Source organism: Hypomesus transpacificus, unplaced genomic scaffold, assembly GCF_021917145.1.
Source record: "Hypomesus transpacificus isolate Combined female unplaced genomic scaffold, fHypTra1 scaffold_88, whole genome shotgun sequence".
In the NCBI taxonomy this organism is placed as follows: Eukaryota; Metazoa; Chordata; class Actinopteri; order Osmeriformes; family Osmeridae; genus Hypomesus; species Hypomesus transpacificus.
This window is the reverse complement of record NW_025814039.1, coordinates 264,541-335,404: the sequence shown is the minus strand read 5'-3', so window position 1 is coordinate 335,404 and position 70,864 is coordinate 264,541. Positions and strand designations below refer to the sequence as shown.

The window sequence follows — 70,864 nt, the reverse complement described above, 5'->3', positions numbered from 1 at the left end:
AAAAAACAACGCTGTCGGAAGAACCTAGATCTAGCTACCTACTGTATCTAGTTAGCTGGTATTCGGCTTGCAATTATTGTAATGTTTTTTGTGTGTTTGTATTGTAAAATATTAAGATATGTCACACCAAGTGTGTAATGAGATTTTCGAAAGTGAGTTTTTTTTTTTTGGTCGAATACGGTAGAGGTAGGTTAGGCTAACGCTAATCTGACCTTTTGCTAGCTATCCTTTTTCTGTCATACATTATTCATTTTTAAACCGGTAGGTGATCCTCCTATATGGATCAGACATATTATGAATATTAGTGTGGTAGATGTAACTTATAATTAACAGGTTATGTGCAATTTTTTCGGCACTCGATAACACATGGTCATGCTCAGTGATTAAGGCCTTGCGGTAGAGAATATTCTAGAAGTTTATCTCTGACCCCACGTGGTGTGACTCATTTCACCGAGCAGACTTCCGGTATTACATTGCAATGCCAAAACTAAAAGGTTTTATGATGTGGATTCCTTCTGAGGCTTGATCTGTGTTTACTTAATATTTTATTTTTCTACATAGACAAAATGTCTAAGGGACCAGCAGTGGGCATCGACCTGGGTACAACCTACTCTTGTGTTGGAGTGTTTCAGCATGGCAAAGTTGAAATCATTGCCAATGACCAGGGTAACAGGACCACTCCAAGCTACGTTGCTTTCACTGATTCCGAGAGGCTCATTGGTGACGCTGCAAAGAATCAGGTGGCAATGAACCCAACCAACACTGTATTTGGTAAGTGCTTTGGATGATGTGCCTGTTTAATTCAACCTAAATCACTATGATGAAGTTTATTCCTGCCATTCGTAGTTTCCACCAGAGGTGTAAAAACCAAAGATGGCCCAACTCCTTCCTTGGATGTCTGAGTGATGTAAAAAATTAAAGTCGGAACGGTTCTAGAGTTCTCTTACTGAAAAGTTTTTATTGTGTGTGTGTGTGTGTATATAGATGCAAAAAGACTCATTGGCCGCAGGTTTGATGATGGAGTTGTGCAGTCTGACATGAAGCACTGGCCTTTTGAAGTCGTCAATGACAACACCCGCCCCAAAGTACAGGTTGAGTACAAGGGCGAAACCAAAAGCTTCTACCCAGAGGAGATCTCTTCCATGGTTCTGGTCAAGATGAAGGAGATTGCAGAAGCCTACCTCGGAAAGGTAAGATTTTATGAATTGACTAAAGTCATATTTTGAATGGCATGTCTAGACATTAAAATTGACCTCAGGTCTATTTCTTCCTCAGACTGTTAACAATGCTGTAGTTACTGTGCCAGCCTACTTCAACGACTCTCAGCGCCAAGCAACCAAAGATGCTGGAACCATCTCTGGCCTGAATGTTCTGCGCATCATCAACGAGCCGACAGCTGCTGCTATTGCCTACGGCTTAGACAAGAAGGTGAGCTACGCCAGAGACCAATTTTTGTTATTTTTTTCGCTGTGATGAAGTTTATTCCTGCCATTCGTAGTTTCCACCAGAGGTTGAAAGACCAAAGATGGCCCAACACCTTCCTTGGATGTCTGAGCGAAGTTTCTAGACCCTGCTGTCTTCCTTGTTAATGATATTTTAATCAATCGAGTCCCCTCTTATGCAACAGGTTGGAGCTGAAAGGAACGTCCTCATCTTCGACCTTGGTGGTGGTACTTTTGATGTGTCTATCCTGACCATTGAGGATGGCATCTTTGAAGTCAAGTCCACTGCTGGAGACACCCATCTGGGTGGAGAAGATTTCGATAACCGCATGGTCAACCACTTCATCGCAGAGTTCAAGCGCAAGTACAAAAAGGACATCAGCGACAACAAGAGGGCTGTACGCCGTCTGCGCACCGCCTGTGAGAGGGCAAAGCGCACCCTGTCTTCCAGCACTCAGGCCAGCATCGAGATCGACTCCCTGTATGAGGGCGTTGACTTCTACACATCCATCACTAGGGCCCGCTTTGAGGAACTCAATGCTGACCTCTTTCGTGGAACTCTGGACCCAGTCGAGAAGTCACTCCGTGATGCCAAGATGGACAAAGGGCAAGTCCATGACATTGTACTCGTCGGTGGCTCTACTCGTATCCCCAAGATTCAGAAGCTACTCCAAGACTTCTTCAACGGCAAAGAGCTCAACAAGAGCATCAACCCTGATGAGGCTGTGGCTTATGGAGCAGGTGAGGCAGTGACTGAACTTAAGCTCCTCTAAGTTTGCTGTGATGACATTTATTCCTGCCATTCGTAGTTTCCACCAGAGGTTGCAAGACCAAAGATGGCCCAACACCTTCCTTGGATGTCTGAGCGACAATAACCAAGTTATAATGTTGATCCTGTAGCTGGTGATGATTTTGACTTAATTGTTTTTGTTTTCAGCTGTCCAGGCTGCCATCCTGTCTGGTGACAAGTCTGAGAATGTCCAGGACTTGCTTCTGCTGGACGTCACCCCCCTGTCCCTGGGTATTGAGACCGCTGGCGGGGTCATGACCGTCCTGATCAAGCGTAACACAACCATTCCAACCAAACAGACTCAGACCTTCACCACCTACTCTGACAACCAGCCTGGTGTGCTTATTCAGGTAAAAAGACTGGATAGAATGTATCTGAAATCCTTCCTTCGCTGTGATGAAGTTTATTCCTGCCATTCGTAGTTTCCACCAGAGGTGTAAAAACCAAAGATGGCCCAACTCCTTCCTTGGATGTCTGAGTGAGATGTAGGTGATTGTTGCTTTTCAAAGAGCCATGCGCATTTTGCTCATACTGATTTTGATCAACAGGTTTACGAGGGTGAGAGAGCCATGACCAAGGACAACAACCTGCTGGGCAAGTTTGAGCTGACTGGCATCCCCCCAGCTCCTCGTGGTGTTCCTCAGATTGAGGTCACCTTCGATATTGATGCCAACGGCATCATGAACGTGTCTGCTGTTGACAAAAGCACTGGCAAAGAGAACAAGATCACCATCACCAACGACAAGGGTAGGTGTCCTGAACTCCTTCAGTGATCTCTAGGAAGGGAAAATCACCCACTAAACTCTCCTACCAAGGTTTCTTCAAAATTATTTTTTCCAGGAAGTTTTTCCTCACCTTCCTTGAGGGTTTGGGTGTAGTCTATGGGCATATGTGAAGCCCTCCGACAAGCTTGTAAAAGGGCTACACGTGTGATTGTTTTGCTGTGCGTTAATGGATTCCTATATATTTTCCAGGTCGTCTCTCCAAGGAGGACATTGAGCGTATGGTCCAGGAGGCTGAGAAGTATAAGTCAGAAGATGATGTCCAGCGTGACAAGGTTTCATCCAAGAACTCTCTGGAGTCCTATGCATTCAACATGAAGTCCACCGTGGAGGATGAGAAACTGACCGGCAAGATCAGTGAGGAGGACAAGACCAAGATTCTGGAGAAGTGCAACGAGGTCATCAGCTGGCTGGACAAGAACCAGGTAAAGTGTGACCAGTTAATTGCTGCCTTAACTTTCTCATGGCCTTTCCTCTTCTTGGAAGAAGCAGTGGCATTCATCCTTGGTGACCCGATGTCTTATTTTTACTATTAGACCGCTGAGAAGGAGGAGTATGAGCACCAGCAGAAAGAGCTGGAGAAGGTGTGCAACCCAATCATCACCAAGCTGTACCAGAGTGCTGGAGGCATGCCTGGTGGTATGCCTGAGGGCATGCCCGGCGGCTTCCCTGGAGCTGGAGGTGCCGCTCCTGGTGCCGGTGGATCATCTGGACCAACCATTGAGGAGGTCGACTAAAGCCATTCCATCGTTTCTGCAACTACCTCTACCCCTTTAACGTCTTAAGTGTTTACCCTCTTGCTGCCTGTGCAGCAGAGTGCAATTTAATACAGGGGTGTAAGGGATCACATTTGTATTGCAACATTGTTTGCAAAAAGACAGAACCATTGCACTAAAGCTGTCAATTTCACATCTATGGAATATTTTTTAATTGGTTTTCAACTGCCTTTATCACAATGCCTTGATAAAATAAAATATTCCGACCTTCCACCCCCAAGTTGGCTTGCTTGACCTTCATTGATAACATTAGCTTAATTGTACACTAAATGCTGAGACTTGTGAACTGTAATTGTTCCTATTGGCATAAGTCAATTTGATCCTTGTAGCAGTGTAAATGTGTGCTTGAATCCCAAGTGTTCTGGTAATTCCAACTAATTTCCAGGCTTGGTTTGGGTTCTGTAGAATTAAAGAAACACTTTGTTTTCTGATTAAGAAACCACAATGAAATTTGACGATAGGCGCACAAGTATAATTCAAAATGTGAAACCCATTTTAAGAAATGATTGGCCCCTCCCACCCTGGACACTCCGTTTCAGTCACTCCCCTCCGGCAGAAGGCTGCGGTCCACAGGACCAAAACCTCACGCCACAAGAACGGTTTCTTCCCATCCGCTGTTGGCCTCTTTTACAAGGCCAAGGATTCACATTGACTTTAAATCACAATCTGCACAATGACACCCTGCACATTGCAATTTGCACTATTGTATCGTTTGCACCATCTGTATTTTCAGGTTAGATTGTTGATTAGGGCTACTTATATTTTTTATTCCCCTTAGTATTAGCTAGATTTAGCTCCTTTTGTATAGTTGGTCCACATATTTAAGATCCAATATTCATATGTTTTATGTATGCACCTCCCTGCCAAAGTAAATTGTTTGTGCAAACATTCATGGCGAATAAAATCCCTTCTGATTCTGACAAACATTAAGACAATTGAAGATGACTTGTTGAACGAATATCTGACAATTTGGATGTGCAAAAAAATCTGGATTACATGAGTTAAAAAATTACATTAATATAAGATAAGGTGTTCCATCTTAACTGTAGATGCAAACATGCTTCTCATGACTGCATTTAACTGTAGAATCATTAGAGATGGATACATGAATGTCTTGACTTCCAACTCCGGCTGCCAAGCTAAATATTGTATTGCTCAAATCAGGTGGTGGGTCGAAGATTTTGAACAATCCCTGACAATGGAGCTGTTTCAAGGAACATTTTACCGACAGGCATATTTTCCAGACAACTACGGTCTGCATCCAATCAGCTCATATACTTGACATCTTCAAAAAATCCAATCGTGTACCCCGATATTCAAGGCAAGTCATTACAGCTGACGCCCATATCCAAAGCGACTTACAGTAAGCACAGACATCCACCCTAGGCAAGTAGGGTGAAGTTCCTTGCCCACACATCATTTAGCATGGCCAGGAATTGAACCGGCGATCTTATGATTAATAGCCCAATTCACTAACCGCTCAGCCATCTGATCCCCTTATCAAGTAGGAAATAAACATGCACAGGCATTTTGGTAAGCTGGTATATTGTCAGAGAGTGACATGGCTTCAAGTGAGTGGAACATGTAAAACAAATGGGTAATTCAGGTATTCTCTAAGGAAACATTGCAACATTCCACACCATGCATGGACCATAATTGTTGTGCTGCTGTTAGTTATCCAAGCAAGTTAACAGTAAGTGATAATGTGCAGAACATTGTTCAAATAAATGTACAGGAAATGTACAGTATTGTTTTAAGTGTGCGTCGTACTTTGTTTTACATTTAGTCATTTAGCAGACGCTCTTATCTAGAGCGACTTACAGTTTTAAAGGCCATATGGCAGGTTAACCACCACTGTCGATTAATGGGTACATAAAGCACTCAAGATATGTATATTATACAAGAAATCTCCAAATGGTGTTTAAGACCAGTTTTTGTAATTTTTTTGTTTGCATTAGCATAGTAGCGTAATTCGACGATGACGTCACGTTGGGGAGTCGTGTAGCAGAGTAGCCTCAGTCTAGTACTAGAACTATGGCGACCGACCGGGATGATGAAGAGGTGGCAAGAACCACTAATGTATATGATGGCCCGCAGCCGGCCGTCAAAGCCAAATAAATGATTAACATATCATTTATTAAAAGATTCATTCATTAAACGGTTCATTGTACCAAGGAGAATGAGTGGAAAGTTGATGAAGTGTCCTCCTGGTGTGTTGCTATCATTTAGCAACGCAGCAACGACCTCTGGAGCTCTTCAACGAACAGCAGTGCACATATGCAATTTATTTTTACTGTCAGTGAATAGCACCGAGTGGAAGTCAACGTTTTCTTTATATCTAGTGATCATTCAGTGCCTGACATTACTTTTTGAGGCACTACACTAGCCTACATTTACCTTTCACTTTTCCATGCACAAAAGTCACGTCTGGGTAAACATTGTGCCTTTGACTAACGAAGATGAGCAGTAATATTATACAAATGATAACAATTGAGGTGTTATAAAAAACGGTATTTGTTACATTAAACATTTACACAATTTCTGCAGAATGAAACACTTTCTGTTACTGTATGTACTGTATTGCAGCTTCGTCCCAATATATCTATTTACTGAGTCTTCTCAGTTAGCTACATTATCAGGGCTTGGAAATACTGTGACTTGCTATAGTAGGCAAATGGCTAGTAGTAGAACATAACCTTTGATAATAATTGCAGTCAATCAAACAGCTGCAAGACCCAGTGTCAGTGAAATGTTTTATACAGCTAGCAAACTAACGTTAGCTAGCATCGCTAACGACATTGGCTAACTCAACTTCGGTAGGCTATCCTCAGTATTTGCAAGCTGGCCAGTAGTGATGGGAAGTTCGGTTCTTTTTACTGATTCGGTTCTTTGAATCTCGTTCAGTAAAATGAACGAATCTTTTTTCGAGTCATTTGTTCATTTCAGGGAGGGGGGGGGGGGGGGGGGGGGGGGTTGGGGGCTATACGTCCACTGCAAAGGACGTATAGCCCCTATACGTCCACTGTAGGTTAGTGCATGACATGTGCACCAGCAAATACTATTTCAAAATAAATTCCTGCATTAAAATAATGTATCATGAGTTTGTATGATTTGGTCATGTATTATCACACTAGCATTTAATTATCACGTCAAACAATTACACTGCACTAAACTGTAAGTGTAAATGTAAAGTGAAAATAACAAAACCAGTCAGTATGATGACTTGAGCGAATATCATTCATTCACGTCTTACTAAAACAGCGGCCACGCGAAAGGGAATAAGGAAACAGTTTCCTCTACTAAAAAATACAATGCGGGTCACGTGAAAAAGGATCCAAAGACTCGTAGAAAGACCGAGTCGGGGAAGGAACTAATCATTCGTTTCCTCTAGCTACAGAGCCTATGCAGGTCACGTGAAAAATGATCCAAAGACTCGTAGAAAGACCGAGTCGGGAAAGGAACGAATCGTTCGTTTCCTCTTGCTACAGCCTGTACAGGTCACGTGAAAAATGATCCAAAGACTCGTAGAAAGACCGAGTCGGGAAAGGAACGAATCGTTCGTTTCCTCTAGCTACAGAGCCTATGCAGGTCACGTGAAAAATGATCCAAAGACTCGTAGAAAGACCGAGTCGGGAAATGAACGAATCACTCGTTGAGAGGACTCGTTACTCCCGAGTCCTTATAAGGATTCGTTCAAAATGAACGAATCGTTCACGAACGACACATCACTACTGGCCAGTGCAAGTAACATGCCATGTAGTGGCTAAAGTTCCTTTCTTGTTATCAGTAAATATTTCTTAACATAATTATTCATTTAACCAATCTTGGACGGAAAGAACGAGTCTACGCGTGTAATGTGTTTCAACAACGGTAGAAAAACTGTGTCAGCTCCGTCCTTTACTGAATTCTGAAACAATTAAACAAATCTGACCGTTGATACATAAATGCGCGAGCTCACTACGTCACAACTGACCTCTGATTATTCTAAGCAATGCAATGCATGTGCACTAAACATAACTGAAATATGCAATCACTATAATGAACAATCACTGAATATGAATTTAAATAGTATAATATCTAAATCTGGATTACAATATGGAAAATGGCACTAACATTCCGGCCCCTAATTGTTCATCATGGGGATGACAATTACCTAACTAAACTAAAATCAATTTATACATTGTGAACCCTTTCTCTACTCTTTCACTAAGTCCTAAGCCAACATAAACATCCTAGACCAGTCTAGGTGAGGCCTACAAGACAGACAACTGTAAAAAATAATAAAGTCCTAAATAATAATATCCTTTATTGTCCATGAGATTCTTCCATCTCGAGCAGGAGACACAACTTATTTATGGGTCTCTCTAAGGTGTTGGTCTTCGTTTTGACAAGGACCCGACGGACGAACCCTTTGGCGTCGGGGATTGTCTTCTCCACTTTTCCCATTAACCAGGACCCTCTTGGAGCCCTCTCATCCACGATGAGTACGATGTCTCCCTCTTTCACATTCCTCTTCTTCTCCAGCCACTTCTGCCTTTCTTGTAGGAGGGGCAAGTATTCTCTGGACCAGCGCTTCCAGAAGATGTCAGAGATATACTGCACTTGCCTCCATCTTCGTTTGGTGTATAGATCCTCCTTCTGAAACATGCCTGGAGGGAGTGCTGGTTTTCCCTTGAGAAGGAGAAGATGATTCGGCGTCAGTGGCTCGAGGTCGTCCACGTCATCAGATGACTTGGTAAGGGGTCTGCTGTTGATCACTGCTCCTACTTCACACATCACAGTTTGCAGACATTCGTCGTCAAGTGCTTTAGAAGATTGGTAAGTATCTTCCGGACTGTTCTTATCTGTCGCTCCCAGACACCACCGTGGTGCGAACCAGCAGGCGGGTTGAAGATCCAAGTGACTCCTCTTTGCAGCAGAGCCTCAGAGATTTGGGACTGGTTCCATTCTTTCATCGCCCGGCGGATCTTGTGTTCTGTAGCTACCAGGTTTGTTCCATTATCGGATCTCATAACCTTAACTTGTCCTCTTCTGGCTATGAAACGTCTCACTGCATTTATACATGAGTCGGTGTCGAGAGAGTGTGCGATTTCTATGTGGACTGCTCTGACTGTAAGGCAAGTAAACAAGACTCCATAACGCTTTACTTGCACTCGTCCACGCTTTGCTTCAAAGGGGCCGAAATAGTCTACACCAACGTTAGTGAATGGTGGATGGTCAGGCAGTATACGATCAGGTGGTAGGTTTGCCATCTTCTGTTCACTCACGGCAGCTTGACTCTTCCGGCATTTCACACACTTTGAAAGCACACTTCTCACCGCTGCATTTCCTTTACATATCCAGACCCTTTGTCTCAGCCGAGCAAGGGTGTGGTTTCTCCCTCCATGCCAGATTTCCTTATGAGTGTTCCTGATGATCAGGGTTGTGATGTGGTGATCCTTGGCCAGGATAGTTGGATGCCTTGTGTGTTCTGGCAAGGCTGCCTGGTGCAATCTTCCACCAACCCGGAGAACCCCGTCTTGAAGGAAGGGATCCAGTTTCACGATAGCACTGCTTCTCTTGATCTTTTCACCTTTCTGCAGAGCGCGAAGCTCCTCATGGAAGGTTTGACTTTGGCTGAACTGAAAGATCACAGTTTCTGCTCTTCTAAGGTCCTTGACAGTCAAATGGGTTCCTTTCAGGGTAGATTTCCATTTCTGCATGTGGTTTTTAACTGTCTTGATTTTCGCATCTCGACTTTCTGAAGACTAGGCTTGAGACTCTAACTTCTTCCTTGTTTCGCACAGACTTTGAAGAAGCTCCTTCAGCCTCAACATCCAGGCAACCGCCTTCTTCAGGCTGTGCCAGTCGGAGTAGTGATGAATCAGCTTGAAGAGAGGGTCTGTGCTTGAGTCTACGGTCTTGATGATGTTCACGCTGATCGTACGCTTCACTTCAGCGTCGTCTTCACTTATCTCTCTTGAGAACTCTGATAGGACAGGCCAGTGAGACTCACTCTTGTCTAGGAAGTCAGGACCTTTAATCCAGCTCTGACAATTCATGAAGTGCTCTGCCTTCATTCCTCTTGATGCGTAGTAAGCTGGATTAGAAGCCGTGTTGACATACTTCCACTGTGCTGGCCTTGTGTTCTCTCTGATTGTCGATACTGTTTGCTACAAATGTTTTAAAACGAGCGCCGTCGTTGTCGATGTACCGGAGGACGGTGGTGCTATCTGTCCATAGCACAGACTCTTTGAGGTCCATCCGAAGTTCTCGCTTCATGAGTTTATCCATTTTCACCGCAATAGTAGCCGCGGTAAGCTCGAGGCGTGGGATTGTGACTGGTTTAAGCGGCGTCACTCTGGATTTTCCTAGAAGAAAGGAACAGTGGACTCGACCATGGCTGTTCTCGATGCGAAGGTAAGTGACTACGCCGTAGCCCTTCTCGCTAGCGTCAGAGAAATGGTGCAGCTGTGCTGACATCACTGGACCAAATCCCTCTGGCTTGATGCACCTCCTGACGGAAAAGCTGGCGAACTGGCTCAGATCAGACAGCCAGGCGAACCATCTGGTTGCCACGTCTTCTGGAATTTCTTCATCCCAGGTAAGTTTCATTTGACAGAGACTCTGGACGATGGTCTTCGCAAGAAGAATGAACGGCGACAGGAATCCAAGGGGGTCGTATATTGAGCTTACGACCGAGAGGATATCCCGTCTGGTGATGGGCATGCTCTTCACATGGATCCGGAACTTGAAGGAGTCTGATTCTATGCACCAGTCCACTCCAAGGGCCCTTTCCATGGGTAGTTCATCCTTGTCCAGGTCTAGATTCTTGATCTCCTTTGCTCTTTCTTGTTCGGGAAGTGATGACAGCACTTCGCGGCTGTTGCTTGACCACTTAGTCAAGCGGAATCCACCTCTCTCACACAGTGCAATGAGGTCCTTGGTCAAGGCAGTGGCCTTCTTCTCGTCAGACGTCGAGACCAGGCAGTCATCGACGTAGAAGTGCTCTAGGACTGTAGTTACTGCTTCAGGTGATGACCTGTCTTTTCCATCCTCTGCAGTCTGTCTTAAAGCATAGGTGGCGCAGCTCGGGCTCGACTTGGCCCCGAACAAGTGGACCACCATCTTGTACTCACGCGGAGGCTGGCTCAGATCCCCCTGCGGCCACCAGAGGAATCATAGAAGATCAGAGTCCTCATCAGGAACTCTAACTTGATGATACATCGCTTCAACGTCGGAGATGAGTGCGATGTGTTCGTGTCGAAACCTCGTCAAGACTCCAACCAGACCATTAGTGAGGTCCGGACCCTGTAACAGCTCCTCGTTCAGTGACTTCCCTTGAAACGAAGCGGCACAATCAAAAACTACCCGCAGCTTTCCCTTTTGTGGATGGGTCACGCCATGATGGGGGACGTACCATACTCTGCCGTCATTGCGATTGCGCTCGTCTTCAGGAACTTCCACTGCGTAGCCTTTGTTCAGCAGGTCTGACATGAAGGTCTTGTAGTCATCATGGAAGCTGGAGTTCTTAGCGAGTTTCCTTTTCAGGTTTGATGCCCGTTGCTCGGCAACACATTTGTTGTTTGGCATCACCACATTTTTGTTTCTGAGAGGCATCCCAATGCTGTAGTGCCCATTGACTTTCTTGACTGTCTCAGTCACAGACTTCATGAACTGGACGTCTTCTCGTGACATTTCTGACTTCTCTTCACAGGCTTGCTCCGGAAAGTCATGGTTGTATTGCTGCAGCAGCAAGCTGTCCACGCCAGTGACTGAGATTCTGTTGACTGAAGCCCTTTGACTGCAGTGACTTGACTTGTGGTGATCGTCACGTTTCTTGAGAGGGCCATTAACGACCCACCCGAGAGTCGTCTTTACTGCTTAAGGCCCGTCATCTTGGCTGTGGATTATCTTCCACGGCTCCATCGCAGAGTGAGCGTTCATTCCAATTAGTATCTCGACATCTGCGTTGATCTGTGGTAACCGTACATCTTTACGCAGATACGGCCATCTTTCCAAGTCCTTCTCAACAGGAACATTGTCCTTCGTTACAGGTATGTCTGTGTGGGTGTAGACGTCTGGCAGGCTTATGTACTTGTTCTCTGTCAGACCGCACACTTCCAGATCTGAGAGCACGTAGCATGACGCAGGTTTCTCCTGGCCCATAGTACGGAGTAGCACTTGAGTCTTCTTACCATGGACGCCAAGCTGTCTCATCAACCTTTCGGAGCAAAACGTAGCGGAACTTCCTGAGTCCAAGAACGCATACGTCTCTATTGTCGTGTTGCTCCTCTTGGATTTGATGCGCACAGGCACGATAGACAGGATACAGTCATTGCCTCCGGCCCCGGTGACTGCCGTGACATCACTCTTGGCTGACGCATCCTTTTGTGGAGCTGAGTGTCCGCTGGTAGAGCTTTGACCTTTCTCAGGCTTGACGTTCTCTTGGTCTGTGTTCTCGTCCCTTTTGCTGTGAAGCAGGCTTGGGTGTTTCTTGGTGCAGATTTCACAAGTGGCTCTCTTTTTACAGTCTTTTGCCATGTGCCCTTGGGTCAGACACCCGAAACAAAGTCCTTTACCTTTAATGAACTCAATTCTCTCTTTGTTTGGCAGACTTCTTATTTTGTAACATGCGCTCAAGGTGTGTCTGTTGTTGCAGTACAGGCATGGCTCTTGAAATGTGTTGCTTGTCTGCTTGTTCCTTCTTGGTTCTGAGGCATCCCCTTCGTCTGGCTTAACACTCGTAGCGCAGCCAGTGGTTCTTTTTGGTCCGCCTCCCTGGGCAGATTTAAAGCTTGACCGGCCTTTTTCTTTCGCTTCGGAGTACTCGTTGACATCACCGAACAATGGGTCTGAAGCTATCCTAGCTTGTCTGTTGATGTACATCGTGAGATCAGAGAACTTTGCTCTTCTTCCTTCCCTTTCTTGTATGTCGAAAGCTATAACTCTCCATCTTTCACGAAGTCTGAAGGGCAACTTTGAGAGGACGATCCGAAGATTGCTCGGGCTGTTCATCTCCTCGAGGTATTCCATATTCTTCATGACATTGTTACATCCAGTGAGAAAGATGGAGAAGCTGTGAAGTGACTTGGCATCTTCTGCTTTGACTTGAGGCCATTTGAGAGCCTTGTCAACGTAGGCTGCAGCTATTTTATACTCATTGCCATAGTGATAGGTCAAGAGCCTCCTTGCTTCATTGTAGCCTTGTTTTGCGCTCATGTGTTGGCAACTTCTCACAAGTTCTCTTGGTTCACTGCTGGTGAATTGCTCTAGATAGTACAAGTGGTCTTCATCGTTGTCTGTACGACTGTGGATGATGTGCTCAAAGGCTTTCAGGAATGGCAGGAACTCGAAAGGATCGCCACTGAATACAGTGACTTCTCGTTGAGGTAAGTTGGCTAGTCTCTGTTGTGTGACTAACATCTCTTTGATATCCTTCTGTTTCAATATCACTTCGCCAAATTCAACCTGCCTTCCATTGGAATTTGTACTTGTGTTGTTGTTGTTTTCTTCCTTAACTTGCACATAAGACTGGTGTGTAGTTGGAAAGTGAGAAGCACTGTTGTATTGGCTAACTCGAAGACTGCTGGTCAATTTTCGTCTGACATCTGAAGCAGGATGTTCGATGGTTGCTGCTGTATGCATGTTCTTGACGAGGTAGGAATTCATCCCGTCGTCATCCATGTTATCATATTCTTCCATAACTTGTAGCTTAGCTGTGGACTCTGCAATAGCAGTCTCAACATCTAGCTCCTCCATTTGAGCCTTCAACTGAATCTTCTTGGCTTTCAGCTGTGCTTCCATTTGAGCCTCTTCCAATTGCAGTGCTTGTTTCTTCTTAAGCGCGGCTGCGCGTGCGAGTAGTGCTGCACGGTTAGCTTCCTCTCTTCTACGCAGAGACGAAGCATGAGATTACACTTTGGATGACCTTGAATGTTTACTGCTTACACTTCGTACAGTGACTGAACTGTATTTTTCATGTACAGCGGATGCACTGTCGTCTGGATCCACATCTTCAGCGGCAGACTCACCTTGCTGTGTCGTCGCGCCAGTCTTTGTAGTCACATTGTCAGTAGCAGCCTGTTCGTAAGCGGGATTGGCGTGTCGTCTTGCTTCTATAATCCAATGCTCCAAATTGGTCAAAAAGTTCTCATACTTCATAAGGTTTGGCTCACTCCAATACTGCTGGTCAGCTTTCCTTTCGTCATCTGACAACAGTTCACTAACTGCATTGTTCACTTCAGTAAACCTTTTCAGAAATTTTGAGTAATCACTGAGATGATGCTTTTCAATTAGGAGTGCATTTGAATAATTTATCATGAGGTTTTCTATTTCCTCTGCTTTGGAGACAAGGCGTGCTAATACACGTTTCCTGAGATTCATTTGTTCATCAAGTTTCTTTTCTAGGGCCTTTGTGGTCAACTTGATCTTTCTTTTTATGTCTAGTCCGACATTGCCTTCCATCCTGGTTTCATCCAAATCAGACATTTCAATTGGCTACTATTGTTAGACAAGTCTCTTATTATAGCAAGCTCTTGCAAACTTCTGAAATCCAGATCAACAGTCCTTTAACCTCAAAACATGTAAATTCTTTCCAGAAAAAGATTCCAGGGCTGTTTATATTTTCAGAATAAAACTCGAGCTTCTTCTTGGCTTATACGACTAGCTAGCAATAGCACTTTTCTCAAATGTCCTGTGTGGCCAATGGCTAGTAGCACATCTTGAAATTTCGAATATCTTTTACTTGGCTACGTTGATTCAAATGACAGAATTATACTTATTTGTTCACTCAATTTTGTTTCTTTGTGTACTCATCCGTCATCATAGAAGTCGTCTGGAAATCCGGTAGCTGCACCACATTGTAACCGCCGCTAGCTAATTTTTCAACTGGTATCCAGGGCAATGCATCTTTCCTCGGCTTCCGATGATCTTCTCTCGCCCTCGGCAAACAGTTGTTCTACTTAATGTAGTGGCTAAAGTTCCTTTCTTGTTATCAGTAAATATTTCTTAACATAATTATTCATTTAACCAATCTTGGACGGAAAGAACGAGTCTACGCGTGTAATGTGTTTCAACAACGGTAGAAAAACTGTGTCAGCTCCGTCCTTTACTGAATTCTGAAACAATTAAACAAATCTGACCGTTGATACATAAATGCGCGAGCTCACTACGTCACAACTGACCTCTGATTATTCTAAGCAATGCATGTGCACTAAACATATTCTAAACTGAAATATGCAATCACTATAATGAACAATCACTGAATATGAATTTAAATAGTATAATATCTAAATCTGGATTACAATATGGAAAATGGCACTAACATGCCATTTTATTTTGTTTGAGTTTAAACTTCCAGTCGGGCAAGTACATTCTCTTCCAATTGCCCTACAAATCCACTTGTCTCGGACAATCATGTCGTTGTAGTTCAGATACAGTAGACTATCGGGTAAACGTAGCTCTATCTAGATCTAGAAGACCTCATGCTAGCTATACCCATGAGGGAGGACAGACCAAAAATTTCCTATCAGTTTTTTTTTTCTTTCAATTCCGTATGTAACCTAACGTAACTTAAACTTATCCGAAGTCAGATTTCAGTTACCTCTATTCGTTTTCTCACAAATCCCGTTTTTAGGCGTGATTTTAGGTAATTTTTTTAAACGTTCCACCGCTTTAAGCCTTGAGTTTTGTGGCACCGAGAAGCTGTCAAGCTCCCTTTAAGAACGCCATTGATCTACGTCACAGAGCTCTGCTTCTAGCCAGGGCGGGAAATATGACTCACATTTGTCATTTAGCAGATGCTCTTATCAGATTCTCTGCTCTTATCCAGACTTATATTCTTTGTACATTGCGAGCTAATGCGGTGTCCAGTACTTCGCTATAAATAATTATGTTAAATCGAGACCACAAATATGCAAATGTTTGTCCCGTTTAGCATTACTGCTGTAATGTAAATTTTTGGCCACTTGGGGGAGTATTTAACGTTGAACAGGGTGTTTGTGTGTCCTTGATGTGACATTGCCCATTATTTTCAAATGCCTTGATTTGAACACGTCTGTTTGTTTATGATGGATAAAAAGTATACACTAATCGTATTATAAATAATATACTTTATTTATAGGGATATGAAACTTATGGTCCAAAATTTAGTCATTGCCTGTGAAAAAAACTACAGGTTGATAGCTCTCAGAGGACAATTGGGCACCTCTGCATCCATGGTGAAGGTTCAGGGGAGCAACTTTTATCTATTACTTCTATACTAGCTATGACAGTTTGGCTTAACAGGGAGTCACCCCATTACAGGGCCCCCTGTCTCATATCACCAAACTGTACTACTTACATTTATTCATTTAGCAGACGCTTTTATCCAAAGCGACTTCCAAGAAAGGTAAGGGGGTTTTCGGCACTCCGCTTCGCGTCGTGCCTAACAACTCCCCTTACCTGTTCTAAAATCAGCGTAAACCACAGCCTCTTGGGGCTTATTGCTTAATTAACTAAAATAGAATACAACAGTTTAAATCAGCTACTACTTCTAATCCTACCTGTATCTACTTTTATAGACATAGTCCGTTTTAATATTGCAAAGCTAAGTCTGTCTGTGTCCGCACAGGCCCACTTGATCAGACAACCCAATGCTAAAACCAAACAAATACTACTACTACTTACCCAATGCAGCTATCAGATATTATGGCAGACCATTTGGCTTAACAGGGAGTCACCCCCTACTGGGGCCCCCTCTCTCATATCACAAAATGGTCCATCATGAATATCCTCAAGCTACCACAAAGCCTGAATATTACAAACCAATAGCTAAATGACACACTGCAAAGCTAAGTCTGTCAGTGCCGCACAGGCCCACTTGATCAGACAACCCAATGCTAAAACCAACATTTATAGGGTTAGACATTAAACATGTATTTACCCAATACAGTCTGAATATTACATACCAATTGCAAGACTACAAACCTATTTATAAATCCTTTCACAGATGTCTGAGCTGAGGCGAGAACTTCAGCTTTTCTATCTGGATCTAACCCTGACAACCATTCCCAGGACCTATTCTGCTTAAACATGACCATACCCTCTAATGCTATTTTACTTGCCCTGAACTTTGATCTAATCAAATATCCCAAAATCCCTCTCGCATGAAACATTTGTTTTGGGCACTGATCTGAGGACATGATACTGATCTTCAGACACATCATCATACCGTCCGTGTTCCAAGTGGTCCGCTACCAACCTACAGCAAACTTTCACTAAACTAGCAGATACAAGTTCTAGAACTTGTTGAGTCATAGCATCAAACTCTTCTGATGTTGACTCCAACAACCTATCTAAGATGGGTCCTCTGTGGATGTCTACATCCTCAAACAGAGTGACCTCACCCTTCATAAACTGCCTGCTGTCTGCCTGCCACTCTCTAAGCTTTATAACAAGCGTTCTATACCTATCATTCATTGCTAATACATGTTCAGTAGGCGCCCATATATGGGAAAACTTTCTGGGGCCGTGGTGGGGCCCAGCCGCGATGCCAGCAATAATCATGTTTCTTCCTAAATATTTTAAGAAATGATAACTAATTTTATTTTGAACTGAAATACTCACGATTAGGGCCTACTTAAAAAAAGCAAACATAAACATTGTATTGTTGGCTTAACCGGTGAAGACCTCACCCTTTGTAACGAGTGGTGCGAACGCAGGGTTGGACCAAGTGTTGATTATTAAACAGAGTCAGGGTACAGGACAGACTACACAACATAACGCTAGACCAAGTTAGCCGGTGACAATGCTAGATAATGGTTGTTGTTGCTTGCTTTCCAGTCAACTTCGAAAGATGCTCCCAGCCAGGCTGCAGAGACCATCGATACATCTATGGCAGAGACGAGCAGCAGTAGCCACGATGCTAGCCAAGAGGAAGCAAGTTTGAGCAAAGCTGACACTGAGAAAGCGCATGTTCTGCATTGCTCTTTGCTCTGAGGATATTCTGCACTTTACCTTAACCACTTAACTGTGGCAGGGGGAGAAAGGTCCTTAAGTAAACTCAAAATCATAAAAATGACTTGCGCTCCACAATGAGCCAGGAGAGGCTCATCACAATACTTGCCATTGCGTGTGAAATGGCTAAACAAATTGACTTCAAATACATTATAAAAGACTTTGCATCCAGAAAGACAAGGAAGATAGCTGTATAACAGACAAAGATGAAGGTAGGTAAATTGCATTTTATACTAGAAAATGTGGTGTGAGTGTAGCAGATCTCAGTGTGTCAAATTGTTATTTTTGTGTGTGTGTGTGTCTGGCGCGGTGCCACACAAGTTGTTAAGGCCTCAGTTATATTTATTAAACTTTATGTTTAAGTTTTATGTATAAAGATGTTTATATTTGTTTTTGAATTTGTTTTTCTATAATGTAGCTCCCATTACTGAGTAAGTCTCAGTAATGGGAGTTTACATATGTCTTATGTAGAGAGAGAGAGCACACGTACATGCGTTAATATAAGTAGCCTAAAGACCTATTAGGGGGGGGCCCATTCACTGGACTTTTTCAGGGGCCCAGCCATTTCTATGGGCGGCCCTGCCAGTAGGCCTACAGTATTTGGTCATTTAAATTGGTCATTTTGTCCGGTAAAGTTACATCTTTCCTCTTGTGGGTTTTGCTTTTATCTTTTACCCTAAAACAAACATTTGGAATTGCAAGCTGTCAATATTCTGCTCTAATCTCTCTCTGTTTTGAGCTCTGCATTTACCTGCTCGAACAATTGCAAATTCCCTTTACATCGAACTTCAAGGTGATCTATGTGATTGTCTTTCCTCTTAATTTTTCTATGTATGTTACGTAGGCTACGTTGACCAGACTTTTCTTTCTTTCTCAGCCTGGTATATTTAAAGCCACATATATTTACGTTCCTTAGTTGATTTATCTACTTCTACTATTTGGTACTCTATATTAGTGGCGTTAACAATGCTAACATGTTCCTGTAAACCAATTACTAAATCATTAGCTTCTCTAACATCAAAAATGTCATTTTGACTTGTCTCATTGGCATCATGAGACGCTTGGGCGGAGTTTCTACAACTTCACGCCCATATTATGGAGGCAGTAGCTCAAACACCACACCGAGACACGATTCTTTATCACTAACTCTGACTAAATTATCAAATCGTTTCATCAGTTTACTTACAACAGTATGTACTCTGTTCCATATTTTATCATCAAAGTCATGTTCGTGGAGTTTAAAGTTATTTTTAATTATATTAAACGTTACAAGGTGCGCTGGCATTTGAAATACTAATTTGTGACTACGCGTGATAATGTCGATCATGATCCCATTTGTTAAGGTTTCTAATGGTAATTTACCACAAACCCTAAGACTATTTGGATCTAAAATGATACCTAAACTTTTGCAAGTGGCTATGTGTTGCTCCCCCTCACCTATGAATGCAATTTCAGTAGTTCTTGTTTTTTTATCTGCCATAGAATTTCTTTTCTTGCAAAATTGATTGCCAGAAAGAAAGAATATTCGCGCTTTTTTTTAAAGTTTTGCATTTCCTGACAGACAAAAAAGGTTATGATTGGTTCCGATTTGTGCTACGTGACAAGAACATTTGCATATCACTACCATGAATCATTTCGGTAGAAACATTTATTTAAAAGTCACCAAGAGAGTGGGTTTTATATTACCAACCTTTGTTTTTTGTTCTGCACACTGTAAAGATACATGTAAAGTGTCAAAAATATTTATCTTTTAAACCAGTAACCATGACCGATACTTGCATCCATATACGGGTATATATAATAAGGCTAGTAACACACATAAGATGTCAATCAGTTAATGTGAGCATTGGAAGCAGCCTAGCATGAGTCAAGCGCGGGAGTTACAGAGGCTCAAAACATTTGACGTCACAGGTTTCTGAAAGACTCATTCAGGGAGCCAAAACACAAAATGTATGTCTTTCGATTTTCTTTAAAATTTGACTGATGACGTCTTTATACGTAGCCTTGCTTTCCAGGAAGTATCAGGGTGGTGCCGACATGCGGGAAAAAGTTACAAGGGAAAAACCAACCTTTTTCTCAATAGAACGTTCAGATTTCAATGCATTCCTATGGGATTTTCAGCAACATGTCTTCAACTAGATTTTTCTCAAAATGTATATGTTTTAAAATTGACTAAATATAACAACCTACAAAACAACCTACTCTTTCATTTAAGATATGTCTCCCGGTGGTGCCGACCTTCTATGAAAGGTAGCCAAAGCAGCAAAAACTATAAACATTATTTTCACACACTTCCTCAATATGTATTGCAACCAACATTTGATAGCATTAAGGGGTAAGTGTCTACATGTTAACTGGCATGTTTGTTTTTAATATCTCGATAGTAGTCGCTAGTTATAGAGCTAAGAAAAGGACGTGGACCTTAAAATTCCGGTGCCAGATTTCTCAGTGGCGTTCTTAGCTACATTCAGGCTAACTTAGCATTCGATTTAATGCGTTTGCTACCGGCGTTCCACAGTATTTGACAGTTGGTTAGCCTAGGCCAAAAATGACGCGTTCTATTGTCCTCCCTACTATGGGCTAACTTGCCAGTCCCACTTGTGATATCCCCCCAAGATCATCCCAAATTAAATATTTTCCCCGACGATTTAAAAACCTTTCCAATTAGATGTCCCACGTTTTGATGGTACTAGCAGAGCTCACATTAGACATTCTCTGGTACTCGCCTAGTGTTTTTTCTAATCGATTTCAATGGTCTCAAAGCAGACTTTTGTCTGTTGTCTCCCCAACGTGACGTCATGCAATGCATTGTGGGGGAAAGAAAAATCATTGCAAAAAGTAGCAACTTTTTCGTATTATATTGCGTTTTGTGACACCCAACAACATCAAATACAATGGATAACAGTTTAAATGTTTATTACCAACAAGCAAATGGCGCAAATTCGTTGGAAAAATGTACCTGCCATATGGACTGTAAGTGTGTGTCGCCTAAACATATAACATAAATCAATGATATACCAATCTGCTTTTCCAACCATCTTACTAGCTAACGTTCAGTCCACCGACAACAAAATGGATGAACTTAACGCTCGTGTCAAATTCCAACGGGACATCAGGAACTGCTGTGTACTGGCGTTCGTCGAGACCTGGCTGTCTCCGGAGATCTCCGATGCAGCGGTTACACCGTTGGGATTCACCATATACTGCAAGGACAGAACAGCTGATTCAGGGAAGTGCAGGGGCGGAGGGGTCTGTGTTATAGTTAACCCTCTCTGGGCTAGGGATGTAGCGGTACTAGCATCTCACTGCTCTCCGGTCCTTGAGCTGCTAACTGTAAAAATCAGACCCTTCTACCTACCTCGGGAATTCACTGCGGTCGTCATGAGTGCAGTCTACATCCCCCCCTAGGTAGACAAGGCCGCTGCTTTGGATGAACTGTATGGGATTATCAATGGTCTGGAAAATGTGCACCCAGAGGCAGCTTTCATTGTTGTTGGTGATTTCAACAGAGATAACATGACGAAAGTCCTGCCCAAGTACTATCAGCACATTGACTTCTTCACACGTGGAGACCAGATCCTTGACCATTGTTATACAACATTCAAGTCGATTCGATTGTAATGTAAACATCCGGGATGCGCGCGCAATGTGGCTGCTAGAAAACCGGGAAAGGATAGCATTTTTTATGGCAAAAGGACCACACGGATAATACAAATAGTTTGATTTAAAAAGACCAAAAAGGTCGAGGAGGACAGCCTTTAAAATAAAAAAGTGATTACCCATTGATCTGTCGCAGCAGAATTTTGATTTGGGTCACGAAAGTCTTGAAATCTGAGTGAGAATGTCGCCCGGTACAGACCGCATAGTCGAGCGGCAACCATGTCTTCGTCATGTCACTAAGTTCATAATTTTACAGTTTAACAGTCAATTTTACATTTTAAAAGTCGAGAAGGACAGCTTTCAAGAGATATGGGAATTCTGCTTTTAGCCAGCTGGTCCGATTGTTTTTCTGATTTGTTCAAACTGGCAATCTGAGTGAGACTGCGTCCCTGTTACAGTTTTGAAGTTAGCCTCAGTCAGACTCGCTCACTGGCAGTGTGCACAATGTTGTGATTCACTCAATTTTACACCAGAAACGTCAGGGAGGACTGCCTAATGTAGATACGAGCCTGATGAAGATAGCCAGCATCTCGGATTTCTTTAACCAAGCCTGTTTAATTTGTCATTTGCCTGAGAAAGCGACCTCCGTTAGCCAGGCTAGTTTTGGCCGATCACTTGGTCAGGCTATTTAAGGGTATCGGGGTCAAGTGTATTTTGTGTATAGACAAGTGAAACGTAAATGTATTTGTCCAAACGCCAAGAGCCTCAAAAAGTTAATATTAAGCCTTGCAATCCAGTGGCCAGAGATATATGATGACCTGATCGACACTCCAAGTGTAATAGACGGGGGAGAAGTTCGTCTTTTACAACCGACATGCGCAGTTGAGACTGCTTGACCAAGAAGGTTGTCCGGTCTTTCCCAAATCAGAAGCCCTGGGTTGATGCCGCGGTCCAGGCCAAGCTGAGAGCCCGCACTGTCGCCTTTAACTCTGGGGACCCTGATGAGTACAGGAAGGCCAGATGCGAACTTCTGAAGGCCATCAAAGCAGCGAAAAGGGCTTACAGGACCAAGGTGGAGTCCAGCTACCATGGCTCTGACCCCAGGCGCATGTGGAGTGGACTTAAAGCCATTACTGACTACAAAGGGAGAGGCTACAATGAGACCCAGTCCTCTGTCCTACTGCCAGACGAGCTGAACTCCTTCTACGCTCGGTTTGAGAGGGACAGTGACCCCCCTGCAGTGGAGCTACCTGAAGGCCAAGCCAGTGGTGTGCCTACACTAACTGTAGCCGGGGTGAGGCTGTGCTTTAAGAAGATCAACCCTCGCAAGGCACCTGGCCCAGACGGCATATCAGGTAGGGCCCTCAGGGGCTGCGCTGACCAGCTGGCAGGGGTCTTCAGTGACATCTTCAACCTCTCCCTTAACCTGTCTGTACTCCCCACCTGCTTCAAGAGGACCACCATTATCCCTGTGCCCAAGAACACCAAGGTCACATGTCTGAACGACTATCGCCCGATAGCACTGACCTCTGTCATCATGAAGCGCTTCGAGCGGCTAGTCAAATCATTCATCTGCTCCTCGCTGCCCCCCACACTGGACCCTATGCAGTTTGCATACCGGTCCAACAGGTCTACAGACGATGCCATCGCTCTGACTATGCACACCGCTCTCTCCCACCTGGACAAGGGTAATACATATGTGAGGATGCTGTTCATTGACTACAGCTCTGCATTTAACACCATCATCCCCTCCAGACTGGTGTCCAAGCTTGTGGACCGGGGACTAAGCACCTCCCTCTGCAAGTGGATCTTCCACTTCCTGACGGGGAGGCCACAGGTGGTGAGAATCGGTGACCGCACCTCATCCGTACTGATCACCAACACAGGCACGCCCCAGGGCTGTGTGCTCAGCCCTCTCCTGTTCTCCTTGTAAACTCACGACTGTGTGGCAACGCACAGCTCCAACCTCCTTGTTAAGTTTGCTGACGACACAACCATCGTGGGCCTCATCTCTGACAGTGACGAGTCAGCCTACAGAGAGGAGGTTGACACCCTGACATCCTGGTGTCAGGACAATAACCTCTCTCTTAACATCAGCAAGACCAAGGAGATGATTGTGGACTATCGGAGGCGGCAGGAGGAGGAGCATGCACCCCTACTCATCAATGGATCGGAAGTGGAGAAGGTCAGCTGCTTCCAAGTTCCTCGGGGTGAACAACAGCAATGACGGTCAGACCTCACCTGTTCACACGGACAAGGTGGTCAAAGCGGCCAGTAAGCGCCTCTTCTTCCTGAGGAGACTGAAGAAGTTTGGTATGGACTCAGTCATCCTCACTAACTTTTACAGATGCACTATCGAGAGCATTCTGACTGGTTGTATCACAGTGTGGTATGGGAGCTGCACAGACAGGGACCGCAAGGCCCTACGAAGTGTGGTCCGTTCTGCTGAGTTCATCATCGGCAGGAAGCTCCCAGCCCTATAGGACACCTACCACACACGTTGCCTAAGGAAAGCCGGCAGGATTCTAAGAGACTGTTCCCACCCATCCTTCAGTCTCTTGACCCCGTTGCTTTCTGGCAGGCGTTACCGCAGCATCCGGTCGCCCACACGCAGACTGGACAACAGTTTCTACCCAAGGGCCATCAGGCTTCTGAATGGACACTGATATGGACATTGATTTACTGCACACTAGTCACTTATACTCTGTCACTTTCAGCTACTGGTTGCACTATCAGTAACATTGCACTACTGTACCTCACTGTACCTCGCCACCAGGCTCCTGTATAGTCATTGACTTAGTCACTGATCTGCAAATTTGCACTATTGTACTGTACTTCACTTAGGTTAAAATAGTTTATAGGGTTGAAACTGGTTTTATGTGCATTTAGGGTCAGTATAGTGTACTATTTATTGTTATCTGTAATTTAGGAAGTTTTAGTATTAGGGTTAGTATAGTCGATTATTTATTGCTATCTGTATATTTAGTTTCACTTATTTAAACTCAGCATAGATGTGAATGATGTTCCGTTTACTTATATGTTATGTTATGCCAGGTGCTTACGTTGTCTTGTCTTAAGAATTTCAGTGCCCAGTCTAACCTTGTGTTGTTCTGTGTACCTGACAAATAAAAGACTTGAACTTGATATACGTAATTATAATTAGCCAAGAGTAGGTATACCACATCAGTAACACTTATCAATACATAGGCTATTGTCAGAAATATTAATCTATCAAGCATTACACAGTCAGTCAGTGAACAAGTTAAGACAGCTTATTGCTTGCGGCCGGACGCAAGTAGACAAAAACATCACTAGACGCCATTGTGCTACTAAGTTTGTGTGCTAGCATGTTGTGCTAGCTACCTATTTAAGCAGCCCCGCTCTTTACAGTCATTGGTTAAGACAAAGGCATGCAAATGTCCCATGGGTTAGTGAACGTCTTCTTTATTGGCTCCCTTAGACCTGGCGCGCGTGTGTGCGTGTTTACGTGTGTGCGTGTTTAGGACATCAACCCTGATTGAAACACAACAACAGGATCTCCTGTGAAAGGTCCTTTACATAAGTGTCAACAAATGGTCACCTTGTTTACGTATGCCTTGTGTCACCCAAAATTAAGATTTGGGGGTAGGCCTCTCTCTACTCACATTTACATTTAGTCATTTAGCAGACGCTCTTATCCAGAGCGACTTACAGTAAGTACAGGGACATTCCTCCGAGGCAAGTAGGGTGAAGTGCCTTGCCCAAGGACACAACGTCATTTTGCACAGCCAGGAATCGAACCAACAACCTTCTGATTAATAGCCCGACTCCCTAACCGCTCAGCCATCTGACCCTCAGATTTAAGGTGTGCCAGCACCAGGCGGTCGAAAAACTTCACTACCACAGAGTCACACAAGGAATGCTGAACACAGAATCATTCTTATACAGGATAAATGTGTTACATATTCAAGCCCAGGCCAACTGGACATAATGACTACAAACCCGTCGCCCTGACCTCTGTGGTAATGAAGTCTTTCGAGCGCCTGGTGCTGGCACACCTTAAATCCATCACAGACTCTCTACTGGACCCCCTGCAGTTTGCCCACAGAGCCAACAGGTCTGTGGACGATGCAGTTAACATGGCCCTCCACTTCACTCTACAGCACCTGGACTCCCCAGCATCCTACGCCAGGATCCTGTTTGTGGACTTCAGCTCTGCCTTCAATACCATCATCCTAGCCCTGCTTCAGGACAAGCTGAACGTGCCTGATTCCACCTGCAGGTGGATCACAGACTTTCTGTCTGACAGGAAGCAGTGCGTTAAGCTGGGAACAGAAGTCTCTGACTCCCGGTCCATCAGCACCGGATCACCTCAGGGCTGCGTTCTTTCTCCTCTGCTCTTCTCCCTGTACACCAACAGCTGCACCTCCATTCATCCGTCTGTCAAACTCCTGAAGTTTGCGGACAACACCACCCTTATTGGGCTCATCTCTGGTGGAGACGAGTCTGATTATAGGTGGGAAGCGGCCAACCTGGTGACCTGGTGCAGCCAGAACAACCTAGAGCTCAATGCTTTTAAGACAGTGGAGATGGTTGTGGACTTCAGGAAGAACACAGCCCCACTCACCCCCATCACTCCTGAGTGAGTCAACACTGTAGAGTCCTTCCGCTTCCTGGGCGCCATCCTCTCCCAGGACCTCAAGTGGGAACTGAACATCAGCTCCCTCACCAAAAAAGCACAACAGAGGATGTACTTCCTACGGCAGCTGAAGAAATTCAACCTGCCAAAGACAATGATGGTGCACTTCTACACAGCCATCATTGAGTCCATCCTCACTTCTTCTATCACCATCTGGTACGCTGCTGCCACTGCCAAGGACAAGAGCAGACTGCAGCGTATAGTCCGCGCTGCTGAGAAGGTGATCGGCTGCGATCTGCCTTCCCTTGAGGATCTGCACACCTCGAGGTCCCTGAGGCGAGCGAGGAAGATTGTGGCCGACCCCTCCCACCCTGGACACTCCCTGTTCCAGCTACTCCCCTCCGGCAGAAGGCTGCGGTCCATCAAGACCAAAACTTCACGCCACAAGAACAGTTTTTTCCCATCCGCTGTTGGCCTCTTTAACAAGGCCAAGGACTCACACTGACTTTAAATCACAATTTGCACAATGACACCCTGCACATTTCAATTTGCACTATTGTATCGTTTGCACTATCTGTATTTTTAGATTAGATTGTAAATTAGGGCTACTTATATTTTATTTTTTTTATTCCCCTTAGTATTAGCTAGACTTTGCTCCTTTTGTATAGTTAGTCCACATATTTAAGTTTCAATATTCCCATGTTTAATGTATGCACCTCCCTGCCAAAGTACATTCCTTGTTTGTGCAAACATTCATGGCGAATAAAATCCTTCTGATTCTGGTGGTTCAACTTCAATCGACTGCTTTTGAATAATCCAAGATGGCAGCACCTTGTGTGGATTCAATGAATGAAATATTGCATGCTACAGTGGTCGAAATGTTGGCGGTAGCTGAGAGATGGAGACAACTGCCAATTCACTTTTTTTTTACATCATATTGAGAGCTTCGCTGAAATTATAGCAATGATATTGGCCCTAACTGACACAGACATCAATGAAAATGTGTTCACGATCCTCGGCGAGATGATAAAGCATAGGGGTGGGCACTCCAATAGTATGAACCTGCAGAGCCGGAGACCCCGGAGGCCCGGGAGCTGCAGTTTCAGGACCGCAGTTTCAGGACCGCAGTTTCAGGACCGCAGTTCTAGGACCCTGACAGCGCTACCTAGCGAATTGAAAGGCAGTGTCACTAGATCGCAACAAGATATTTGAATGGTTTGCTAGGCACAAGGAAAACTCATGTGATGATGTTGGATGACACAATTATATAGAAAGGTATAATATTTGAAAATATGTTCTAATAATATAGAAAGGTATAATATTTGAAAACATGTTCGAATAATAAATATTGGATAATTAAAGAAATTAAAATCACATACAATTTGAAAAGATTTGCATATTAGTTAGATGTCAAGATCCAGTGTAATTTGATAAAATTAAGTAAGCAAATGAAGGAAGATAAAATAGTCTGAAGAAAAGGTGGAAAATATATCAATGTGATCAAATGAAGTAGGCCTAAGCAAATTAAGGAAGCTAAAATAGCCTAAAGAAAAGGTGGAAAATGTATCAATGTGGGCAGATGTGTGATGCCTGGAGTGGCCTTAAAGGTTTTCTGGGACTACAGACAACCAATATACACCCTGCAACATGGGCCTTAAGGATTGTGGCACTTTTGCAGATACTCTGAACTCGTTCTAGAGGGCTTAACTTCACCAAATAGCCAAAGTCAACAAAGCATTATGTCCTGATAACATCAGTAATAACAAGCTCCTGGAGACCTGCTACAAACAACTGGCCCTGTCTTCTGTGAACTGTTCAACTGGTCCTTGGAGGAGCTGGAACACACAGTTCCAGCTCTTTGGAAGACATCTGCCATCTGCCTTGTTCCAAAGAAGAGCAGACCCAGGCTTCCCAATTACTTCCAACATGTAGCTCTTACATCAATGGTGATGAAGAGTTTTGAATGTCTGATACTTTTCTAACTACAAGCGACAATCCAGAACCTGGCAGATCAACTCCAGTTTGCCTACATGAAGTGTAGAAATCTCGATGATGCTGCCTTTACTTTCCTGCATCATGCACTCCCATCATGAAAAACTAAAAGCACATGCTAGGCTTGTGTTTGTGGAATATCTCTATTGCCCACCGCTCAAGACCACCCAGTCCCAACACAAGCTCTTCTCCTGCCTGGCCCCACAGTGGTGGAATCACCTCCCCACCTCCATCAGAGACACAGACTGTCTCTCCACCTTCAAGAGAAGGCTCAAGACGCACTTGTTCCGGGAGTACAACGGTACTTAGGAATAGTACACTTGCGCTTAGAGATTCATGTTGTGTAATTGTAATTTGCTTAACTACATGCTCTTATGGTTTCTTCCCTTTAGCACTTATTTTTGGTTGTTCACAATGTGTACTTCTGTTTTTGGCTACCTGCAATGCTTTGGGGCTATCTTGTTGTTATTATCAGTGACCTATGCACTTTGTAAAGCTCTCTCTTGGAAGTCGCTTTGGATAAAAGCGTCTGTAAAATGAATAAATGTAAATGTATTGCCTTTAACAGAATGTAACCACATCTGTTGGGAAAACAACTACTAAACATGAGTAAATCCTTGATTCATACTGCAGATAATTTAATTCCACACACACACAGGGTTCTGTCAAAATACTTATGCAATGTATGTATTCTGTGATTCGTTTCATTATTGTATTTTATGCTCTATTATACATAAATATTAAAGTTATCTGAGGAAATACAAGTTTAACTCTAATCTGTTATACTTTAATTTATTTAATGTCATCATCACAAAAAAAACATTTTCTTTGAGTAATGTGGGATGGTGGTGCTGTGGAAGATCCACTGCTTCTTTCTTTGCTGCTGGTGGTGAACTTCTATGGTGGATGGGCTGCATGAGGATGCTTTCTTTGGTGTTGATGGGCATGTTAGATGATGTTTTGAATTGGACATGACTCAAAACATTGATCAGTGGATCAGGGGCCTATTCCATAAAGGCCGCTCAAAAAAGCTAGACTTAAAGTCCTAAACCAGACTTGAATAAGTTTAATTAGTCAAGCGGGGCTTAAGCGGTTCCATAAAGGCCAATTTCAGCTCACGCAGTCCTACTAATTCAAGTCAGATTTACGTAGTCAAGCTAATTGAGCGTGCATCCTATTTTTTAACAGCCCGAGAGGTAAAACATGGATCATACAATCCACCACGGCAAAAGCAATGCACACGGCCACATGACTTCTTCCAGAAAGAGCGTCCCCTTTAAATCGTGTACACTGACAGTTTCTTCATCCACCGCTTCAATCAAAGTAAAATGACACGCCATAATTGACGTCATGAACGATAAGACCTTCGTTGATTAATTACCCTCTAAACTAATCTAAATTGACTTTTTTGAATTTGTTTAAAATAAATGGCCTACTATTAATTAAAACATTATCCAGTAGCCTAGTGCTAACTTTTTAACATGGGTTTTGTGTCGGGGAAATGGAGGGCGGATTTAGGTTCGTTTTGCAATTTTAGGCTACTGTTAACAATTATATTTCTATGATAATTATACTCGGATAATTTAGATTGAGATGTAGGCCTATGTCTGATGCCTAAACATTTGAAATCACAAACTAACATCCATACATTTAACGGCTATGGTGCGTAGCCTATCAAAGCATTGTTCATCATTGTTTAATGCATTAGGCTAAATGTTGTAGCCTATGTAGGCTATTTACGTTGATTTTCTATCAATGTTGAACTGATGAGAATACGAAAATGAGAATATAAGTGGTAAATCATCGTCTTCCCGTTGGGTCAGTGTTACAGGGACGTCTGGTTAAGCACCAAGTCACGCTAAGCCTGACAGTTAGTCTGACCCTGACCAGACTAGTTTCGTAGCCTAAGTAGCCATGGTAACTGAGTTCGAACTACGTTGAGCTAGCTTTATGGAACCGAATGAACAAGAAATGAGTCCGACTAACTGACATAAGTCTGGCTTATTCAGTAAACTCGCTTTATGGAACAGGCCTCAGATCATCTTTCATATTCCTGTAAATACTGCACATGCCTGTGTGCATGCTACATTTTGGATGTGTCTGACACCACAAAGTTCTGGAAAAGTGAAGTTCTATTCTATTCTATTTGCTATGGCTTTTGCAGTCACTCAATCTCAACCACAAATGTGTAATGTTAGAGAGGCAAGACACAAGGTTGACTCTCAGGGCAGATTCAAGATATACATTTTTTATTTTGAGTAATTGTCAAACAATGACAATCACCCCTCCATATCATTCCATCCCCTCCATATCACTCCATCTAGACCTCCATCTAGACCTCCATACAACTTCATCCTTCAATGAGAGATAGAAGCAAGAAAAAAGTAGAGTACATTAATTAGCATTATTCAAGTGGTTGATAATAAAGGTATTAATAGTAGATTATAAAGTTGTATGGCATTGTGCAGAAAATGTACATTCTCTACTTACCTCCGATGATAAACTGGTCCAGAGATGAAGACCTTTTCTGCATCCTGCAGGAACAGATTCCTCAGCATACTCAGGCCGTAGCCTATATGATGGCCTACAAAAATTATATGATTAATTTTTGAGACAGTAGGCTGCAGATTTCGTTTAGCTGACAGATTGAATCCACTTGCGCTTAAAATATTATTTTGTTGAAGTTTTATTAATGTGCTGGTTTATCGTGAGCAGGCCCAAAAGGAATACGCGGGCAACGAATTCTGACAAAAACCCGCGGATTTTCAAGTAGGCTAGAACGCATTGGTCTGAGGCAAAAGGTAAATACACTTTCAACTCATATTACGGCTCTATTTTTCAAACGTTCGCCAAAAATGCTAAGAATTGAAAAGGAAACATTTATCGACCCAAATTACAGCAAGAGCAGGGCCAGGGAGTTTTCAGGCGATCTTTATGAGGATGGATCAATACTTTTGAGCAAAGTCTGTCAACATTCAATCGACCATATTTGCCGTCAAACTGTTGTGGAACATCTTTGGTTGCTCCAACATAAGAACAGGAAGGCTAGCGGAATTCCGCAGATTTTCAGTCTGAATAACCGCAGAAAATGTGAAGTGAACAGATAATTGTACCAGAATTGTTTTGAACGTTTAGCTAACTTAAATATGTTGAAAAATACTTGATTGATGATAAGCTACGTTGCGCTACTGTTTCATTAAACAAATAAACAGAGTAACAATTTACAGTTTGTTTTTAAAAGCTATGTGTGTAGAGCTAGCTAGCTATAGTAGTGCTATAACTACTGAATGTTAGCTCTAGCTAATCAAGTAGTTTGTTTGACGTTGAAAACCACTTCAGTCGTGATTCAGTGTCTTGAAATGATTTCGACAGCAAAGTTGAAGTTAACTAGCTAACGTTGTCCAATTCAAGACACCAGAATTGTTCTATACTTATGCGATTCACATTAGATACTTACACTCTGATTCTGTCCATCTTGTTCTGAGCCGTAATCCTACAATATTCACTACTGCAGGAAAATATTATCTTGTTTCGGTGTTGTGCCAATCCAGAGTCATGCATCGGGTGATACTACAGGCTACGTGCAGTAACATGACTCAGCGGCACACATTAACAGTATTTTTGACAAAACCCGTCCTGTGTTTTATTATGATCATAATCATGAACAATTAACTAAAGGAAAAATCATTGAATGATCAAGAAATGTTAAATTTTCATTCAAATATTCATATTGATGATGCATTCACTTAATCAATTGAGAGGCATTGCTTTCCCCCACAAAAGTAGATAAACTGCTTTTCTAAGCCAAAAGTATCGGTATTGGCAATACTGGCCCTGTATTTACTCCTTGGTATCGGATCTATACCACATTGTGCAGTGTCACACACCCCTAGCAGCTGCAAGTGAGGCGATAGAGGATCCGTCTTTGAACAGAGCTTGATCGACTGGTGTATGGGGGGTGACAAGTGCCCTCGCACACCAGAACAACACACAACCGTCGCTACGCCTGACAATCATTATCGAACACCGATTGTGCCAAAACGTCTGAACTGTCGTTCGTGTACACACGTCAATTTTTGACGTGTACAGACGTCAAAAATTACCGAACGCCGATTGTGCCAAAACGTCTGAACTGTCGTTCGTGTTCACACGTCAATTTTTGACGTGTACAGACGTCAAAAATGTACGTCTGTACACGTCCGTTTTTGATGTCTGTACACGTAATGACGTCTGTACACGTCAGTTTTTGACATCTGTACACGTTTAAAATTGGGTGCTACCACTTCATTTTTTTCTGAGGGGAAACCAGATAACGATTATTGCAAGAGTGAAAACCTGTCCACACTCAACCAATCTTGATTGAATTAAGGTTAAGAAATAGGCTAATATAAATTGGCAGTGACATTATCAACAACTGTACGCTATTTTGTAAGTTACTGAAAAAATTATTACATTTGTATACTATATCATATTCACATTTCGAAAAAGGTATACATTTCAGTTCATTAAAATGCCCACTAGATGGCAGTGTGTGTGCACAAATAGTAAGGACAGAGCCTCTGGTCAATGTGATGGGTATAGCCAAGGATAAATGGTGGCGCAACAGCAAGCAAAATAATATTAAAATAAAACAGGTTAGGAATACACAGGGTTGAAGACAGCTGGACAGTACACAGAGAAGCCTTAGTCAAGAAATAAAACACGTAATACCCATGGCAATATACAAGTAATATCCAACACAAGGAATGTAAAATATACTTTTAATGTAATTGAGAGTAAATGAAATGTACAGGGTCTGTTTTTTTTCCCCAGGATAGGGATGGTAACTTATCAGTAGTAGTGGTTCCCAACCCTGGTCCTCAGGATAACGACCCATTAATTTGAATCAGGTGTGTTGGAGCAGGGAAACATCTCAAACATGCAGGACAGGTCTATAGAGGATAGAGACTTGTGTTATGCTGGGTACACACACATTTTTTTTTTTTTTCATGTTTTAAAATGTGAGACCACAAACATGAGGACAAGAAAATCCTAAATGTAACCTTTCTGATCCTATAGTGTGTGGTGTTTGTCGTTGGGGTTCCCCTCACACATCATGATTTTGGAGCGGCTCCGACGTTCTTCCGAGCAAGTTCGGCCGCTCTTAACACACTTCACATCAAGGGAAAATCTGATAAAATAATCTGCAGATAATCGGGACATAACCTAGGATTGTCGGGACATTACCTAGGATTGTCGGAAGGGGGAAATCGGCCCCAAATCAGCCCAATTATCTTGTGGTGTATACCCAGCATTAATCAGAGCATGTTTGAAAGGAGTTGTAAATTAGTGGAGCAAGGAACAGAGTGCCATTAATTAAACCTGAGCAAGGAGGGCATTATTAATGGCCCAGATAATGTGATCAGATTTCATCTCCATGCTACTATGTTGCATTGCCTGGGCAGCACCTTTGGCCAGAAATCTGGTGCATTCCTTTGCCTATTTGGTAGGCTATTGAATGTTTGAATCCCCTCTGACCATACATGGGGCATAGCGCACACATTTCTTTTTTCACTCATACTTTGGTGGTTATAAAATTTCAGCATAATACTTTTTCATGCCAAAACTAATCTTTAATAAATGTGTATATGACCTGTCATCAATTATTTACAATCTCTTTGCATGCTCTGCGCTTGAGTCATTATAGGCTATGGTTGCATTCATCGCTGTTCCCAAGTCGAGGTGCATCATTTTTGTAAAATGAATGACACTGAACAGTTTGCCATGAAATGCTTGTTTTGTTGACTACAAAAAGAAATTGTAGGCTTATGTGTTGCATCAGCAATAATTGGGAGCTCAATCAGTTGTCAATTATTCAATTAACAGTTGTAGGCTTCAGAGTAGCATATTTATGCATAAAGTTGAACACATTGTTTATGAAATGTCTAAAGTTGGCCAATTTAGATTATGTAGGCCTACCTTAATATTCTAACCCAAGGGGGTTAGTATAGCCTATTATGCAGTGTACATAATGCACTGTATATTTAAACATCAGTTCTCTGCTTTTTTTTTTTTTTTTAACTGTCGGAGGCCGAACACACCACAAAACAAGGCTACAGCAAAATATAGGTTATTGGCTTGACTAGGAATTAATTAGCCTACGCACTATAGACGCTTAGTTATTATTGTTATAACATGTATATATTGCATATTTCCGGTACAGCTAGAGCTCGCCTTTCTTTACCCAGAAAATGGACTGGCCAGGTTCCTAAATGCAAACACGTGCGCGCTGGTGCTATACTTTAGAATCAGAAGGGATTTTATTCGCCATGAATGTTTGCACAAACAAGGAATTTACTTTGGCAGGGAGGTGCATACATTAAATATATAGGAATATTGAAACCTAAATACGTGGACTAACTATACAAAAGGAGCAAAGTCTAGCTAATACCAAAGGGGGTCTAGCTAATACTAAGGGGAATAAAAAATAATATATAAGTAGCCCTAATTTACAATAACCTAAAAATACAGATAGTGCAAACAATACAATAGTGAAAATTGCAATGTGCAGGGTGTCATTGTGCAGATTGTGATTTAAAGTCAGTATGAGTCCTTGGCCTTGTTAAAGAGGCCAACAGCGGAGGGGAAGAAACTGTTCTTGTGGCGTGAGGTTTTGGTCTTGATGGACCGCAGCCTTCTGCCGGAGGGGAGTAGCTGGAACAGGGAGTGTCCAGGGTGGGAGGGGTCGGCCACAATCTTCCTCACTCGCCTCAGGGACCTTGAGGTGTGCAGATCCTCGAGGAAAGGCAGATTGCAGCCGATCACCTTCTCAGCAGTGCGGATGATACGCTCCAGTCTACTTACCTGTGGGTGAGACTTATGACACCTTTAAAAGGTGTATCTTGGAATAGGTTAGAATAGGCTATGCAGATCAGTTTGGGGAGGACTTAATGTAGTCGTAAATTAATTTTATCTTACATGAACACGTGTTTTGTTCTGTTTAAATGGATGGATTTCAAAGGCGTAGTTACATAATGCAATAACATTAAACACAAGCAAAATTGTATATGGTCTGCTCATCTTTATTACATTGACGTGATTGAGACTGCTTACTCATTCCAAGGCCTATTGAAAATGTGATTACAACAGTTAAATTATGTGTGTGTAGACTGTATTTAAGAAAGGACATTGAGGACCTGATCAGTTCCCAAACTGTCTATCTCTACCAAACAATTTGTGTGTTCCAACTGTTCGTCACTTGGTTGAAATTGGTTTAGGGGAACCACAACTCTTTGTCAAAGGCAAGTGCAGCCGCCCCTTGGTCAGCCACCCCCTAGAACTGGCTGCTCCAAATATACCTTGGATACCAGTGTGATGTTGCAACTGTTGTGTAAGACAACCTTGTACAAAAAATTGATATTGTGACGTGTATCTGGCAGTCCTCAGGTCACGTTTTATACGAGGCAGGTAAACAAAGTGAAGAGCCCAAAGATGCCTTTCGTTGTTGGCAATAATGATTCCTTCTTTTTCTATATAGATATGTAAACAAGGAGTGCTGGACATCCATTTCAAGTCTTAGGCCGAATCCCAATACTCCCCCTTACCCCTTCCCCTTAATTTACCCCTTCCCCATGGCCCTCGAAAGTAAGGGGTAAGGGCTACATAGCCCTAGGAAATGGGACGCCACTTGGTTACAGGTACGTCATCTAGCACGTATCGATATCTCCAAAGCAAGTAGCGTTATGCACTGATATTAAACGAAATTCGCTGCTAATGGAGTTTACTTAGAACTGTAGACATGCTAGTCAAAAAAATGCGGGACTGTTGTGCAATTCAGAACTGTAACATTAACGTACTAAACTAACGATTTTTAGAAACGTTTCAATTAGGAAAATGGTTGCAAATATATACGTTCATGACTGTATATAAAACAAAACAAGACTGTCCATTTTTTTATCAATTAATTAAGCCGATAATATAACATTTATCAGACTCTCTGGATGATTTGGTCGCCATTGTTGCCGGTCGCGCAGTTTTCACATAGCCCTAGGTTTCAAGTAAGCTCCCGATCTTACTTGGTTTTAAGGGGTGTATACCCCTTAGTCTTAGCCCTTCCCCTAGCTCCAAAAGAGTATTGGGACACCACTAGCTCTCACGGGAACGCGCAAAACTAAGGGGAAGGGGTAAGGGGAAGGGGTAAGGGGGAGTATTGGGATTCGGCCTTATTGTCAGGTACACAAAACACCACAAAGTCAGACTGGGCACTGTCATTTTTGGGACAAGACAATGCAAAGCAACCTGGCATAACATAATAAGTACTTAGATTACATTTATGATAAGCTAAAAAAATATGATCATTTATAAACCTCCTAAATATACAAAATAGTATACAAAATATTAGACCTCTAATACAGATAATGACCTACACTAACCTTACACCTATACTAACCTAAGACAAGTGGGGTACAGTTGGTGCAATATTGCTGATAGTGCAACCAGTGGCTGAAGGTGACAGTGTGTAAAGTGACTAGTGAGAAATGCATCAATGTTAAGTGGCTAGTGAGAACTGTCCATGTAAATGGTCATTCAGAAGCCGCCCGGCCCTTGGATAGAAACTGTTGTCCAGAAGGCAGCGGGGTAGAGACTGAAAGATGGGTGGTAGCAGTCTTTTAGAATCCTGCCAGCTGTCCAGAAGGCAGCGGGGTAGATACTGAAAGATGGGTGGTAGCAGTCTTTTAGAATCCTGCCAGCTGTCCAGAAGGCAGCGGGGTAGAGACTGAAAGATGGGTGGTAGCAGTCTTTTAGATTCTTGCCAGCTTTCCTGAGGCATCGTGTGTGGTAGGTGTCCTGTAGGGCTGGGAGCTTCCTGTCGATGATAAACTCAGCAGACCTGACCACACTACGTAGGACTATTACAATGTCACTTCTGTTGTTGTTAGAAGCCTTCAGGAAAACCACCAGTCGGCTGAACCCATCGATTCCTCCATGGATTACAATCCTCCGCCTAAGAGAGGAAGGAAGGGAAAACGAAAGATTTCAATTGCACATCTTATTTTATAAATAACAAAAAAAAATATGAATGGCTTGAATGCAGCTAAAATGATTTGTGTACATTTCTGTGCAACATGTTGGGCGTTTAACAGAAAGAAAAGTCCAACCTCTATTCCATTCATGTGAAGCTGAAAATCTTATTTTAAATTCAAAACTAATAAAATAATCAGCTTGTCATTGGCTAGGGACACAGTTAGGGCAAATTAACGAATCACAGTAAAACAAGCCACTTACTTTAAGAGCTTGTGGTTGCGATCAAGATGCCACAGCGAATTTGACCCTGCCACTCGATGTGTTCTCCTCCGAAGCCTGTGGGACATACTCCGAATAGCAGCACCTTCAGATCAAGTGCATCATCTGGTCTGTAAAAGATGAAATTGTGCTGTCTATGGAAGACAATGTATACATATTAGGACTTAGATCCATTTTTTACATTCATCCCTGGTAACTCTAAATAAAACAATGTGTTTAAGGAACGGTGACAAGGTAGCTATGTGGTACAAGCGCGTGACAGTTTTCTCTCCAAAGATATGGGATATGAAAGAGTTCTATCAAAGTATATCAATTTCTTCATGAAATGTATAGAAAGCGTAATTCTGCAGTGTTTCATGTGCTTTGTAAATAAACAAAATAATTGTGTAGGGCTCAGTGAGAAAGGGGTCACATTATTCAGATCTCTCCTGAACTAGTCCTTCAATTGACACATACCTTAACCGTCGGTTCACTGTTCTTCTTGAGACACCCACGATCTCCGCAATTTGTTTAGCAGAGAAGTTAAAGGACAACAACATCTGCAACTGCTCTTGGGCGATTTGGTAAACCGGCCTTCCTCCAGTCTGTCCTCCCATTCGAGGTACGGTGAAACCAGAAGCAACTGCAGTTAAAGAGAAAAATGTTAGAGGCATCGTGTTTTGAATCTTGCTTCTTCAGATAATGTTTAATCTGACGAGTACATTACCAGGTTGTTGTTGTTGTTGGCTTCCTGAACTAACTCGCTCATGAGCAAAAGCATCTCATCCACCACTCCAGATTGATGCAGTCTGCACTCTGCTCCAGCGAACGCTCGTCGCCATTATCTCTAACCTGTTAGCATGACAAAATATATTAGTGGTAGGCTAACTAAGCTTGTTTAACAACTCTGAGGTTGCTGGCTTCAGCAACATAACCGCATTCAGTAACGCAATATTCAAAGCCTTATAAGGTCTAGTTTAGCGGCGTTAATTTGAGCTTGCTCATTATTAAAGAATTAAGCTAGCACTACAAGTGTGTTGACGAGTGGTATGCTAAATACAACAAAGCTTGCTAAACAACTCTTTGAGATTGCTGGCTTCAGTAACATAACCGCATTCAGTAACGCAATATTCGAAGCCTTATAAGGTCTAGTTTAGCGGCGTTACTTTGAGCTTGCTCATTATTAAAGAGTTAGCACTAAGTGTGTTGACAAGTGGTAGGCTAACTTCAACAAAGCTTCTTAAGCAACTCTTTGAGATTGCTGGCTTCAGTAACATAATAATCGCATTCAATAACACAATATTCAAAGCCTTATGGTCTAGTTTAGCGGCGTTAATTTGATCTTGCTCATTATTAAAGAGTTCGCACTACAAGTGTGTTGACGAAAAGTCAGGATCCCAGGAGGACAGGACTAGCCAACAGCTATTCAAAACAAGTAACTTGGCTTAACGTTGCTAATTGATAGCTTACCTGGCAAGAACAGTCTGTATGGAATCCTGGTCATCTGAAGATAAAAGTAGTCGAGTACAATCTGAAAAAGTCTGGGCACAATTGTTGAGAAAGTTTGTGGTCGTAATTTTCTGAGATTTGCCTCCACCAGAATTCGAAATCACACACAACGTGTTCGTCTTCTTCGTTGGTTCTTTGAATGGCGGTTAGCAAACAATGTATAGGCGCATCATCGCCACCTACTGGACGGGAGTATGATGCCGGATAAACCGCACAAGTGGCTCTCCCCCACACAAATGGACTGTCCCAAATACTAAATGATAGCTACGTAAGAGCCCACATGGTCACAGTAGGACTACGTACAGCCTCGCGTAGACACTACGTAAAAAGGGGGGTGGCTATGTTGAAGCCAACCAATAGCATGGAAGCATAAATGGTCCAAACGTGTACAGACGTCAAAAACTGACGTGTACAGACGTCAAAACGTGTACAGACGTCAAAAACTATCCAACGCCGATTGTGCCAAAACGTCTGAACTGTCGTTCGTGTACACACGTAAATTGTTGACGTGTACAACGTAAAAAATGACGTCTGTACACGTTTTGACGTCTGTACACGTCCGTATTTGACGTCTGTACGCGTTTGGACCATTTATGCTTCCATGCTATTGGTTGGCTTCAACATAGCCACCCCCCTTTTTACATAGTGTCTGCGCGAGGCTGTACGTAGTCCTACTGTGACCATGTGGGCTCTTACGTAGCTATCACAGAGCCTGTTTAAGGAGAGCCTGCCCACTCCCTATTAAGCCCCATTGTACCGAATTTTGTTGCAGTTCCACCAAAGTTCCACCGGGAGTGATCGTGGTCGAGTGCAAAATGAATGGGAGTCTATGGAGATAAACGGCTAAATTTGTCTCTTTCGCCTGATTGTCGTTGATAAATCTCAGATTTTATTATAGTTTTTAGATGTTCAACATGGATTACACGTCAAAAGTTGAATGAACGAGTACTTACGTCCTTTCGATTTCTTAAGGGGTAAGTCGTTGTTGCCCATAACACACTAGCATTCTGCTAACGAATGTTGATTGGTTAGTGAAGGACTGACTACGACCAGAGATCCCGCTTGATGGCATCCGAAGCAGAACCAAAATGTCAGAGCACTAGCAACATTAGCAACAACATTAGCAAGCCAAAACTCTTTCTAGCATTTGTATTGACAGGGCAAGCCTAACCTGTCAGCTGTGTTGTCGATGCCTCGAGAGTAAAGTGGAAGTAACCAGAGCTTGCCGTCAAGCAGTAGCTCTGGTCGTACGATGTGTATGACGTCAATGCCATTTTCAAAGGCTTTTTAGAACAGAAAGGCGACTTTAAAAAAAATCTAACACCCAGTGGTGTGTGTTTTTTTTGCCTCCCCTTTCGATTTCAGAATTCAAATTACTAGACAAAAAATTATATCCTGAGAAAAGTGGATTTTGAGGGGTATAGCTCCATAGACCTCCATTCATTCTGCACTCGACCGTTAGCGCCCTCACATGGAACTTGAGTGGAACTGCAACCAGTTCAGAACCCGGAAGTTTCCCGAGAGTGGGAGTTCTCTCTTTATTAGACATTCTCTGGCTATCATTTAGTATTTGGGACAGTCCATTTGTGTGGGGGAGAGCCACTTTTGCGGTTTATCCGGCATCATACTCCCGTCCAGTAGGTGGCGATGATGCGCCTATACATTGTTTGCTAACCGCCATTCAAAGAACCAACGAAGAAGACGAACACGTTGTGTGTGATTTCGAATTCTGGTGGAGGCAAATCTCAGAAAATTACGACCACAAACTTTCTCAACAATTGTGCCCAGACTTTTTCAGATTGTACTCGACTACTTTTATCTTCAGATGACCAGGATTCCATACAGACTGTTCTTGCCAGGTAAGCTATCAATTAGCAACGTTAAGCCAAGTTACTTGTTTTGAATAGCTGTTGGCTAGTCCTGTCCTCCTGGGATCCTGACTTTTCGTCAACACACTTGTAGTGCGAACTCTTTAATAATGAGCAAGATCAAATTAACGCCGTTAAACTAGACCATAAGGCTTTGAATATTGTGTTATTGAATGCGATTATTATGTTACTGAAGCCAGCAATCTCAAAGAGTTGCTTAAGAAGCTTTGTTGAAGTTAGCCTACCACTTGTCAACACACTTAGTGCTAACTCTTTAATAATGAGCAAGCTCAAAGTAACGCCGCTAAACTAGACCTTATAAGGCTTCGAATATTGCGTTACTGAATGCGGTTATGTTACTGAAGCCAGCAATCTCAAAGAGTTGTTTAGCAAGCTTTGTTGTATTTAGCATACCACTCGTCAACACACTTGTAGTGCTAGCTTAATTCTTTAATAATGAGCAAGCTCAAATTAACGCCGCTAAACTAGACCTTATAAGGCTTTGAATATTGCGTTACTGAATGCGGTTATGTTGCTGAAGCCAGCAACCTCAGAGTTGTTAAACAAGCTTAGTTAGCCTACCACTAATATATTTTGTCATGCTAACAGGTTAGAGATAATGGCGACGAGCGTTCGCTGGAGCAGAGTGCAGACTGCATCAATCTGGAGTGGTGGATGAGATGCTTTTGCTCATGAGCGAGTTAGTTCAGGAAGCCAACAACAACAACAACCTGGTAATGTACTCGTCAGATTAAACATTATCTGAAGAAGCAAGATTCAAAACACGATGCCTCTAACATTTTTCTCTTTAACTGCAGTTGCTTCTGGTTTCACCGTACCTCGAATGGGAGGACAGACTGGAGGAAGGCCGGTTTACCAAATCGCCCAAGAGCAGTTGCAGATGTTGTTGTCCTTTAACTTCTCTGCTAAACAAATTGCGGAGATCGTGGGTGTCTCAAGAAGAACAGTGAACCGACGGTTAAGGTATGTGTCAATTGAAGGACTAGTTCAGGAGAGATCTGAATAATGTGACCCCTTTCTCACTGAGCCCTACACAATTATTTTGTTTATTTACAAAGCACATGAAACACTGCAGAATTACGCTTTCTATACATTTCATGAAGAAATTGATATACTTTGATAGAACTCTTTCATATCCCATATCTTTGGAGAGAAAACTGTCACGCGCTTGTACCACATAGCTACCTTGTCACCGTTCCTTAAACACATTGTTTTATTTAGAGTTACCAGGGATGAATGTAAAAAATGGATCTAAGTCCTAATATGTATACATTGTCTTCCATAGACAGCACAATTTCATCTTTTACAGACCAGATGATGCACTTGATCTGAAGGTGCTGCTATTCGGAGTATGTCCCACAGGCTTCGGAGGAGAACACATCGAGTGGCAGGGTCAAATTCGCTGTGGCATCTTGATCGCAACCACAAGCTCTTAAAGTAAGTGGCTTGTTTTACTGTGATTCGTTAATTTGCCCTAACTGTGTCCCTAGCCAATGACAAGCTGATTATTTTATTAGTTTTGAATTTAAAATAAGATTTTCAGCTTCACATGAATGGAATAGAGGTTGGACTTTTCTTTCTGTTAAACGCCCAACATGTTGCACAGAAATGTACACAAATCATTTTAGCTGCATTCAAGCCATTCATATTTTTTTTTGTTATTTATAAAATAAGATGTGCAATTGAAATCTTTCGTTTTCCCTTCCTTCCTCTCTTAGGCGGAGGATTGTAATCCATGGAGGAATCGATGGGTTCAGCCGACTGGTGGTTTTCCTGAAGGCTTCTAACAACAACAGAAGTGACATTGTAATAGTCCTACGTAGTGTGGTCAGGTCTGCTGAGTTTATCATCGACAGGAAGCTCCCAGCCCTACAGGACACCTACCACACACGATGCCTCAGGAAAGCTGGCAAGAATCTAAAAGACTGCTACCACCCATCTTTCAGTCTCTACCCCGCTGCCTTCTGGACAGCTGGCAGGATTCTAAAAGACTGCTACCACCCATCTTTCAGTATCTACCCCGCTGCCTTCTGGACAGCTGGCAGGATTCTAAAAGACTGCTACCACCCATCTTTCAGTCTCTACCCCGCTGCCTTCTGGACAACAGTTTCTATCCAAGGGCCGGGCGGCTTCTGAATGACCATTTACATGGACAGTTCTCACTAGCCACTTAACATTGATGCATTTCTCACTAGTCACTTTACACACTGTCACCTTCAGCCACTGGTTGCACTATCAGCAATATTGCACCAACTGTACCCCACTTGTCTTAGGTTAGTATAGGTGTAAGGTTAGTGTAGGTCATTATCTGTATTAGAGGTCTAATATTTTGTATACTATTTTGTATATTTAGGAGGTTTATAAATGATCATATTTTTTTAGCTTATCATAAATGTAATCTAAGTACTTATTATGTTATGCCAGGTTGCTTTGCATTGTCTTGTCCCAAAAATGACAGTGCCCAGTCTGACTTTGTGGTGTTTTGTGTACCTGACAATAAGGCCGAATCCCAATACTCCCCCTTACCCCTTCCCCTTACCCCTTCCCCTTAGTTTTGCGCGTTCCCGTGAGAGCTAGTGGTGTCCCAATACTCTTTTGGAGCTAGGGGAAGGGCTAAGACTAAGGGGTATACACCCCTTAAAACCAAGTAAGATCGGGAGCTTACTTGAAACCTAGGGCTATGTGAAAACTGCGCGACCGGCAACAATGGCGACCAAATCATCCAGAGAGTCTGATAAATGTTATATTATCGGCTTAATTAATTGATAAAAAAATGGACAGTCTTGTTTTGTTTTATATACAGTCATGAACGTATATATTTGCAACCATTTTCCTAATTGAAACGTTTCTAAAAATCGTTAGTTTAGTACGTTAATGTTACAGTTCTGAATTGCACAACAGTCCCGCATTTTTTTGACTAGCATGTCTACAGTTCTAAGTAAACTCCATTAGCAGCGAATTTCGTTTAATATCAGTGCATAACGCTACTTGCTTTGGAGATATCGATACGTGCTAGATGACGTACCTGTAACCAAGTGGCGTCCCATTTCCTAGGGCTATGTAGCCCTTACCCCTTACTTTCGAGGGCCATGGGGAAGGGGTAAATTAAGGGGAAGGGGTAAGGGGGAGTATTGGGATTCGGCCTAAGACTTGAAATGGATGTCCAGCACTCCTTGTTTACATATCTATATAGAAAAAGAAGGAATCATTATTGCCAACAACGAAAGGCATCTTTGGGCTCTTCACTTTGTTTACCTGCCTCGTATAAAACGTGACCTGAGGACTGCCAGATACACGTCACAATATCAATTTTTTGTACAAGGTTGTCTTACACAACAGTTGCAACATCACACTGGTATCCAAGGTATATTTGGAGCAGCCAGTTCTAGGGGGTGGCTGACCAAGGGGCGGCTGCACTTGCCTTTGACAAAGAGTTGTGGTTCCCCTAAACCAATTTCAACCAAGTGACGAACAGTTGGAACACACAAATTGTTTGGTAGAGATAGACAGTTTGGGAACTGATCAGGTCCTCAATGTCCTTTCTTAAATACAGTCTACACACACATAATTTAACTGTTGTAATCACATTTTCAATAGGCCTTGGAATGAGTAAGCAGTCTCAATCACGTCAATGTAATAAAGATGAGCAGACCATATACAATTTTGCTTGTGTTTAATGTTATTGCATTATGTAACTACGCCTTTGAAATCCATCCATTTAAACAGAACAAAACACGTGTTCATGTAAGATAAAATTAATTTACGACTACATTAAGTCCTCCCCAAACTGATCTGCATAGCCTATTCTAACCTATTCCAAGATACACCTTTTAAAGGTGTCATAAGTCTCACCCACAGGTAAGTAGACTGGAGCGTATCATCCGCACTGCTGAGAAGGTGATCGGCTGCAATCTGCCTTTCCTCGAGGATCTGCACACCTCAAGGTCCCTGAGGCGAGTGAGGAAGATTGTGGCCGACCCCTCCCACCCTGGACACTCCCTGTTCCAGCTACTCCCCTCCGGCAGAAGGCTGCGGTCCATCAAGACCAAAACCTCACGCCACAAGAACAGTTTCTTCCCCTCTGCTGTTGGCCTCTTTAACAAGGCCAAGGACTCATACTGACTTTAAATCACAATCTGCACAATGACACCCTGCACATTGCAATTTTCACTATTGTATTGTTTGCACTATCTGTATTTTTAGGTTATTGTAAATTAGGGCTACTTATATATTATTTTTTATTCCCCTTAGTATTAGCTAGACCCCCTTTGGTATTAGCTAGACTTTGCTCCTTTTGTATAGTTAGTCCACGTATTTAGGTTTCAATATTCCTATATATTTAATGTATGCACCTCCCTGCCAAAGTAAATTCCTTGTTTGTGCAAACATTCATGGCGAATAAAATCCCTTCTGATTCTAAAGTATAGCACCAGCGCGCACGTGTTTGCATTTAGGAACCTGGCCAGTCCATTTTCTGGGTAAAGAAAGGCGAGCTCTAGCTGTACCGGAAATATGAAATATATACATGTTATAACAATAATAACTAAGCGTCTATAGTGCGTAGGCTAATTAATTCCTAGTCAAGCCAATAACCTATATTTTGCTGTAGCCTTGTTTTGTGGTGTGTTCGGCCTCCGACAGTTAAAAAAAAAAAAAAAAGCAGAGAACTGATGTTTAAATATACAGTGCATTATGTACACTGCATAATAGGCTATACTAACCCCCTTGGGTTAGAATATTAAGGTAGGCCTACATAATCTAAATTGGCCAACTTTAGACATTTCATAAACAATGTGTTCAACTTTATGCATAAATATGCTACTCTGAAGCCTACAACTGTTAATTGAATAATTGACAACTGATTGAGCTCCCAATTATTGCTGATGCAACACATAAGCCTACAATTTCTTTTTGTAGTCAACAAAACAAGCATTTCATGGCAAACTGTTCAGTGTCATTCATTTTACAAAAATGATGCACCTCGACTTGGGAACAGCGATGAATGCAACCATAGCCTATAATGACTCAAGCGCAGAGCATGCAAAGAGATTGTAAATAATTGATGACAGGTCATATACACATTTATTAAAGATTAGTTTTGGCATGAAAAAGTATTATGCTGAAATTTTATAACCACCAAAGTATGAGTGAAAAAATAAATGTGTGCGCTATGCCCCATGTATGGTCAGAGGGGATTCAAACATTCAATAGCCTACCAAATAGGCAAAGGAATGCACCAGATTTCTGGCCAAAGGTGCTGCCCAGGCAATGCAACATAGCAGCATGGAGATGAAATCTGATCACATTATCTGGGCCATTAATAATGCCCTCCTTGCTCAGGTTTAATTAATGGCACTCTGTTCCTTGCTCCACTAATTTACAACTCCTTTCAAACATGCTCTGATTAATGCTGGGTATACACCACAAGATAATTGGGCTGATTTGGGGCCGATTTCCCCCTTCCGACAATCCTAGGTAATGTCCCGACAATCCTAGGTTATGTCCCGATTATCTGCAGATTATTTTATCAGATTTTCCCTTGATGTGAGGTGTGTTAAGAGCGGCCGAACTTGCTCGGAAGAACGTCGGAGCCGCTCCAAAATCATGATGTGTGAGGGGAACCCCAACGACAAACACCACACACTATAGGATCAGAAAGGTTACATTTAGGATTTTCTTGTCCTCATGTTTGTGGTCTCACATGTTAAAACATGAACAAAAAAAAAATGTGTGTGTACATTTACATTTATTCATTTAGCAGACGCTTTTATCCAAAGCGACTTCCAAGAGAGAGCTTACAAAAGAGCATAGGTCACTGATCATAACAACGTGATAGTCCCAAACATTGCAAGTAGCCAAAACATGAAGCATACATTGTGAAAAGCTAAACAAGTGCCAAAGGGAAGACCCATAAGAGCATGCAGTTATACAAGTTACAAATTAAACAACATGAACCACAAAAGTGCAGGACTGTACCTGTAGAAGAACAATCAACAGTAAAATATTTCACAGCGAGTACAAGACTTAACTTTGTTATATCTGACCTAAGAGAGCAACAAGTCACTCAATAAGAGTCATTGTGATCCTGGAGGAAACTAACAAGTCCAGCCAAGCATTCTTAAGTGCCGTTGTACTCCCGGAACAAGTGCGTCTTGAGCCTTTTCTTGAAGGTGGGGAGACAGTCAGTGTCCCTGATGGAGGTGGGGAGCTGGTTCCACCATTGGGGGGCCAGGCAGGAGGAGCTTGTGTTGGGACCGGGCAGTCTTGAGCGGTGGGACCACCAGGCGGTTCTGAAGAAGACCGTAGGTGACGGGTGGGGGTGTAAGGCTGCAGGAGAGACTTGATGTAGACGGGTGCAGTCCCGTTCACTGCTCGGAAGGTCAGTACCAGGGTCTTGAATCTGATACGGGCGTTGATGGGTAGCCAGTGGAGAGAGATGAGGAGCGGGGTAACATGGGAGCGTCTGGGTAGATTGTAGACCAGGCGGGCCGCTGCGTTCTGAATCCTCTGAAGAGGGCGGGTTGCACATGCTGGGAGACCAGCGAGCAGCGAGTTGCAGTAGTCCAACTTGGAGAGGACCAGTGCTTGGACTAGCAGCTGGGTGGAGTGCTCAGACAGGCAGTAGTCCAACTTGGAGAGGACCAGTGCTTGGACTAGCAGCTGGGTGGAGTGCTCAGACAGGTATCTCCTGATCTTCCGGATGTTGTAGAGGGTGAATCTACAAGACCGGGAGACTGCGGCGATGTGGGCCGTGAGGGAGAGCTCGTCATCCATGGTAACCCCAAGGTTCCTGTAGGTTCCCCAAGGTGTGTACCCAGCATAACACAAGTCTCTATCCTCTATAGACCTGTCCTGAATGTTTGAGATGTTTCCCTGCTCCAACACACCTGATTCAAATGAATGGGTCGTTATCCTGAGGACCAGGGTTGGGAACCACTACTACTGATAAGTTCCCATCCCTATCCTGGGGAAAAAAAACAGACCCTGTACATTATATTTACTCTCAATTACATTAAAAGTATATTTTACATTCCTTGTGTTGGATATTACTTGTATATTGCCATGGGTATTACGTGTTTTATTTCTTGACTAAGGCTTCTCTGTGTACTGTCCAGCTGTCTTCAACCCTGTGTATTCCTAACCTGTTTTATTGTAATATTATTTTGCTTGCTGTTGCGCCACAATTTATCCTTGGCTATACCCATCACATTGACCAGAGGCTCTGCCCTTACTATTTGTGCACACACACTGCCATCTAGTGGGCATTTTAACAAACTGAAATGTATACCTTTTTCGAAATGTGAATATGATATTGTATACAAATGTAATAATTTTTTCAGTAACTTACAAAATAGCCTACAGTTGTTGATAATGTCACTGCCAATTTATATTAGCCTATTTCTTAACCTTAATTCAATCAAGATTGGTTGAGTGTGGACAGGTTTTCACTCTTGCAATAATCGTTATCTGGTTTCCCCTCAGAAAAAAATGAAGTGGTAGCACCCAATTTTAAACGTGTACAGACGTCAAAAACGGACGTGTACAGACGTCAATTTTTGACGTCTGTACACGTCAAAAATTGACGTGTGTACACCAACGACAGTTCAGACGTTTTGGCACAATCGGCGTTCGATAATTTTTGACGTCTGTACACGTCAAAAATTGACGTGTGTACACCAACGACAGTTCAGACGTTTTGGCACAATCGGCGTTCGATAATTTTTGACGTCTGTACCCGTCAAAAATTGACGTGTGTACACGAACGACAGTCCAGACGTTTTGGCACAATCGGCGTTCGATAGTGAGGGCACTTGTCACCCCCCATACATTACAGCAGGGGTGGGGAACGTCCGACCCGCCATGGCACTGCAGGAACCATATTTCCTTATGCATTATTCGTTAGCAGCAGCACTATTTTATTATGTGGAAGAGGACTGTGGAGGCGCGCAGCGTTGCGTATTTTGGTATGTACCAACAAAATTCGCTCGCACGCTCTTGCCGCTCGCATTAAGTGTGGAATTCTTTACTAAATCAAACCCAGAATACGTTGTTGGTTTGGCGTAAGCCCCGAATGTTTACAACGTCTAGCTCCGCGCCTGATTAACACCTTGGATAGGTAAGCAGTCTCAAAAATTGTAGCAATATACAAAAAATAATACGATCCCTTTCCGTAATCATGATATTACCCCCCCAGAAATGTTCACTGCACCCCAGTCAAAGCAGGCTGCATACCTGCTAGCTAACATCACAAACCTCACAAAGTGAAGCAGTTCCAGCCATCACATTAGGGGTGAGCACATTCTTAAATCGATAAACGTTAGTTTGTACGGATTATAAATATCCAAATGGCCCTTTGCAGAAAAAAGGTTCCCCACCCCTGCACTACAGGATAATCGGGCCGATTTCGCCCCTTCCGACAATCCTAGGTATAACGTCCCGATTATCGTGATGGTTCTACAGGTCATTTTATCAGATGTTGCCTGCTTTCATTGTTTTTATTGTGCGCTTATTTTACTGTAAAGCTGACATTGACATAATATAAATCATATCAAACTACTACATGTGTATGGGTTCGGCGAAAAAAACATGTAGTTAACAATATCGGGACATCCAACTGAAGGCAGAATCACAGGGTCGTCACGGATCCAAGTAGAGGGAGCTAACTGGTAGGGATTTGCACCGCCAATAAATCCTAATTTCTCAAAATATCGACGACCCATTTCTTGTTGTCCAAGTCCTTCCCTATATGCCTTTGGATCTTGGACGCGACCATTTTGGTCGTTTAGACATGGCTACAGTTGTACCAAAGAGTGTAGAATATACGTTTTTTGGTTGTACTCCTTTCAGTTGTTTACACCGAGTGCCTCCAATATGGCCGCGCATTCGGGTTACCACCCAGAACATGACGTCAGTGAAAACCCTCATAAGAACTTGTGAGAAATGTGCAACATCTTTTATTAATATAAAAAAATACTTTAAACAATCAAACTGCACAATTGGACACTTGAATATCAGTGTTTTACAATCCATTTACATAAATGCCTCCAATCGGCACCAAAGAAAAGCAATACCCAGCCCCCTAGTTATTCGGTGTTAAGTATTAAGCGGTCTTTTTCTCTTTGTCCCCTCTGTCATGGTCCTTCGTTCTCTTTCGCTTGTTAGTCTGTCCTTCCTCTTCTCTGAACTGGTGTCTGTGGTGTAAAAACAAACCAAAACTAAAATAGTATATCCCTACATGTTTTAACACTATGCAATTCAAATTCCGCATTTGATATATTGTTACAGCCCATTGTTATGATAATAGATTAAAACGCAACCTCGACTGCCAGCGCCGGCCGCTGTTCCAAACCCGACCAAAAGAGGGCAGCCAGTTGGCATCGGTCTGAGAGCTGTGGTCGAAGTCGGCCCCAACTCTGTTAGGAGGTAACTTCCTCAGTTTATCCTGCTTTTCTGTCAAACAACAACATGAGCAAAATGATAAGGATGAGGGTTAACTGAACATGATTGTGAAGATGACAAAGAAGTTAAATTCATACAAGATATTTGTTGCAAAAGGGATCCTCTATTGAAATGTGTTTTTTAGTTTTAGGGATACTGAAGTCTATAGGTTTCCAGATACAACTTAATCTGTGGCATGAACACAGGATAGTGTATCACAAAACATTTGAATCGCAAAGAGTATGAGGGGACCCTACTCTGCTTGAGGAAGTCCTGCAGTGATGGTCCAATCTCCTGCCCTGCTGATCCAGAGCTACCATCCAAGGGGTCCTTCTGCAACCATGGAGGGACAGCTCCTACAAGATGAATGGAAATGGCTGCACACACATATTTTAAGTAACAGGGTATATGATCAGATTAGTCTTCAAGATTGCCGTTACCTGTGTGAACATTTCCACTATTGGAGGAATCCTGTCAAGGGAGAAAAGGGACACGATGCATTATGTGAGTTTTATAAGGCTGTCCCCGACTAAGATTTTCTTTGGTGGACCAAAACTCGACTAGAACGTCTGAAAATCGACTAATCGAACTTAAAAAAGCGTTATTTTCTCACCCCCCAAAAAAGTACAAACATTTTCGCGATCTGACTCAATGGCTGCTGGACATTGCAGATTCAGCCACTAATAGCCTACTAATAATAAGACTTGTATCACCAGTCCTGTTGTAACCGAATGCCGATGGTATTTAGTATCTCTCACAATGTACTACAAATTAAAAATATTGTTTGTTTAACATGCAAATCATCAGAGCGTGCTTATCACTGCCTGAACTTGCAGCATGCAAATTTACGTAGAAGCTGAGTGGGGAACGGTGCAACAGAGAAAGATGTTGTCTTGGCCGGAGAAAATGTAATTCGATTTGTAAGTGATTCTTATTATAGGCATACTCATTTTTCAACCCAGCGCGTAAGCATGAGCGAAGTAGGGCTAGGCCAACTTACGTTTTTCAGGTGATAGGTTACATCATATTCGACGTCAAACTATGAAAAATAAACCGTTGTTGGCAGAGATTGTATTCAACGTTTTTCTAGTCATTAAGTAATTAGTAAATGTACTTTAATGAAATGCTGCCATTCCACAGATTTCTTTGCCATTTTGACTAATAACACCGACAAAGTAGGCTATGGTCGAGTTTGTAGTTCTGCAGCCAATTGTGCTCGTGCCGTGTGCAAAATACCAAACCAAAACAAAGCGCAGATTAACGAAAGGGAAAACAGTAACACCTTTTCTTTTAAATTATATATTTTTTGAGTTGCTTTATTTGTCTTAAATAGTATAATCTACCATTTTAGTAGAACATTTGGTTAATTCAGCAATGATGACAAGCGGGAATCAGATCTCACATTGCCATACGGCAGCTCGACTTAAAAAATCTTAGTCGACTAAGAGCATATCGACCAGAAAATCGACTAGTCGACTGAGTGGGGACAGCCCTAGAGTTTTAAGAGATCCTTCAGTGTTCTGTTTGGACTGGCATTGCCCTACCTGGTAACCAATGAAAGTCAGGCCTTGTCCTGGTCCTGCCCACTTCCCATCCACAACTGGGTCAAACCAGCTTGGCCCATCCTGCTCATCCAATACCAGATGAGAGCTTCTCTCGAAAGAACATCCACATCACAAGAAATGTAAGGTAAAGGACACTGACAACAAGTGTGTTAAAATGATTATTTGTGATAAAAGTATTCATAATTACATTTCAATAAATTATTTACCATATGCAAGATTCACAAAAAAATCTAATAATTTGTGTTCATGCCAGACAGTTTTATGCTTATAATGTACATAGTTGCAAAGCATTTCATCTTACCTTGAAGTCACCACAGTTAAGTCACCTGGGCCCAGTACAATATTAGATTGCTCCAGCTCTACTTCAGGCTGACGTTGATTCAGGAAAAGGCAATATTCATGTCACAGTATTCATGGTAAACACACAAAACAAATGTATTCGACACACTTTTGAAACACATACAAAGTGAGGTTGTATAGCTTTAGCATCGGATGAGGTTTAATAGCTTTGATGTGGATACTGCAGTTGAATCCTTGGAAAACAAACCTCTATGAGTGCCTGCAGGATTTCTTGTCTATGTTGCTCCTGGGCGCGAATATGAGTTGCTTGCTGAAGACAGATTAAAATGAGCAAACTGGAAGTGATAATATTCATAAACCTTAAAGATTGAATAGTTTGTTTACTTGTTTTACGAGTTCATCCTCCTTCTCCGCAAATGACTCCAGTGATTTTGCCACTTCTGTTTTGAAACTGTAAATTGACTGACGTTAAAAATGTATTGTCCCAAGGAATGATATGGATGTGGTATTATAGGCCTTCATCACGCAATACCTTCCGATCTCTTCTTCGGTGACAATGAACTTGTCTCTCAGTTTGGGATCAGCTTTGTTTTCCCACCAGAACCTGTGCGTTCTCTTTCCATGTTCTGGGCTGTATTAACCATGAAAACAAGCAAATAAACATGCAAAAAAGATTATTACACTGACGCTGTGATAATCACAGTAAAGTAAAATAAAAATAAAAAAATAAAAAGGTCTTACGTGGCCATGTGTTCTAATAGCCCTCCAAACAATACAGTGATGCTGGCATCAGTTACATGTGTATTAACCTCGACCTCGCAGCAGTAACACCAAAACTTGCACTCGTTCTGAGTGCAATCAAACTTCTCCACCTTGGGATTTTTGATTGTTTTTCGAGCTTGTTTCACCTGTGGTAAACGTTCCCAATAAATACAAGGTGATACATGCTAGATATGTCTCTGTCATGCGTATTAGACAACACATTACCTTCTCGATAAATTTTACGAGGACCACTTTGAGTTTGCTTTGATGACTTTTACCGAAGATATGTCCCTTTCCCGAGAAAAATGTCTGCCTACATATTGCACAGTAAAATGCACCCATTGAGATTATGCCCACTCCCCAATTTGCTCTCTAGAAACTGCGCCCAATCAGTCTGGCTTCTTAGCAAACCAGCTAGCTGCTATGATGAGTTATTCCAAATTTGCCGGTGATGCCTTCAACAGAGTAGCTTGCCGTGTTGTTGTCTGCATTAGAAAACCTGGAGAATTTACTTCCATGGAAACATCGATTGAGATGGGGGGGGAAACCATCAAGCAAACCACCACCAAATTAATGAAAAGAGGACATATTTCCGTGCTGTACTGTCGAGTTACCGGCAACTGCTTTTTCACAATAAAGGTCAGCTAGGAAAATGTATTTGCGGTTGCTGCCCTCTCGTGGATAGGATGACGCTGTGAATCAATTTACATTGTCATTTTAGTCCATTTCTGTCAACATTGTGTTTTTAATTAAATAAAATAAATATATAAATTATAATACCCAGTTCGGGGAACACATTCACATGTACAAAGAATTTTACAAAACAATATCCACTATTCCCAAGAAAAACTAAAGAGAACACCATCAACAAGCTCTGCATTTTGTTTTCATGGCAATTAATATTATTCAATAGAGGATCCAGGTTATCCCATCAACAGGAGGATCAAAGCTCAAACAACGTTCGAATCATGTCTGTGAAAGAGAAAAACAGGAATGACAATTGCACTTTCTTTACTCATACTTTAACCATATTACTAGGTCCATATTTGATATTTCCATTTTAGAAGATGGTATAAATCAGCAACCCTGGTTTTCTCACCAGGGTCGTTCATGCTCCTTTTCAGCACTCTGAAGGAATCCCCAGTGAGCGTGTGGATCTCGTCCCTCAGTCTCCTGTGCCCATCCAGGGTGAGGTGCCACAGGCAAGACTTCCTCTTGCCCTCACTGCAAACCTGCTGGGGGGTCTTCCTGAAGCTGCTGCTGAAACACAAGTTGTGTCGAATGGTGTTTTTCCAGCCATCTGGGGCAGTCTGGAAGAATGGGAAGTGCTCTCTGGAATAAACACAAATAGTGTGAGGGTGAATCTGGCAACCCAGTTATGATACCGCAGCAGGAGGATAGATTAAATTATATTAACTTCTATCCATCTATTCAACTGGAAATCACTTCACCTTGTGAAGTTGTAGATCTGCTGGACATTGAGGCTTCCTGCATGACTGCTACTCAGGGCCATGGCGATGAGGATACAGTAATTGACAGGTGGTCGTGGCCAGGCTCCTGATTTGAGGTTATTGCTATCCTGCAGAACTCTCTGGAGACGCTTGTTCTGGGCCAGACTGAGTTTTCGCATACCAGCTTTGGTGGGTACTTTCCCCTTTCTGGTGCTTTTGGCTTTCCGATAAATGGGGACATCCACTGAAGAGGCGTCATCCTCATCTGTCAGCTTACATTTAACAAAAGACAGATACTTTACCAAGCTCTAAAATTTAATTAATTACTAACAAAAGTAAAGTTAGCATCAGCCCATATGTGTCATTAATCCCCAGCATGCTATTACTATGACAATTGTAGCATTTGAGAACACTGAGGCCTTACTGCTAACTACAGATATACTTTGACAATCAATGCTTGTTTTCTTTTCCAATAGTGCTGCATATTGCCAACCCTAACCTTTTTGATAGCATTTTCAACCATCCAGGAACATTTTAAAACCATTTTGTATAACTGGTGTGTAAGGGTTTTATAAGTTGAGCCTACCATGTATTCACTGGATGATGCAACCTCCTGGTGAGAATCCTCCAGACAAGCATCATCAATGGGCGACATTTCTTGTTTTATGCGTCTTGGTTGGACAGTAGTGCCCATAGACTGAGGGATGGGTCTAGTTTTTAGCATCTTTGGTAATGAAGGAAGCTTTGAAACTTTAGGGTACTCGATTGAGCAGGCAAGGTTGGGATTGACCATCAACCACAAATTTGGCTGTACTTGAGTTTCTGCATTAGGTCAAAAACGTTTTGGTGATCAAAAATAAAAATCATTAGGAATCACAAATGTACTTACCTAATCACTCATGAATTTAATCATGTTATTATAAACCTACCTGATTTATGAGTATTTTGACACATGATGTCCTCCTTTCGTCTTGATATTCTCGCATAGTGCCACTGAACAATATACTGATCATTCCATTTATTGTCTGTCAATAATGGAAAAAGGTTGTATTATGTTGCTTGAACGCATACAAGCTCCCATGTAACACCAGCTTCTCTCCCTTACCTTGATAAAACTGATCAGTTGTTGTGGTGAGCTTGATCTCCTCATTCATATCCCAGTCATTGAGACCGGTTGAAAGATGTAATTCAAGAAACCTGCTTCTGGCTTGGAACTGTAGAGACATTATCCTACAGATGCCTATACCTACATTATTTTAGGAAGATATGCTACATCAACTCGAGCAATTTCACAAAAGAACTCAAGCGTCCCTGTCACTGAAATTAGCGCTGTTGGTAGTGGGTACCAGGTGTGATGAATTACCTATAGGGCATTTAATTAGGCAGCTGCAGCGGCCGCCTCATAGAGGGCGCCGCCCCACCACTGCTGCATCACATTCCAACCTGTAACTTAATTGAATAAGACTTAAAAAGAAAGAAAAACATTTCTAATGAGTAAAGACAATAGTATAAAGCTAATAGAATATTGAATCTGCAATCAAATATAGAAGAAAAAAAATCTACGTTGGTAACTTACTACGTTCTAAGTTAGCTGATAGGCTACGTAAATCCGTAGCTTATCAGGGATCACCTATCAAGGAGCCCCATTGAGCCCCATCCCCTACAAAGAGCTCCAAGGAGCCCCATTGAGCCCATAGAGTTAATATAACTAGAGTAAGCTACTTTTGTCTTCCAAGATGGCGTCCCCATTTATTTCTATGAAAAGTGCTCAGTGGCGCAGTGAGGCAAGCGAGAGCGCGAGACTGGACTCGGGCATATTTCCACTTCCGTGTCTTCCGGTCTAGCTTTAAACAGTAGGTGCGTTCGACATGGACTGCGGCTGCATGAAATGACCGGCTAGAGTGGACGCTTGCAGCCGGAGAGGAGTTAAAAACGGCTCTGTGAAGTCGGACATTTCAGCTTCTCGTGGTTTGCTGCGTTGACGTCAGTCACGGCCGATTAAGCGCTGTTTGCTTACTTTACTTTATTTATAAATAAACGTAGTCTTTCCGTTAGTGAAGAGGTGGGTTAAAACCCTTTCTTTCATAAATGTTTTATTCTATACAACTGTTCGGTCCGGATTTGAGCATTGGCGAAACTGAAGGTGTCCGAATATTGCAAAACACGCGTCAAAGTTGTCGTGTGTGAGTCTGGCCAATCATGAAATAGCTGTGTCGTCACTTGAACGCGTGCAGTTGCTCTTCAGAAAATGCGCTCGGCTACACAGCCGGCAGTTCTCGAATCGATCTCACGTTACTTTGATGGCAACGTCACAGTGACGTATCCTCGGCGCCGCCTCAAGTCGGACAAAAAGTCTAACCAGAATTCACTGGCTGTTTATCAATCCGAAGAACGCTGAGAACGCAAGTACATTCTTTTGAAAAACGTTCTGGCAAGCCTCCTTACGAGAATGGTCTTGCAAGAACGCAAGGACGGAGAATGAATTGAGATGGTTAGGGTTTTCCTGGACTCGCAGCATTATGATAACACTGACTAACTACAAAAACTAGATAACAAAGCTAAAAAATGGTCCATCTACCTGTAATTTTACGTTTTCTGTAGCCCTTGCTAACTTACAGTACCTGTTAACTAGTGTCTGCACTGCACTGAGATGCTACTAGCTAGGTTATCGACAAGTCGGAGCAAATTTACAAATTAGCCGTTTCATCAATAAAATAAGAAAATTTTCAGCGACTGAACTGCCTATTTCTCGTCACATTTTAATTCAGATGCTGATTTACACGTACGGTTTAGCTGAAATATGAAAAGTAAAAAATTACAGTTGTGAGGTTTGTCCGCCTCGCTTGACATCTTGCAATGACTTCTGGAAAATCAGAAGCGTTCCCGCTGGTCAAGTCACCATCCGATGCATCCTCGATAAAAGGGGCGGATCAGGAACATTTCCGGGTATTTTTGGCGTTCTTGGTGACTTGTTTTCTTTGGATTGGAACCGTACTTGGGCAATAAATGACGTCAAACGAGTTCGCAAGAACACAAGAACGGAAAAAAACGTGGATTGATAAACAGCCACTGTTTCAAGTCAGCCGCCTGCAGCCGGTTGCAGCGCCACATGAAGTCGGGTCATGTCGAACACACCTAGTGGCTCTTTTTTTCCCTAGCTCCACGCTTGCAATTAGCTGTACACGTCATACTTTGCGACAACCAGTCGCGAGCATAGATTTATATGGTTACAAGCGTGTGAGCTAAGGCGTTGCAGTGGCAGAATCTATGGGCAGAAAGTCCGATAAGAATCAGAGACATGATGCAAACTTAACGGAAATGTATTCTGTCACTGTATAGTATTTCTTCCACTAGTTTTTTTTAGAAATAGGCTATAGGGCTAAATATAGGGCTATTCTAGATGGAACTCATCACATATGTTGCTTTTTTTCTTCGTGATACGAGTATGATTTCCAACGCATTGTATCGGATGAAATAAACTGTTATCATGAACACCTCCGTCGTTGTTTTCGCCAGGCAAAGAAAGCTTAGTTATTTTGGTAACCGAAATCTTCCATAATGCAGACTTACCATAGCTTATTGTCAACTTTATATTCAAACGAAATGCCACAAAATTCACACTGCCACAAATTCAAATGTGGCCAGTGTTTTATATGTTCATCCTACAAAACCAAACGCCTATTAATGGATATAACGTGATTTAACAAGACTCTGTAATAATTAGGGGTGGAACGGTACATGTATTTGTACCGAACCGTACGGTACGGGCGTCACGGTTCGGCTCGTGAAATTACACGGAGAATACACGGTATAAAAATTAATACAACTCACGTGCAAATTTATTAATGAAATGCGGAACTACTGTAAGATAATCGTGTTTTTTAGGGACAATCTGTAGCCCCGCTTTAGCTCTGAAACTGATTGGCGCCTCCACCTGTGTAGCCCAAGCCCCCACCCCTTGCCCCTCGGCTTGAAGCAACGGCCCCGGTGGATGTAGGTGGTATTGCATTACGGTTAGGTTTCTGACTCTTCCGGTCATTTTTATTCTATTAACTCCAGTCAACATTTACAAAACTATCTCCCCCAATAATTTTTGTTCGATTCTCGAACCTGGCTCATACTACTAGCTTTTTCATAGATTTCATAGATTTCATAGACATTTTTTTTCATAGAATAATTTCTCCCGATTTTTGCTAAGTTTGAGACCAATCCGAAATGGGTATACTAGCCCCCCATTTATTTGCTTACGTCAATAAAAGTTTCCTGCAAATGTGCTGGCGGATACTAACAGGGCACGAGCACTAAAGTTCACATTGGCCGATAGCCGTGGAGCTGAATGATATTGAATGAGCACAGGGAGAAATGGCTTGAGTTGCCTGCCTTGTTGTAGCAAGTTTAGCAAATCGTTGTCACACATACATGAAATGTTGTTAGTATAGTTTATTCCCGTTATTTTAAAACAGATTTGATTTTTGTAAAAACGTTCATGACATGATGGCAAATATATTATGTTAAGCGCGAGCATAGATTGTTGACATGTCTATCTGGAGCAAAGACGAAGATTAATACTTTAACTGTTAACCACAATAGGAAATGAATAATATATATCGTCGTCGTCGTCATCTGCCGCTTGTCCGGGGATCGGGTCGCGGGGGCAGCGACCTAAGCAGGGAGGCCCAGACTTCCCTCCCCCCGGCCACTTCCGCCAGCTCTTCCTGGGGGACCCCAAGGCGTTCCCAGGCCAGCTGAGAGACATAGTCCCTCCAGCGTGTCCTGGGTCTTCCCCGGGGCCTCTTCCCAGTGGGACGTGCCCGGAACACCTCACCAGGGAGGCGTCCAGGAGGCATCCTAATCAGATGCCCGAGCCACCTCAGCTGGCTCCTCTCGACGCGGAGGAGCAGCGGTTCTACTCTGAGCCCCTCCCGGATGACCGAGCTTCTCACCCTATCTCTAAGGGAGAGCCCGGACACCCTACGGAGAAAGCTCATTTCGGCCGCTTGTATTCGCGATCTCGTTCTTTCGGTCACTACCCATAGTTCGTGACCATAGGTGAGGGTAGGAACGTAGATCGACTGGTAAATAGAGAGCTTCGCCTTTCGACTCAGCTCCTTCTTCACCACGACGGACCGATGCAGAGCCCGCATCACTGCGGACGCCGCACCGATCCGCCTGTCGACCTCGCGCTCCATTCTTCCCTCACTCGTGAACAAGACCCCGAGATACTTGAACTCCTCCGCTTGGTTCAGGATCTCCTCCCCGACCCGGAGATGGCACTCCACCCTTTTCCGGTCGATTACCATGGCCTCAGATTTGGAGGTGCTGATTCGCATCCCAGCCGCTTCACATTCGGTTGCGAACCGCTCCAGTGAGAGCTGAAGGTCACGGCCCGATGAAGCCAACAGGACCACATCATCCGCAAAAAGCAGCGACCCGATCCTGAGGTCACCAAACCGGACCCCCTCAACACCCTGGCTGCGCCTAGAAATTCTGTCCATATAGGTAATGAACAGAATCGGTGACATAGGGCAGCCCTGGCGGAGTCCAACCCTCACCGGGAACAAGTTCGACTTACTACCGGCAATGCGGACCAAACTCTGGCACCGGTCGTACAGGGACCGGACAGCCCCGATCAGGAAATCCGGTACCCCGTACTCTCGGAGCACCCCCCACATGAGCCCCCGAGGGACACGGTCGAACGCCTTTTCCAAATCCACAAAACATGTGTAGACTGGTTGGGCGAACTCCCATGTACCCTCCAGGACTCCGCGGAGGGTATAAAGCTGGTCCACTGTTCCACGGCCAGGACGAAAACCACATTGCTCCTCCTGAATCCGAGGTTCGACAATCCGACGGACCCTCCTCTCCAGGACCCCTGAATAGACTTTCCCAGGGAGGCTGAGGAGTGTGATCCCCCTAAAGTTGGAGCACACCCTCCGGTCCCCCTTTTTAAAGAGGGGAACCACCACCCCGGTCTGCCAGTCCAGAGGCACTGTCCCCGATGTCCACGCGATGTTGCAGAGTCGTGTCAACCAAGACAGCCCTACAACATCCAGAGCCTTAAGGAACTCCGGGCGGACCTCATCCACCCCAGGGGCCCTGCCACCGCGGAGCTTTTCAACCACCTCGGCGACCTCAGCCCCAGAGATAGAAGGGCCCCCCCCGATGTCCCCAGACTCTGCCTCCACGTCGGAAAGCGTGTTGGTGGAATTAAGGAGGTCTTCGAAGTATTCCTTCCACCGATCCAGGACGTCCCCCGTCGAGGTCAGCAGCGCACCATCCCCACCGTATACAGTGTTGACAGAGCACTGCTTCCCCCTCCTGAGCCGCCGGATGGTGGTCCAGAACCTTTTTGAAGCCGTTCGGAAGTCATTCTCCATGGCCTCGCCGAACTCCTCCCATGCCCGGGTTTTTGCCTCCGCGACCGCCAAAGCCGCGTTCCGCTTGGCCTGCCGGTACACATCAGCTGCCTCTGGAGTCCTACCAGCCAATAAAGTCCGATAGGCCTCCTTCTTCAGCTTGACGGCATCCCTCACCTCCGGAGTCCACCACCGGGTCCGAGGGTTACCGCCGCGACATGCACCGACCGCCCTGCGGCCGCAGCTCCGGTCAGCCGCTTCAACAATGGAGGCCCGGAACATGGCCCATTCGGACTCAATGTCCCCGGCCCCCCCCGAGACATGATCGAAGCTCTCCCGGAGGTGGGAGTTGAAGCTCCTTCTGACAGAGGGTTCCGCCAGACGTTCCCAGCAGACCCTCACATTACGTTTGGGCCTGCCAGGCCTGACCGGCGTCCTCCCCCACCATCGAAGCCAACTCACCACCAGGTGGTGATCAGTTGACAGCTCCGCCCCTCTCCTCACCCGAGTGTCCAAGACATGCGGCCCCAAGTCCGATGACACGACTACAAAGTCGATCATCGAACTGAGACCTCGGGTGTCCTGGTGCCAGGTGCACATATGGACACCCTTATGCTTGAACATGGTGTTCGTTATGGACAAACCGTGTCTAGCACAGAAGTCCAACAACAAAACACCACTCGGGTTCAGATCGGGGGGGCCGTTCCTCCCAATCACGCCCCTCCAGGTCTCACTGTCATTGCCCACATGAGCATTGAAGTCCCCCAGGAGGACGAGGGAATCCCCAGGAGGAGCGCTTTCCAGCACCCCCCCCAGAGACTCCAAAAAGGGTGGGTACTCTGAGCTGCCGTTTGGTGCATAAGCACAAACGACAGTGAGGACCCGTCCCCCCACCCGAAGGCGGAGGGAGGCTACCCTCTCGTCCACCGGGGTGAACCCCAATGTACAGGCGCCGAACCGAGGGGAAACCAGTATTCCCACCCCAGCTCGACGCCTCTCACCAAGGGCAACTCCAGAGTGGAAGAGAGTCCAGCCCCTCTCAAGGAGACTGGTTCCGGAGCCCACGCTGTGCGTCGAGGCGAGGCCGACTATATCTAGCCGGAAACTCTCTACCTCGCGCACCAGCTCAGGCTCCTTTCCCGCCAGCGAGGTGACGTTCCACGTCCCTAAAGCTAACTTTTGCAGCCGAGGATCGGACCGCCAAGGCCCCCGCCTTCGGCCGCCGCCCGTCTCACACTGCACCCGACCCCCATGACCCCTCCTGCGGATGGTGAGCCCACTGGAAGAGGGTCCCACGTTGTCTCTTCGGGCTGTGCCCGACCGGGCCCCATGGGAAAAGGCCCGGCCACCAGGCGCTCGCCATCGAGCCCCACCCCCGGGCCTGGCTCCAGGGGGGGGCCCCGGTGACCCGCTTCCGGGCAGGGGCAACTGAGAACCATTGTTGTATTTCTTCATGGTTGGTTTTTTGAGCCACGCTTTGTCTGGTCTTTCACCTGGAACCTGTTTGCCTTGGGTGACCCTACCAGGGGCATGAAGCCCCCGACAACATAGCTTCCAGGATCACTAGGACACGCAAACCCCTCCACCGCGGTAAGGTGGTGACTCAAGGAGGGGATAATAATATATATAATAAATAATATTAGTCTTGCCTTCAGAAGCTTTTGTTAAACACACCCATTATTCTTTTTTTGATCGTGCCAGACTGCTTTTGTGGGACGATGAAGGTCCTCAGTGACTATGTTTCACCCCCACTTACATCTGATGGTAACGTCTTGTAGCCTATATGGTTCTATGAATATGCCCCTTTCAAAGACAAATGTTCAAACAAGTATATTTTAGACACACTTCTCAAGCTTTTATTTATTACATTATTAACACGTCTTGTTAGATCACGTTATATCCATTAATAGACGTTTGGTTTTCTCGGTTGAACATATAAAACACAGGTCGCGTTTCGACACTGATGTGAAATTGAAGGCAGTGTGAATTTCGTGGCATTTCGTTTGAATATAAAGTTGACAGTAAGCTTTGGTAAGTCTGCATTATGGAAGATTTCGGTTATCAAAATAACTGAGCTTTCTTTGCCTGGCGAGAACAACGACGGAGCTGTTCATGTTAACAGTTTATTTCATCCGATACAATGCGTTGGAAATCATACTCATATCACGAAGAAAAAAAGCAACATGTGATGAGTTCCATCTAGAATAGCCCAATATTGAGCCCTATAGCCTAGTTCTAAAAAAAAACTAGTAGAAGTAATAGGACTATACAGTGACAGAATACATTTCCATTACGTTTGCATCATGTCTCTGATCCTTATCGGACTTTCTGCCCATAGATTCTGCCTTAGCTCACACGCTCGTAACCATATAAATCTATGCTCGCGACTGGTTGTCGCAAAGTATGACGTGTACAGCTAGTTGCAAGCGTGCACGAGGTCTCGGAGCTAGGGAATAAAAGAGCCACTGTTTAAAGCTAGACCGGAAGACACGGAAGAGGAAATATGGCCGCGCCCAGTCTCGCGCTCTCGCTTGCCTCACTGCGCCACTGAGCACTTTTCATAGAAATGAATGGGGCCGCCATCTTGGAAGACAAAAGTAGCTTACTCTAGTTATATTAACTCTATGGTGTAGCCGAGCTGTGCCTGAGTGAGTTAGAGATAGCTAGCAGCAGCAGCAGCACTAAAGACGTAGCCTATGCAACGCTAGTGCTAAATATGAATGTTCGTAGTGTAAGAATAGCGAAAAATAGCCTAAACTTTCCTAGACTTTTAGCTGCGGTAATAATGCTGAGGGCTCACTGATATTGCTGTCTTACTAGAACGTGCATTTAGTCTAGCAGACACTTTTAGCCAGAGCGTAGTATCTATGAGTTGCTGCTAACGTGTGCTGACGTTGTACAAACCCAATAAATTCCAAATTTCCAGGCCTTTAGTTTCTACTCTGCCACGATCTTCTGTAGCTTCTCAGCTAGGTGAGTGCTTGTGTGCTGCTCATACAGGGGCCGTGTCTGCAGTTGCGTTTTTATATGTAAAAAATTGGTGGGGCAAAAAACATTTCAAAATATAGGATACCAGTAAGCTACAAAAGTCCCTCTTGCTACTGATGTGTTTATTTAACACGTCAACAAACAGCGTGGCTCCACACAACACTTTTAACGACAAAGCGGCTTGCTTCTACCAGGTGTTGTAGTACACAAACTGGAGAAAGGGAGACCTTCTTGTGTAATTGCTCTCCTTGTCTCTCTCACACACACACATGTAAATTTACCACTGTCATATTTACAAACCTAAATTAGGAATGCAACCAAGGTCAAAACCAATGTGCCTACAGGGCCATGCGCAAACAGCAATGAGCTCAACACAACGGAAGGCCACAACGAAGCAGAAATACAACTTTTTAGGGATACAGATCCATTGTATGACAACAACCAGATAAGCATGGACACACTGACACGTCACCATCTTTATCTATCGATCCAGCCCCAAAATATGACCAATGCACGGACCAGCATCACAAAGGCAGGATGATAAAATATGCTTTTACTCACCAAGGCTGAGAGCTCACTTGAAGAGAAAGGTGCCTTCTTTTGTATGCTAACTAGACTAACCGTTAGCCACCTTTTCTTCAAAAACCACTCCACTTTATACCTACGGTTACTTTTAACAGCAGTTTGAGCGATGACAATATCGCGGCTGATGGGCACCACTTAAGCTGCTTTACTTCAACTTTCTCCTCCAAATTAAGGGTTTATAGGGTAAATAACCGGTGCTCAAGTATGAAATCCACTTTATTCATTTTCTCAAGTTATCTGGCGTTTGTGAAGCTAACAAGCTAGCTAAGACAATCTAGCTACATATCCTCGCTCTTCTTGCCGACTAATGTTGGCGACAAGCAGCCAATCAGGGCTGAAATACAAAATTACGCTGTATTGGGGCAACCGGCTCTCAGCCCCACTTGGCATAAAATGTGTGTGATCTACTTTACATTACATTCTGAGCATGCGTATTAATACTTTCCCACGTCCAATGTACATTGCATTGTGAGAGAGGGGCTAGCCCCACCACGCTCTCCTTTTTGCCGACTAATGTTGGCGCCAGAAAGACAGATAGCCAATCAGGTCTGAAATACGAAATGACGCTGTGGTGGGGCAACTGGCTCTCAGCCCCACTTGGCATCAAATTTGTGTGATCTACTTACATTACATTACATTCTGAGCATGCGTATTAAAACTTTCCCACGTCCAATGTACATTGCATTGAGAGAGAGGGGCTAGCCCCACCAGAGCCCCACTTTCACGATTAGCCTATGGCAGAACGCAGTCTGAAGCAGCAAGGCAGGGACCAATGAACATGAAATTAAATCTTAACACAAACGAATGAAACAAAACAATTTAGGAAGACGCTATATTCATAGATAATAAATTATTCGAAGTAATTGTACCGAACTCGTACCGAACCGTGATGTCTGAACCGCGGTATGAACCGAACCGTGACTTCAGTGTACCGTTCCACCCCTAGTAATAATGTAATAAATAAAAGCTTGAGAACTGTGTCTAAAATATACTTTATTGAACATTTGCCTTTGAAAGGGGCTTATTCACAGAACCATATAGGCTACAAGACGTTTCCATCAGATGTAAATGGGGTGAAACATAATCACTGAGGACCTTCATTGTCCCACAAAAGCAGTCTGGCTTGATGACATGATCAAAAAAAGAATAATGGGTGTGTTTAACAAAAGCTTCTGAAGGCAAGACTAATATTATTTAAATATACAAATTGTGGTTAACAGTTAAAGTATTATTCTTCGTCTTTGCTCCAGATAGACTTGTCAACAATCTATGCTCGCTCTAAACATATATTTGCCATCATGTTATGACCTTTTTTATGAAAAATCCAATGTGTTTTAAAATAATGGGAATAAACTATATTAACGTTTCATGTATGTGTGACAACCATTTGCTAAACTAGCTACAACAGGGCAGGCAATTCAAGCCATTTCTCCCTGTGCTCATTCATTAAGTCTATGGCTCATTCAGCTCAATGTAAATCGGCTATTGGCCAATGTGAACTTTTGTGCTCGTGCCCTGTTTAGGCCGATTTATACTTCTGCGTTTTTACGCAGACGCACACGGGGAACGCCCTCTCCGTCAAGAAACGCCCTCTGCGTGTCCTCTCTGAGCCCCTCGCAGAGCTCTGCGCGCACCTCCTGATTTTCCTGACTATCCGTCTGTCCGTCCGTCATTTTACGGATACCCCTTGACTGTGATTGGTCTGTATTAAGAACCGCTTGCGTCAGGGGTAGGGGCGGGGTTGCCGTGACCAACAAAATAACAGAATCCTTTGACCGCCATTGTTGTAAGTTTTTACAACTCTTATTTCAGCTAAACAGTACATGTAAATCAGCATCTGAATTAAAATGTGACAAGAAATGGGCAGTGTAGTTGCTGAAAATGTGCTTATTTTATTGATGAAACGTCTTATTTGTAAATTTGCTCCGACTTTTCGATAACCTAGCTAGCATTGCAGTGCAGCGCTATCTACTGTTCTGGCGGTGAATTGCTTTCAGCACGCAGAGCCATTGGAGTTGTATTAATTCAACCAGTCGGTCCGACTCTGTGAGTGCGTCTGTCCGTTAACGAAGACGAAGAAGTATAAATCGGCCTTTAGTATCCGCGAGCACATTTGCAGGCAACTTTTATTGACGAAGGCCAGGGGTGTCCAATCCTGGTCCTCGAGGGCCACTGTCCTGTATGTTTTAGATGTTTCCCTGCTCCAGCACACCTGATTCAAATGAATGGGTCGTTATCAAGCTCTTTGGAAGCCGGGTAATGACCATTCATGTGAATCAGGTGTGCTGGAGCAGGGAAACATCTAAAACATGCAGGACAGTGGCCCTTGAGGACCAGGATTGGACACCCCTGACTTAGAGTTAATAGAATAAAAACGACAGGAAGACACGGGAACCTAACCGTAAATGCAATACCACCTACATCCACCGGGGCCGTTGCTTCAAGCCGGGGGGTGGGGGTCTGATTGAGCCCCATTGACTGTCGTTATAAGTTGTACATGCGTAGTTCGCTCCTCTCAATGCAAGAGATAGGACCAACCATAGATATATATATATATGGGACCAACTGCTGATTTACTAGAGGGCTTGTCAAATACATTATGATAGGGCCCGTTACGTCTGTCACATCCAATCACATCACTCAACACATTTAAGAAGTTGTTTATTTACGTTGTCATGGTGTTCTCTCAGAACTGAATTTGTAGCTACCATAGCTCTAACGTTATAAAGCTAGCTAGCTAGCTAACGTCCAGTGACGTGCAGTCAGGGTAGGCAAGGTAGGCACTGCCTACCCTGCCAAAATTCAAACGTAAAAATGTTTTTTAAATAATTGTATTTAATAAACTTGTATTTGTATTTTTACTGATTATTCTTGTGATTTATATATGCAATATGTGTGTTATTCCAATTGTTTAGACGTTACGATGACAAATGTATTTGCATAATCAAATACAACAAAATGGTAGAATAAGCAGTGCTTTCACTGTCCATTGCGGACGACAACGAAAAACTTGTGTTGCGCATGCGCACTTCGATCCTGTATTCTTGTTTATGTACGTCGAAAAGCACAACTCTGCTGTGCCTTGCACGTAAATATGTCATGCCAGTAATCATCTACGTTACGTATCAAACATGGACCAATTAAAATCGAGATATTACTGGAAATTTGCGCAGCTAACGTCATTACACTGGCTACGTTGTAAGCGTAAAATTCAAGTCAAAATGACAGCAGCGGTGTCTGCCGATATCAGACTTGAGGAATTTCTCCAAGCTCGATTTTATTCAAAAAGGAGTTAATAGCAAGAGGGATGTCTACGCCAGACTTAGATGGACTACTGCAGCAAAGGGACAACATGTTTTCGATCTTTTCAAACAGACTGGTATGAAAAGATTGGCTATGTGGCTGTGCTAACATTCAGCGGCTGTAAGCTACTGCCTACTGTTTACTGCATTTACTGTTTTGACATATTAGCCTAACAATAAATTTGGTAATCTGGCTTTCATAACTCAGTGCCTACCCTCTTACTGACATCACCGCACGTCACTGCTAACGTCATGAAGCGAAACTTGCAATTCAGACAAATCGCTTACAAATACGCCCTTTGAAAAAAGAAATTTTCAAGAGAAGCTCAAAGTGAAGGAGCTTGGACCTGATCGGCCTGACCAATTTTCACCCGACTTCACACGACTGTCAAGCTGGCTCAACTGCGCATGTCGGTTGCGAACGCCCAGACGCTTTCTCAGGCAAATTATGAATGAAACAGACTTGGTTAAAGAAATCCGAGATGCTGGCTATCTTTAGCAGGCTCGTATCAGGCAGTCCTCCCTGACCTTTCTGTTGTAGAATGGAGTGAAGTACAACCAGAGCCTGTTTAAGGAGAGCCTGCCACTCCCTATTAAGTCCCATTGTACCAAATTTTGTTGCAGTTCCACCAGAGTTCCACTGGGAGTGATCGTGGTCGAGTGAAAAATGAATGGGAGTCTATGGAGCTAAAAGGCTAAATTTTCTCTTTTGTCTGATTGTCGTTGATAAATCTCAGATTTGATGGTAGTTTTTGCATGTTCAACATGGATTACAGGTCAAAAGTTGAATGAACGAGTACTTATGTCCTTTCGATTTCTTACAGGTTAAGTCGTTGTTGCCCATAACACGCTAGCATTCTGCTAATGAATGGTGAGTGGTTAGTGAAGGACTGACTACGACCAGAGATCCCGCTTGATGGCATCCGAAGCAGAACCAGAATGTCCGAGCATTAGCAACATTGGCCGCGTTTCCCAGATTCGATCGTTCTTAAGGACTTAAGAAGGCTCTTAACCTCTTCTGAAACCTGTTAAATGTGCCTATAAACGCCTAAACAGCATACCCAAAGTAAATTGACTGCTATTCTTGAACCATTTGGAGTATATGCATGTAAATTGACTCTTTTGAAAGCTGACACTCTGAAGTTATGTTCCTTGTTGTCAGGACCCCTGTCAGTCCTACTGGTGTTGAGAAATAGAAGCTTGAACACAAGGAAAGTGAAAGTTTCTATTTCCGCCTAGATTTTGTTTTGAAAACACAGGCCTGAAGAGGCCTAGAGGTGGTAGGTATTAGCTGGAAGACAGAATTGGACCACAGGTTGAAGCCTTACCCAATTCAGATCAAAAGTCCAACATAATACCACAATATATTCATATTTGACACATGTTTTTATAAGAGTACATCCAGGCGTTTTCTAAAAGGGCCTTTTGGAGACTCCAGAATGACCCTTCTCACCAAGGTCAAATTCTTTGGATAAAAAGGTATAATTGTTATCTCTAATGAAAGGTGGTACTTAGAACTATCATATATAACAGCTAAATCCATCATTTGTATTACTGAAACACAAAAACTGAAGCATGAACACATTGGAGTGCTTTATCTGATTCCCAGGATTGGCACACAAAGAACACTGACATATTGCGCAATCGACTTTTATTTTGAAGGCTCCACAAAACCTGGCATATGGAGTATCGCCATTTACAGCTAGCGCTAAGCTACAAGGATAACTAGCTCATTTCAGGCCCAGTTGAAGCCAGTTAGAAAAAATCGTGTAGAGGGGGCGGGGGGGTGGGGGCAGGACGCACAGACCTGGTTGGCTTTTGAGGGCTGTCACCGGGGCATGGAAGCTCCTATTGGTCAGATCGATATGTCAATAGAAACCTCTGTGTCTAGCGGCCATTTTACGACCATCCCCGCCTTCGAACTCGACCCCGATTTCCTTCTACAAGCGATACTAACTTAGAGAATGAAAAATAATAATTTGACGAAGGAAGAATGAAGCAACAAGATCGTGGCTATGTGTGGATATAATTCATTGTTTGGACAATTACTCGATATGGTTTGATACTTTGGACCCTTGGGAATGTAAGCAGATGAGGTTTTGATGAGTTGTGTGCATACCTGGAACATTCCTATGTAATCGTAGGTAAGTACGACTTTTTTCTCTAGCATTGTTGAAGGAACGGTCACCGGACAAAGACATTGACGGTACTTTCTGTTGCGAGTTGAGCTTGAATTGGTTTATTTCAATAGAAGCACAAGAATCGTAGCTTTCCAACGAGGTATCATATGTGTAGCAGTCTAAAAGAAATATTTATTCAATTGAGTGCGTTTTCACTGAGGGAGGGGCGCAAACCATTTCTGGCTCGCCAGCGAGCCAAGGATCCAGAACAGGTTTTAAGAAGGGTTCGGCTAAGAAGGAGCGCTAAGATAGGGGTGTTTCCCAGACGCGTTCTTAACTGCCTTCTTAAGATCCCGCCAAAGAAGCCTCTTAAGAAGCTCTTAGTGGGAGCTGTCCACCGCCGTGGTGTTGAACTAAATTAATCGATGCCAGGAAAATCGATCACCCACCACTTCATCAGCGCATGAATCACACACAACACCGTGTAAGGCCGTAATCATAATACATATTGGGGGGGGACATCCCCCCCCAATATTCAAATCTGGTCAAAATGTCCCCCCCAATACATTGATATAAAAATATAAATGTGTTACGCTACGACAGGCAACCACGCACGCTGTCTGAAATTATCATAAAAATGTAATTCGTACCCCCCAATGTTGACTCCATGGCTACGGCCTTGAGCCCTATACATGATAGTTGATATGGGTTGTGTGATGGTAGTGGTAGTGGGTTTATTGTTGGGAGTAGGGTGGTGCTGATATCTGTGATTGGTGACTGGTGGTGACGTCTTAGGGGCCAAACACCCATTTAATGTGGGTCCTGGTGTGTGTGTGGGCCTCATTGAACCTCTCCTCCTGTGGTGTTGCTGGGTTGATCATCGGTGTCACGAGGTAACTCCGGAGAGGGTAGCCACTGTCCCCGAGGAAGATGCTCCTGCCAAACTCTCCTCTGCCAGCCTCAGCCACAGCTGATTTGGCCCACACGAAGCTGTCGTGTGTGCTTCCTGGCCACGATGTCCGTGATGAGGCCATTGTGGTCCACTGCCACCTGGGTGTTGATGGCAGCGTAATGTTTCCTCCCAATCCAGCGCAGATCCACCAGGGAGGGATTGCGGATTGGAATCAGTGTGCCATCCACGACACCGATTACCCGGGAGATCCCAGCCACGGCATGAAATCCACTGTGGACCTGGCGGACCTCGTCCCGTGTGGTGGGCATTTGGATGTGTCCGGGCATGGCTCAGGAGGATCGGTGTCATGGCTGCCACACCCCGTGAAACCGATGCCTTGCTGAGGATGGTGCTGTCCCCCACCACATCCAGGAAGCTCCCCACTGCGTAAAAACGCAGCAAGGCCAGG

At 43.5% G+C, this 70,864-nt stretch overlaps 3 protein-coding genes, 3 long non-coding RNA genes and 3 other non-coding genes across 11 annotated transcripts in view; 5 read left to right on the top strand and 4 right to left on the bottom strand.

Annotated features, from left to right (window-relative positions):
* The window catches only part of hspa8 (heat shock protein 8), a 4,226-nt gene extending 216 nt beyond the window's left edge, over nt 1-4,010 (top strand). Inside the window, exons 2-9 of the mRNA XM_047018011.1 lie at nt 562-771; nt 985-1,190; nt 1,276-1,428; nt 1,628-2,183; nt 2,380-2,582; nt 2,781-2,979; nt 3,207-3,439; nt 3,551-4,010. Of these exons, the coding sequence (XP_046873967.1) occupies nt 567-771; nt 985-1,190; nt 1,276-1,428; nt 1,628-2,183; nt 2,380-2,582; nt 2,781-2,979; nt 3,207-3,439; nt 3,551-3,751 (1,956 nt within the window). The 5' untranslated portion in view covers nt 562-566 and the 3' untranslated portion in view covers nt 3,752-4,010. The remainder of the gene's footprint in view (nt 1-561; nt 772-984; nt 1,191-1,275; nt 1,429-1,627; nt 2,184-2,379; nt 2,583-2,780; nt 2,980-3,206; nt 3,440-3,550) is intronic.
* LOC124466265 lies at nt 813-906 on the top strand. Its single transcript, XR_006955907.1, has one exon. It is a non-coding gene; the product is annotated as a small nucleolar RNA SNORD14 (small nucleolar RNA).
* On the top strand, nt 1,465-1,558 carry LOC124466263. Its single transcript, XR_006955905.1, has one exon. It is a non-coding gene; the product is annotated as a small nucleolar RNA SNORD14 (small nucleolar RNA).
* On the top strand, nt 2,218-2,311 carry LOC124466264. The gene has a single exon (XR_006955906.1). It is a non-coding gene; the product is annotated as a small nucleolar RNA SNORD14 (small nucleolar RNA).
* Nucleotides 4,011-30,257: 26,247 nt separating the features above from the next.
* Nucleotides 30,258-31,820, bottom strand: LOC124466260. Its single transcript, XR_006955903.1, has 3 exons — nt 31,435-31,820; nt 30,468-30,561; nt 30,258-30,332 (listed from the first exon to the last, which is right to left on the bottom strand). It is a non-coding gene; the product is annotated as an uncharacterized LOC124466260 (long non-coding RNA).
* Nucleotides 31,821-36,633: 4,813 nt separating this feature from the next.
* Nucleotides 36,634-38,903, bottom strand: LOC124466246. The gene is made up of 5 exons (XR_006955899.1): nt 38,709-38,903; nt 37,966-38,090; nt 37,716-37,881; nt 37,242-37,393; nt 36,634-36,960 (listed from the first exon to the last, which is right to left on the bottom strand). It is a non-coding gene; the product is annotated as an uncharacterized LOC124466246 (long non-coding RNA).
* A 1,454-nt stretch (nt 38,904-40,357) lies between these two features.
* Nucleotides 40,358-42,683, top strand: LOC124466247. The gene is made up of 5 exons (XR_006955900.1): nt 40,358-40,606; nt 41,225-41,349; nt 41,434-41,599; nt 41,922-42,073; nt 42,355-42,683. It is a non-coding gene; the product is annotated as an uncharacterized LOC124466247 (long non-coding RNA).
* Nucleotides 42,684-49,574: 6,891 nt separating this feature from the next.
* Nucleotides 49,575-53,319, bottom strand: cenatac (centrosomal AT-AC splicing factor). 3 transcript variants are annotated; one of them, XM_047018012.1, is made up of 11 exons: nt 52,927-53,319; nt 52,681-52,847; nt 52,472-52,570; nt 52,324-52,390; nt 52,187-52,249; nt 51,941-52,008; nt 51,619-51,742; nt 50,515-50,545; nt 50,332-50,430; nt 49,954-50,086; nt 49,575-49,827 (listed from the first exon to the last, which is right to left on the bottom strand). In XM_047018012.1, the coding sequence occupies exons 1-11, from the start codon at nt 53,041-53,043 to the stop codon at nt 49,737-49,739; spliced, it is 1,059 nt and encodes a 352-aa protein (XP_046873968.1). In that variant the 5' UTR covers nt 53,044-53,319; the 3' UTR covers nt 49,575-49,736. The 3 variants fall into 3 exon arrangements, with proteins under 3 accessions (XP_046873968.1, XP_046873970.1, XP_046873971.1); XM_047018014.1 differs by having other exon boundaries at nt 51,619-51,727; XM_047018015.1 differs by having other exon boundaries at nt 51,619-51,724.
* Nucleotides 53,320-53,644: 325 nt separating this feature from the next.
* On the bottom strand, nt 53,645-55,483 carry foxr1 (forkhead box R1). The gene is made up of 6 exons (XM_047018016.1): nt 55,258-55,483; nt 55,082-55,177; nt 54,739-54,974; nt 54,153-54,424; nt 53,801-54,033; nt 53,645-53,673 (listed from the first exon to the last, which is right to left on the bottom strand). The coding sequence occupies exons 1-6, from the start codon at nt 55,376-55,378 to the stop codon at nt 53,645-53,647; spliced, it is 987 nt and encodes a 328-aa protein (XP_046873972.1). The 5' UTR covers nt 55,379-55,483.
* Between the last annotated feature and the right edge of the window lie 15,381 nt (nt 55,484-70,864).

What these genes read in the sequence shown, in the direction of transcription:
- cenatac (XM_047018012.1), bottom strand. Translation starts at nt 53,043, where the DNA reads ATGGGTGCATTTTACTGTGCAATATGTAGGCAGACATTTTTCTCGGGA. An exon ending in TCGTAAAATTTATCGAGAAG is followed by an intron (nt 52,848 to 52,926) that starts GTAATGTGTTGT and finishes CGTTTACCACAG; the next exon opens with GTGAAACAAGCTCGAAAAAC. An exon ending in GGCCGGCGCTGGCAGTCGAG is followed by an intron (nt 49,828 to 49,953) that starts GTTGCGTTTTAA and finishes TTTACACCACAG; the next exon opens with ACACCAGTTCAGAGAAGAGG.
- foxr1 (XM_047018016.1), bottom strand. Translation starts at nt 55,378, where the DNA reads ATGTCTCTACAGTTCCAAGCCAGAAGCAGGTTTCTTGAATTACATCTT. An exon ending in TCAAAATACTCATAAATCAG is followed by an intron (nt 54,975 to 55,081) that starts GTAGGTTTATAA and finishes GACCTAATGCAG; the next exon opens with AAACTCAAGTACAGCCAAAT. An exon ending in AAGGAGCATGAACGACCCTG is followed by an intron (nt 53,674 to 53,800) that starts GTGAGAAAACCA and finishes TCTCTTTCACAG; the next exon opens with ACATGATTCGAACGTTGTTT.